The following is a 72,089-nucleotide window of genomic DNA, read 5'->3' as shown; positions in this document are numbered from 1 at the left end:
TGGAACAGCCCAGGGCGCGTCCCAACCTGAGTCCCTGTTTGTCGCCCTCGTGCGATTCTGGGAGGCTCCCCCGTCCTCCACGGAGACACCTTGACAGCACCAGAAATGGCGCGCCAGATGCCCCCATCACATCCCGTTTTCACGCACGAGGTCTGCTCACAAGAGGCCTGCCCATTCTTCATCGGAAACGGTGTATTGGGCGTTTTTCAGCAGAGCCAGACGGAAAGAGCCATTAGCCTGAGGAACGAAGCCGGGCGTGATGGTGTATGACAGTGATCCCTAAACGCAGGCAGGAGGATTGATCTGAGTTCGAGGGCAGCCTGAGCGACCTTTAAGTGCTTGCCTATGATATTGACAAGTCTGTACAGTAATTGAATCTTTGGGGAAGAACTACCCTCCCTAACAAATGGATTAACTCAACTAACGTGTATTTTAACCCTTCTTTTTGCCTGCGAAAATGATCTAAATATGGAAAATAATTAAAAAAAAAAAAAACATTTTGTAAGGTTGGTGTAGTACTTTTGCTAGATAGGGTTCTTGCTGTATTAGTCCAGGCTGGAATTGACTTCCTCATGCTCCTGCCTTCTAGGAGCTGGGATTACAGGTGTGTGTCACTCTGTACAGTTAACCTTATCCCCACTCCTAACATTTAAAGTTACAAAGAGGATAAAAGCTAACCTTGACATTGATGTACAGGGTAATAAAATCTGGGTCCCTGCCAGACGGTGGTGATACACCCCTTTAATCCCAGCACTTGGGAGTTCGAGGCCAGCCCGGTTTACAGAGCGAGTTCCAGGACAACCAGAGGTACACAGAGAAACTCTGTCTCAAAGAGAAAAGAAAATCTGGGTCCCTGAGTCTTCCCTTGACCAAGTGTCTATTCTTAGACTGGTTATGCGAGAAAAAAAAAACTTTCTGACAAGTCTTGTAGCACATGCTTATGTGGGAAAAATAAATGCTAGTATCGAGCCTGTGATTCCAGCACTTGGGAAGCAGAGGCAAGATTGTCACACGTTTAAGGTCAGCCTGGTCTACATACTGAGTCCAGGCCACTCAAGGCTACATGACACAGCCCTGTCTCAAGGAAAAATAAATAAATAAACAAACCTGAGCTGGGGTGTAGTTCAGTGTTAGGAAGCTTGTTTAGCATGCACATATCTCAATTCAGTTCCCACAGAAACATAGACATAGACACACAGAAATGCTCTGAGAATCTGGAGAATCGTTAGAAGTGATGATTCTTCATTATCTACAGGCTCAACAGACTTTCTAGTAGGTGCAAATAGTAAATGTTTTAGGCTTTATAGAAAATACAGGCCCTAGTGATTACAAACCTGTAAATCAAGAAGTCAGCAGGCTGAGTAAGTATAAGGGCTGGACACATGGCTCAGAGGATGTGTTAACAGGGCACCTATAACTGCCGGTAACTCCAGCTCCAGGGGATCTTAAGCCACCTTCTGACCTGGACTTGGAGACTTGGAGGCAAACATTCATACACATAAACAAAAAAATAAATTTTAAGCCAGGAGGTGGTGGTGCATGCCTTTAATCCTAGCACTCAGGAGGCAGGGGCAGGTGGGTCTCTGAAGTTCGAGGCCAGCCTGCTGTACAAATCAGTTCCGGACAGCCAGACTGTTAACACAGAGAAACCCTGTTTCAAAAAAGAAAACAAAAGTTAATGGACAATGAGTTTTGAAAGTTGTAATTTTTACATGTTAGGAAATAACTGCTGTTGCATGTTTTCTCTCATTTCTGGATGTTAGCTTTGAATCTTCAGATATCTGTGTTCCATTTGGAATATCTGTAGAGGTCAGGGATTTGGTAAGGGGCCACGAGGAAGAGGCTCTATACCCACTAAAGCACAGTGGGTATAAAAGGTAACAGGAGAGTTAGAGAAGGAAGGGTTAAAGTGGAGTGAGGACGGGGAGGAAGGAGACAGAAGGGGATAACTAACAGTAAAAAGCCATACGGAAACAACTAGTGTGGCAGCCTCCTAAACTGTAGACATACAAGAAAAGAGGGTTAGGGTTGAAAGGGCTCAGCAGTTAAGAGCAGCTCTTCCAGAAGACCCAAGTTCAATGTCCAGCACCCACAACTGGCATCTCACAACCACCTGTAACTCCAGCTCCAGAGAGATATAACCTACCCTCACATGCACACATACCCTATTGAATGGGGGAGGGAATACCACAATTAGACACCTCATCCCAGCAAATAAAACAGTACCACTTTTTTTACTTGTTGGCTGGTTGGGTCACACAGATCCCCAAAAGCATTAACAGGCTATTGCCAGTGCTCTTGACTGCCCTCCAGAACTTGGTGGTAGGGTCCTGCTGATGAAGACACCACATACTGGAGTCATAAGACATGGGACAAATCAAGCTGATACTCCCCTGGAAGCGGCATTTCTACTGGCTAGCTTTCATTGTCCTAGACAGTGTTGTGAACACTGCAAGAGGAAAGTCGTCCTCCTCAAATCTCACCCAGCTGTGAACCCTGCAAACTACAACTAACCTAACAAAGAATGTCACCCGGCACAAGTATAGGAGTAACAAACCACTTTCTGATCAAATGTCAGGTCTGCTTCCTGAGATAGAACCTATACCTATCGCTGTTAAAGGGCCAAGAACCTGTCATGAAAACCCAATACTATTATTCTACTAGATGGACATGATATTAAAACAACTTTTTTTTTAAGGTTTATTTATTTATTATGTACACAGTGTTCTGCCTGAATGTGTCCCTGCAGGCCAGAAGGACAGAAGAGGGCACCAGATCCCATTACAGATGGTTGTGAGCCACCATGTGGTTGCTGGGAATTGAACTCGGGACCTCTGGAAGAGCAGCCAGTGCTCTTAACCACTGAGCCATCTCTCCAGCCCTAAAACAACTTCTTAATGACTTAGAGCTGTACCCATAGATCAGAGCAGCTCCCAACTCTCATCAAAGAATCTTCTTGCAGCAGATGGCAGTTAACACAGAGACTCAACTACTCAATGTGAGTGGACCGCTCAGTCCTAAATGGAATGTACATATCACATCCCTTGCCCCAACACTCTGGGGTCTTTGTGGAAGAAAGACTGTAAGAGCCAGAGGGATGAACATTGTTTTCCAAACACTCCAGCCAGGTGCATACATGAGCTGACAGCAACTGTGACAGCATGCACACCGCTTAAGCAGGTTCCAACCGGACAGAATCCTAGCATAGAAGGAGAAAGGGGAATGCAAAACCTGACCACTCGCTGAGGAGCTATAGGCATTGGATAGCTGTTCGCAGAGGGAGAGTAGTTTTTCTTTAATGACCTGACTGACCTCTGGTAGTAGGCCACATCAGGGCAGGCCCCCCTCCCAGCCATAGATAAGAGGCTGCTGACCTATAGCCCACAGGCCCAGGCTGGTCCACTACATGTTTTAAATGTTTGTAGGTTGATAGGTTGAGAATGGTTGTACTGTCTGTGTGTGTGTGTGTGTGTGTGTGTGTGTGTGTGTGTGTGTGTGTGTGTTCTAGAAGTAGAAACCAGGGCTGTGCACATGCAGGGCAAATGCTTAATCACCAAGGCATCCCTACCCCAATTTTTGCATTTTAATGATTGAGGGGGAAAAAAACAGATTTTTTTAATGTAATACCAACATTGTTTAGTGGAAAGTTCCAACTCAAAGTAGTCATCCTTTCAAGTGCTGGGATTACAGGTATAAACCATTACACTCAGCTCAAATCAGAATTTTCAGACCATTAACTGATACCATACTACCTTTGGTCTAGCTTGAAAAGCAGTAGATAGCTGGACATTTGGAAGAGGCTGTCCTTTTGTTTGTTTGTTTGATTGATTGATTTTTCAAGACAGTGTAGCCCTGGTTGTTCCAGAACTCACTCTGTAGACCAGGTTGGCCTTGAACTCACAGAGATCCTCTCCCTCTGCCTCCCGAGCGCTGGTGTTAAAGGTGAGCACCACTGCCAGGCTAGAGGCTGGTTTTTTTCATTCAGTATTTTGTTTACACATACCATCTAGTAGTAGAATTATAGTTGGTTGGTTGGTTGGTTGGTTGGTTGGTTAGCTTGGTTTTTTGAGACAGGTCTGCCTGCCTGTCGTGGGCCTACTCATTTCTCTATGGGAGGCCCTGTTTCACTTTTTCCCCAGGGTACTCTTGAGGGTGAAGTGAGAAATATTTAGATAGAGGATAGAAGGGAGAGAAACAGAAACACAGGATAGCCTCAGGAAGGCCTGGATCAATATCCAGCAGCTTCTTCTGTCTCTTCTAAAGGCCTTTTATAGGAATGTCAAGGGGTGGAGCAAAAGACCTCCCCCTAGCACAGCCAAGTACAGACCCTTTCTGAACACCTGGTAACCACATACATGGTCAAGCAATTCTCTAGTGCAGCCCTTCTGGGTAAAGCAAGCTCAGATATCACTAGGAAACCTTTGTGGGCCTCTCCACCTGCCTCTGCCTCCCCAGTGCTGGCACCACCTGGCTACACAAATAAATTTTATTTTGTTTTATTAATTTATTTGTTCATTTGTTTGGTTGGTTTTTCAAGACATGGTTACTCTCCGTAGTCCTAGCTGCCCTGGAACTCACTTTGTAGACCAGGCTGGCCTCAAACTCACTAAAATCTGCTGGCCTCTGCCTCCCAAGTGCTGAAATTAAAGGCATGTGCCACCACCAACTCACTAATTTTTTGTTTTGTTTTGTTTTTGTTTTTTGTTTTTTTCAAGACGGGGTTTCTCTGTGTAGTTTTGGTGCCTGTCCTGGAACTTGCTCTGTAGACCAGGCTGGCCTCAAACTTACAGAAATCCACCTGGCTCTGCCTCCTGAGTACTGGGGTTAAAGGCGTGCGCCACCACAGCCTGGCCCAGATTTTATTTTTTATATGCATTGGTGATTTGTCTGCATGTACATAATGGAACTGGAATTACAATTTGTGAGTTAACACGTGGTGCTGGGAATTGAACCCAGTTCCTTTGGAAGAATAGCTGGTGCTCTTAACCACTGAGCTCTCTCCAGCCCGGAATTACACTTTTTAAAACTACAAGGCCTTGGGGCTGGAGAGATGGCTCAGAGGTTGAGAGCACTGGATGCCAACAAGAAGTCCTGAGTTCAACCCCCAGCAACCACATGATGACTCACAACCACCTATGATGAGATCTGGTACCCTCTTCTGCCTTGCAGACAGACACACATGCAGGCAGAACACTGTATACATAATAAATAAATCTTTAAAAATAATAAAATAAAATTACAAGGCCAGATGTTGTGGTACATTCATTTAATCTTAGCAGAGACAGGCAGTTCCAAGCCAGCCCCAAGGGTGCATGATGAGACCCTATCTCAAAAAAAAAAAAACCTACGTATTCTATGTGAAATCAATTTTCTCATTTATACTCTATTTGAAAATCAACCCATGTTCAAAATTTTGAAAAATTAACATTTCCATGGAAATCATTTGCTCATTTCCCCTAACCACAGTTACTATTATTAAACATTAGATTTTAATCTGTAGAGTTTAGGTTAAAGCATAATATTAGCTGGGCAGTGGTGGCACACGCCTTTAATCCCAGCACTCGGGAGGCAGAGCCAGGCAGAACTTTGTGAGTTCGAGGCCAGCCTGGTCTACAGAGTGAGATCCAGGAAAGGTGCAAAGCTACAAAGAGAAACCCTGTCTTGAAAAACAAAACAAAACAAAACAAAAAGCATAACATTAATATTGGAAATCACAGTTAGCAAGATAGCTCTGAATAAAGGTGTTGGGGAATATTATTTTAAGGTGTGTTATTTTTGTTTATGATGCATTTGTTTAAGTCTATGAAGCTGGGTTACTTGCTGTGCCTGTCTAAAACATCAGATGGTCTAATAAAGAACTGAATGTCCAATAACGAGGCAGGAGAAAGGATAGGTGAGGCTGGCAGACAGAATTAATAGAAGGAGAAATCTGGGAGAGGAGGAGAGAAGGAGGACAACATCGGGGATCAGCCACCCAGCTACACAGCAAGCCATGGAGTAAGAAATAATGAAAGGTATATATAAATAGAGAAAGGTAAAAGCCCAAAGGCAAAAGCTAGATGGGATAATTTAAGTAAAGCTGGCAAGAAACAAGCCAAGCTAAAGGCAGACATTCATAAGTTTGAATACATCTCTGTGTGTATTTATTTGGAAGCTGGGTGGCAGTCCCCCAAAAGAGTCAAAAGGACCATCGAAGAGTAAAAGAGCAAAAACAAACAGCAACATAAAGGTGCTTGCCAAGCTTGAAAACCTGTGTTTTAGCCAGGTGATGGTGGCTCACACCTTTAATCCCAGCACTGGAGAGGCAGAGGCAGGCAAATCTCTTGGGTTTCAGGCCAGCCTGGTGTATAGAGCAAGTCCTAGGACAGCCAGAGCTATGTAGAGAAACCTTGTAAGAAGAAAGAACAAAGAAAAAGAAAACCTGAGTTTTACTGCAGAACCCACATGCCAGGAGAGAACCAACTCTTGAAGGTTGTCCAGTGACCTCAACACTGTCAACATGACATTCATGTGCCCAATTGCTCACTCTCCTCCACCCCAGAAAATAATTAAATGTAAAAATAAAGAATGGCGATTGCAGTCTCAGTTGCAAACCAGCAGGCAAGACCTGTAGGCAGACCTGCCCACCAACACCTCTCATCGGCCCCTGAGTCTACAAGCCCCATTCTATCTCAAACCCACCCATCTCCCGCCCCAGGGACCACAGCTGCTTCCTGAGACACAGACTCCATCAGCTCCAATTGGACCATGAGAGCCTTCATCCCGTAACTGATGGACACAGAATCAGAGATCCACAGCCAAGCACCAGGCCAAGCTCCAGGAGTCCAGTCAAAGAGAGGGAAGAGGGATTCCATGAGCAGGGAGTAGGGAGGGGGTGGGGAGGTGGGGTAGGTCAAGATCATGATGGGGAAATCTACAGAGATAACTGAACCAAGCTCCTGTGAACTCACAAACTTTACACCAACAGCTGTAGAACCTGCACAGGACAGAACTAGGCCCTCTGCATACAGGAGACAGTTGTGTAGCTTGGTCTGTTTCAGGGCCTCCTGGCAGTGAGATCAGGGTCTGTCCCTAGTGCATGAGCTGGCTTGCTGGAGCCAATAACCTATGATGGGACACCTTGATCAGTCTTGATGCAACCTGGAGGGGCTTAGTCCTGCCTCAACTGAATGAACCAGGCTTTGCTGACTCCCCATGAGAGCCCTTACAATTTTGGAGGAGGGGATGGAGGATGAGTTGGGAGGGGAAAGCTGGGGTGGAAGGGGGATCTGTAACACGAATCTTAAAAGGCCTTATAATAAAAAACCCAGAGCCAAATATTGGGGTGAAAGAACAGAGAAGCAGAACAGCCAACCACCTTTTTATCTTATCATATATATATATATATCCTTCCCTTTTTTTCAGAGTATATTCAATAATCTACCCTTTTATTTTTATAACTTTCTTTTCAGAGTAGATTCAATAATCTGCCTCTTATCTATATTCTTTTTCTCTTTTTTTTTCAAACAAGAACCCTGAATCTAATCTCCTTGTTTAGCTCTTTTTTTTTCTGACCGTTGTTAATTAACAACATGTAACCAACCATCCTAAACAATGACAATTATCCGTAACCCATTGAAAGAACAAAAACCATCTACCTCAAGCCAGGCAGGCAGTGGTGGCACACGCCTTTAATCCCAGCACTGGGAGGCAGAGCCAGGCAGATCTCTGTGAGTTTGAGGCCAGCCTGGTGAGTGAGAGTGAGGTCCAGGACAGGCTTCAAAGCTACACAGAGAAACCCTGTCTTGAGAAAACAACAACAACAACAACAAAAATAATCCCACCTCTTAGGGATGTGGGCATCATTTTCTTAAAATTACTTCCTGCTATGTGGGGGTGACAGCATCTTTAGGGGGTCCTGAAAAGAAAAAAACTTGGGTTAGTTGTCAATTCCTGGGAGAGGTAGCATTATCATTTGTTGTTCAGTCTCTGCATAATGTGAAAATCTACATGTACATCCTATATTTTCTTTTCCACCAAAGCCAATTCTCTTTCAGCTTAAGCTGATAATTCTCTTGGACTATTTAAGTCCTTGCCACCATCTAAGGTTTTGAACAAATTACTCAGTTCATCATTTTTTACCCCAACAATAGTCCATAAATTGGAAATTATCAAGGAGTATGGGGGTCCAGCCCCTCAATAGTCCCCTCCCAGGGTCCGGGAAGAATGTACAACCAGCTAATAATTAATCTTTAATGGGAAGAAATGAATCTATGTACACGAAACTCCTTAGTCCATATACTTTATTATTCTATGACAGTTACAAACTTATATTCTGCTCTCATATTTAGGTCATCTTTAGCCTGATTTCTCTCTATACTTGTCTGCGATCCCCTCTATGTTCTACCTTAATTCCTTCATCTAGTTCTGTCCCTTCTAGGTTCTCATCTATCTAGTTCTTTCTCCTATCAGCTCCTCTCCTGTCTCCTTCTCTCTCATCTGGCTCTTCCTCCTCTTCCATCTCGTTCCTCTTGTCCTCTCTTCTAGTCCTTCAATCTAGTTCTTCCCCCCATTTCAGTTCGTTCCTCTCAAGTTCTTACCCATCTTGTTCTTCCATTCTCTTCCCTCCTCCCCCCCCCCCCTCCCCGCATGCCCTGGAAGCCTCAGTATATAAAGGGAGGGTCCGAGCTAAATTGTGTAAAGCTATTACTTAACTTCCACCTCTCCTAGGTGGTGTCTCCTTGTGGAATTTACCGTAAGTCAGGAGACTTGCATGTGGGCTGTTATCATTGTTAGTCCACCTGGGACTAACAATGGGCGCCCACCTGGGTGGTGTTTCCTGTAGTCCTTGAAAGTGGCCAAGGGAGATAATCTGATTCCAGAGAAAGCCTTTCCTGAGGCTGTTCTCCAAATACCTGGAATGTGTATGTCCAGAGAGTGATCAGTCTACACTGTTAGCCCTTCTTAGGGAAAAGTCAATTGGGAAAACTATGAAGGCACACATGATTTTCATAACAGAAGACAGCTGATATATAACAAGCCAAGTAACACCAAAAACTCCTTGGGATTTGGCTTCCTCTGGAGGAATTCCCTGATTCCTCCAGGTAGTGACTTTGCCATAACCAGCTGAGTTCTTATGATATATTCCTGCGGCCCACAGGAATTATATATATATATTCCTGTTTCCTAATAATGTTTGAAAGTCATTAAGAGTCTGTAATTGCCAGGCAATGGTGGCACATGCCTTTAATCCCAGCACTAGGAGGCAGAGCCAGGCAGATCTCTGTGAATTTGAGGCCTGTGTGGGCTACAGAGTGAGTTCCAGGAAAGGTGCTACACAGAGAAACCCTGTCTCAAAAAACAAAACAAAAAACAAAACAAAACAAAAGTCTGTAATCTCTCCTAATTTGCACTTTTTGAGGTCTAATTTTTTGTAGACCTATTTTATATCCTAAATAATTAATAGATTCTCCTCTTTGCATCTTTTCAGGAGCCAGTTGTAATCCCCAACAAGGCAAAATTTTCTTTACTTCTTCAAACATTCTTTCTAAAGTATTCACATTTGAATCAACTAGTAAAATGTTTCCCATGTAATGATAAATTATAGATTTAGAAAATTGTTTATGTATGACTTCCAATGGCTGTCATAAAAAATATTGGCATAGGGTGGGGTTATTTAACATTCCTGTGGAAGGGCCTTCCATTGATATCTCTTGACTGGTTGGGAATTATAAGTAGACACCATGAAGGCATTTTTTTTCTGTCTTTTTCTTGTAAGGGTATTGAGAAAAAAAATTTTAACTCAATAACTATAAGAGTCCATCTTTTAGGTAACAGAGTAGGCAAAGGAATTCCAGATTGTAGAGAGCCCATTGGCTGAATTACCTTACTAATTGCTCTTAGATCTGTTGCCATTCTCCACGTGCCAAATTTCTTTTTAATAACAAGGAGAATTCCAAGGGCTGATTGGTTCTTCATTAGGCTGAGCATTTAACTGCTCTTGTACCAGCTGAACCCACACAGGTAGATATGTTGGTGTCTTTGAAAGATCAGCAGTTGTGCCCTCTTCTTGTACAATCTGGATAGTCAGTGACTGTTCTTTATAATACCTTCTAATTTTTTTTCTCATAAACATATGTTAGTTTATGGTTTGTCTCTGAGATTGGAGGAATGTTAATCTGGGTATTCCATTGTTGTAATAAATTATGTTCCTATAGATTCGTTGCTATATTAACCACATATGTCTTTAATTTTCCTCTCTGTCCTTCTTGGCCCTATACATTTGACCCATATCACATTCTGCTTTACTTTAGATAATGTTCCAATCCCTAAAAACTGAACATTTACCTCCTGAAGAGGCCAATTTGGATGCCAAGATTCTGATGCAATTATTGTTATGTCCGCACCTGTGCCTATAAGACCTTCAATGAGGAGGTCATTTATTTGTATTTTTAATTTTGGTCTTTGTTCATTTATAGAAGTTTGCCAAAATATTTGCTTTATGGTTTCTCCAGTTTTTTTTCTCTCTTCTATAGCTGCTCTATCACCCCGAGCAGTATGGTTTTTTACAATAGGTATTAAGTTCTTTAATTGCTCTGGGAAGGGGTTTCTTCTATGATGGCAGGAAAGGACTGAACTGAATTTGTCATGGGGATCTTCAAGAGACCTCTCAGGGAGAGTCTTGACAGCAAAGGCAAAGGATTACCTTGTCTGTCCCTTGTTCATCTACATTCATTAGTCCAATGCTTGCCTTTTCCATACCTTCTGCATAATCCAGAAGGGAGGGGCATTCTGTTACCTTGTTCCTTGAAAAAAAAAAAAAAACTTGTTTCTAGGAACATCCTGTTTACAGTCCCTTTTTAGGTGACCTTGTTTACCACAATTGAAACTTCTGACATTACTATTTTTCTTCAAACCTCTGGAAATCACCTCTCCTATCCAAGTATCACCATGGTCATGAGATTCAACATTCATTGTATCTCAGATCCATTCCTTCAAGAGTGCTGATCTTAGCTGGGCGGTGGTGGTGGTGGTGGTGGTGGTGGTGGTGGTGGTGGTGCACGCCTTTAATCCCAGCACTTGGGAGGCAGAGGCAGGCGGATCTCTGTGAGTTCGATGCCAGCCTGGGCTACCAAGTGAGTTCCAGGAAAGGTGCAAAGCTACACAGAGAAACCCTGTCTTGAAAAACCAAAAAAAAAAAGAGTGCTGATCTTGACTTTAATGGCTTAATTATCCTTTTGCATTGTGCATTAGCATTTTCAAAAGCCAGAAATTCAATTATCTGTCTAGCTTCTGAAATTGATATTATTCTATTTACTGCTAAAAACTTTCAAAAGATCAGTGAAGGTTTCTTTTGGGCCCTGTATAACTTTTGTAAATGACTCAATTTTCTTTCCTACCTCTTCAATTCTGTCACAAGCATTCAATGCTGCCATTCTGCATAAAGCCAGGGTATGATCATCATATAGAGACTGCCTTTCTACATTAGCATAATCTCCCTCTCCAAGAATTTGATCTTGGTAGATTTCAATACCTCTAGCTCTACTTCAATGTTGAATGGTCTTAACCTCATCTTTCCACTGGGTCCTCCATTGTAATTGGGGACCAGCCTCTAACACAGCTCTAACCAAATCTCTCCAGGCTTGAGGGATAATTCATTTACAAGTTGACCGTGAGTTTAACATCTGCTTCACAAATGGAAAATCCATACCATATGACACTATACCTTCTTTGAATCTCCTCAGATCTGTCATTACAGGATCTGCATTTGGCAGTTCCTGTAAGGTTACTGGATAGATTAAAGTTGGCTATTAGAAAGCCTTAGGCTGTTTCTCTGTAACCTTATAATGTAATGCTGAGATTGGTTCACTTTTAAATTCCTCTCTCTGGGTCTGAATTTCTGAATTTCTGATCTATTTTAACAAGTTTTTCTAAAACTTTTATCTTGGCACTCATATTAACCAACTTTTGTAATGATAAAACAGAAATGATCAAACAACTAATATTTATAATTGACATTACATCTACCCCATCAACATTAATTATTCTCTCATTTAAATGTTCCATTTTTCAGAACATCAATCATATTATCAAACAGAGACCAAACACCCTCTGTTGTAAAAATGTTTCCCATTGTTTATTTTTTTTTTTTTTTGGTTTTTCGAGACAGGGTTTCTCTGTGTAGCTTTGCGCCTTTCCTGGGACTCACTTGGTAGCCCAGGCTGGCCTCGAACTCACAGAGATCCACCTGGCTCTGCCTCCCGAGTGCTGGGATTAAAGGCGTGCGCCACCACCGCCCGGCTTCCCATTGTTTAATGTGGGGGAAAAATTCTCTTTTAACTAATGTCTCCCTTTAAGAAATCTTAATTGACTCACCACCTCTTCTGACTGTGTAGAATAGTAGAAGCCCAAAAGGTTTCAAGGCAGCTACCTAGTGTGGTAGCAGCCTGAGACAGGGATCCAGGGAGAGCCCACAACCCACCAGGAGAGAAGAAGCCATCTGCATTAGGGAACACAAGAAAGCTGCTAACTCCTATTGTTTTTGGAGCCCAAAAAACTAATGGAGTTTGCTATGGGATAATGCTCTTGTACGCTGGCTTAATAAAATGCTAATTTGTCAGTAGCCAGGCAGGAAGTATAGGCAGGGTAAGCAGACTAGGAGAATTCTGGGAAGAGAAGGCTGAGTCAGGAGTGACCAGCCAGACATAGAGGAAACAAGACGACAAGGCAGAACTGAGAAAGGTACCAAGCCACGTGGCTAAACACAAATAAGAATTATGAGTTAATTTAAGTGTAAAAGCTAGTTAGTAATAAGCCTGAGCTAATGGCAGAGCAGTTATAATTAATAGAAGTTTCTGAATGATTATTTTATAAGCGGACTGTGGGACTGCAGGGCCGGGCAGCACCGGAAAAAATCTTCAACTACAGCAGTTTGCTGCAGAGAAGCTGCAACAAAAACTTAGCCAGTGGGTTAGGGACTCTGGCCCACGCGAGGGGTAGACCCTGGTCACATGCAGCTCAGGACTGAGCTGGGCCTGCAATGCCACAGGCAAGCAGCTTTTTTGTGAATTTGTGCCATAAACTTTGGGCGCCAGAGGTTGTTCAAATCTTAGACGGTCTTTTAATAAAAAAAAAAAATCCGGTACCAGATATTGGGGTAAAAGCTGAAAGATCAGCGAAGCATGCAAGCCACAGCCAACTTCATCTCACCCTCCCTCACCAACTCCACAAATCCTCTGACTGAAATCCTGAGTCCTCACCCGAATGGATCTCAGCTGAACTGCCTTAGTTCCTGTTTCCTCAGGCCTTTTACACCTTTCTCTGACCTGCTGTCACTTCCTGGGGTTAAGGGCACATGTGCTTCCCAGTACTGGGACTAAAGGTGTGTGCTGTGGCTGCATTCCTGCTGAGCTACTCCTGGCCTGGCTCCAGAGAGTAGCACCCTGCCCTAATCCATCCTTTGTTTAACCACACCTTTTGTTTCTCCCATTGCCCGATGTGTGTCTTGTCTGAGAGTCTCCAAAGGATCAAAGGCCTATGTAAAACTTGGTTCAGGAAACCCGGAAAACCGTGGTACCTGAGAAATCAAAGAATTTGCACTTAGAATTGTATCTTTGGGAGCTCCTTTCAGTTTGCTTTGAAGATAGAGAAATTAACTGGCTAAACTGTACAGAGAGAAAATAAAAATGCCCTGGGTGAAGGGAGAGTGCTTTAGTCCTTAGAGGCTTTAGTCCTCTGAGTCTTCTTTCCACAGATCCACATTAACCCACACACCTATACCACGACATTTTGTGACAGTGTGCCACTACTGCCTGGCTCTGTTTCCAGTTTGGCTTTGAAATCACAGAGATCCATACGAATCTCTGCCTCTTGAATGAAAGGATTAAGAGCGTGTGCTACCACTGTCTGGTCTCTATGTCTAATCTAATGGCTGGCTCTGTTCTCTGATCCTCTGGCAATCTTTATTATATTACACAATATATCACCACATTTCCCCCTTTTTTTCTAAAATGATAAAAGAAGGTTATAACTAATATAAGAAAAACTATATATAATAAGTATATACAATATATATAATCAAGAGTTACATTAACTATATCCAGTCCATAAACATTTGACAAATTCAGAGAAAATACTCCATTATCTATCCTATTTTTGTGAGTCCAAAGTGTTGTACCTAATTTGATTTCTATCCTAACGTATTACCAACACAAAACTGTCTTTTGATATCTTCCAAACTTATACACTGTACCTGAGTGGTCACGACACAGGTGTGTGGTTTCACACGGATCCATGGAATGAAGACTCAGAGGCATCTTAAGAATGAATCTAGCCTTTCATGGCTGCAGGGGGGTCCAGCCTTGAAGGACTGAAGCACTATCCCCTTTCCTAGGGCAGTTTTATTTCTCTCCAGTACAGTTTCGCCAGTTAATCTCCATATGCTCAAAACAACCTGAAAAGGACTCCCAACAATACAATGCCAAGTGCAAATTCCTTGATTTGTCAGGTACCATGGTTTTCCAGGTTTCCTGAATCAAGTTTTGCATAGGCCTTTGTATCCTTGGGAGACTCCAAGACAAGATTCACATGGAGGGCAAGGGGAAAAAATGTGTATGCTAAACAAAAGATGGATTAGGGCTAGGTGCTGCTCTCTGGAGCCAGGCCAGGTGCAGCTCAGCAGGATTGCCACCACGATACACTTTACACCTCTTTAGTGAGTTTCTTTTCTGAATTTGTTAACAAGGAAAACTATCTAATCTTCAACTCCCTCAGAGACCCAAGAAGGAAATAATAATACCTAAGTAAGCAGGAAATGCAAACAAGTGATTTCCAAAAAAATGTGAGAAATGACAGACACAGTTGGCTGCCTGGACAGTCACCCAAGATTTCTCTGCAATGTTGGGGCATCATCTTCAGCCTACAGGCCTAGCATATCTGACAGACTCATCTGTGAAGCAGGATTTTCTAAAGGGCCTTCCTACCTTGTCTTGGCAAGGATCAGCAGTCCTTTCTCTTGTGTCCTGCTTGTCCCATTTGGACAGCACACTGTCAGCAGTCAAGGCAAGGACACTTTCTTGCCCAGTGGCTAACTTGCCACAGAGAAAATAAACTCCATGTGTAACACGAATCTTAAAAGTTCTTATAATAAAAACCCAGAGCCAAATATTGGGGTGAAGAAAGCTAAAAGATCAGAGAACCAGAAGAGCCAGCCACTTGCTTACCTCTACGAAATCCTCAGCCTCAAGAGAGCGAGTTCCTGTTTCTTCACACCTTATATACCTTTCTGTGTCCTTCCATATTACTTCCTGGGATTAAAGTCGTGTGTCATCACTGCCTGGTTCTGTTTCTTTCACTGTGGCCTTGAACTCACAGAGATCCAGATGAATCTCTTTATGTAGAATGAGTGGAAACATTTCTTTAAAAAAAAAAAAAAAAAAAAAAAGAATGGCTTCTGAGATGGTTCAGTATGTAAAAGCACTTGCCATACAGTCCTGGACACTCAAATTTGAGACCTGGAGCCAACATAAATGTTGAAGAAGAGAACCAAGTTCACAAGAATTGTCTTTTGACTTTTACACAAGAGTCATGGCACATGTATCCACAGTCAGTACTCACTTAACAGAAATGTACATGGAAAACTAAATCATTTTAACACATAAAAAGAATAGCTTCTTAGGGATGTAGCTTGATTGGCAGAATGCTGGATGAAGCCCTAGGTTCAATCTCAAGTACTCTGCATCCTTAGATCAAAGCCAGCCTGGCCTGGGCTACATGCTTCCTGCTAGGCAAAATGACTCAGGCCTGTAATCCCATCCCTTAGATGGCAGAGACATGCAGATGTAACCAACCGTCTTATTAAATAAGAAACACAGAACCAATGTAAGGAAGAAAACCAAGAGCTCAGAGCTAAAACCTTACCCTTCCTCCTGCGGTGGTCCTACCTCTCCGAAAGAGACCTACTTCCTGTGTGTTTGTCTTTGTCTTTAGATAGTCTTTCTGTTCTGCCTTCTCATTGGTTGTAAACCCAAACACATGACTGCCTCGTCACTGCCTGTCTGTAGAGACTTCCAGGTCTTCTATGGTATTGAGATTAAAGGCATGTGCCACCACTGCCACGCTCTTGCTATGGTTCTAATAGCTCTGACCCTTGGGCAACTTTATTAACATACAATTAAAATCACATTTCAGTACAAATAAAATACCACCATAGAGACAGGACTTCAACATTTAATAATAACACCCTATTTTTTGTTTGTTTTTTTTGTTTTGTTTGGCTGTCTGCAACTACTAACTGTATAGACCAGACTGGCCACAAAATCACAGAAATCTACCTGTCTCTGTAGCATGTGACACCATGCCCAGCAGCCTTGTTCTTACAGAGGTTCCATATTTGTTTCCCAACACCAAATGGTGGCTAACAAGCATCTGTAATTCCAGTTCCAGATCTGATGCCCTCTGCTGATCTACTGGGAACCAGGCATGCACGTGGTGTGAATACACACAGGCAAAACATGATGGGAACTTCTTTGGTTCCATCCTCAGCACTAATTTTAAAGGATGTAGGGTGCTGCAGAGATGACATGGAGGTTAAGGGTATTTGCTGCACTTGTAGAGGACTTTGGTTTAATTCAGGGCACACACACACACACACACACACACACACACACACACGCCAGGCATGGTGGCACACACCTTTAATCCCATCACTAGGGAGGCAGAGGCAGGTAGATTTCTGAGTTTGAGGCCAGCCTAGTCTACAGAGCAAGTTCCATGGAAGGCTCCAAAGCTGCACAGAGAAACCCTGTCTCAAAAAAAACCAACAAATAAACAAACAAAAAAAGACCACCAGTAGCTCTTTTAGCCTTTGCAGGCAGGATGAACACAAGAAGTACACAGACATACACGTGCATGCCTTTAATCCCAGCACTTGGGAGGCAGAGGCAGGAGGATCTCCATGAGTTCTAAGCTAGCCTGGTCTACAAAGTGAGTTCCAGGACAGCCAGGGCTACACAGAGAAACCCTGTCTTGGAAAAACAAAAGAAAGAGATAGATAGATAGATAGATAGATAGATAGATAGATAGATAGATAGATACCTGGCACTTTATGCCAGGTATCATGATGCACACCTGTAATCCCAGGACTCAGGAGACTGAGGGAAGAAAATTTGGAGAATTCGAATTTTGTCTGGTAGCTAGAGCCCATCCCCAAAACCAAAGTTGATTGCACTGTAAGATATTCCCAGTGTGCAGGAGATAAGCAAGAAGCCAGATTGTGCCACGTAGGAAGACCTGTCCCAGAACTCACCAAAGAATGGTTTAAGAGGCCAGTATGAAGCTCAAGGTTAGGAAGCTTGCTTAGCATTTCTAAGGCCCTGGGTTTGATATGCAACACCCAACACGAAGACTTTAAATCAGTAGGCTGAGAATATAGTCCATTGGTACAATTATTAAGGCTCTGGGTCCTTACCTAACACCACAAGGGGAGGGGGAGTGCTAAAACAAATGGAGTTTATTTTCCTGGAGTAAAAGCATTAGACTCCACAAGACTGACCATTGCAGTGACTCAAAGGTCTTTCACCTTTGCTCTATTTCACACAGTGGTTTCTGCTGCCTACTTTCAGAACAGCCACTGTTACACTAACAACTGTTATGCTTCTTTTCAGATAAGGGCAAGCTTTGGTTGATTTGCCTTCTCCTTAGGAATCCACACATCACACACATCACAGTGAACCATCATCGAAGATCTATTCCTTTTCCTTTTTTTTTTTTTTTTAAAGATTTATTTATTTATTATGTATACAGTGTTCTGTCTGCACATATCCCTGCAGGCCAGAAGAGGGTGCCAGATCTCACTACAGATGGTTGTGAGCCACCATGTGTTTGCTGGGAATTGAACTCAGGACCTCTGGAAGAACAAGCAGTGCTCTTAACCTCTGAGCCATCTATCTCTCCAGCCCCTCCTTTTGCTTTTTACCAGCACCAACAGCTGTTTCCTGATCGTCTTCATGCTGTTCCTGTCCCTGCTTTCTGGAGGAGGTATTTTTCTTCTCATAAAGACCATACCTTGCAAGTCTGTTTAGGCTCATCCTTCTTCGCATAATCTAAAACTGGTTCTGAACCCAAATCCAAATGTGTCATCTGGTGTGGTTTGTACATTGTCTTCACTACTTTTGCCTTCCCAGGATGAAGGACATCAGTGACCGTTGTTTCTTCTGAAGTGTATGGTGAGTCATTAACTTCCTGGTGTGGATTGTTACTGTGTCATGCTTGATGGAGGTCCTGGGGCTGCCAGGAGGAAAAGAGCAAGATGATGCTTCAAAGTAAGGAGGAGCAGAGTAAAGATAAGGGCCTCTGTGGTATGGTTCGAACTCCCTCAAAGCAAGACCCAAATGTAACTAGTTCCATCTTTGTGTAATTCAATATAGCACTTCTGGGCTGGAGAGATGGCTCAGCGGTTAAGAGTGCTGGCTGGTCTTCCAGAGGACCTGAGTTCAATTCCCAGCAATCACATGATGACTCACAACCATCTGGAATGAGATCCGGTGCCTTCTGCCTTGCAGGCACACATGCAGGCAGAACACTGCATACATAATAAGTAAATCTTTTTTAAAAAGTGTTTTGATATAGTACTTCTCTTCCCAGCTTATGACAATGAAATAAAACAAAGGGGATAACGTGCACTGAATTCTTATGGGATCTGCCAAAAGGGGTAATCACAGGTAAAAACATTCCAAGGATCTGGAACATTTTTGTTTTCTGTGCTTAAGATCTAGTTTAGGGCCTCACAAAGTATCCAGGCACACTCTCACTATGTGTGCATGCATATAGTTGTGTGGGTCTAGATGTACAGGTCAGGTATTTGTTCTATCTCCACCTTACTTTTTTGAGACAAGGTCCCACTAAACCTGGCACTGACAGATTGGCTAAATTGACTGGCCACTGAATTCCAGGGACCAGTCCCCCTAAGTCCTAACTAGAGTACGGGGGTGACAGATGGGACTGTGTTTTACACGCATTCTGGGAATCTGAACTTGGGTTCTCATAGTTGAATGGTGGGTTACATTCAATGACAGCCATCTCCCCAGCCATTCTCTAAACAAACAAAAACCCCAGCTAATTTATTTTTTTATGTGCATTGGTGTTTTGCCTGCATGTGTCTGTGTGAGAGTGTCAAATCCCCTGGAACTGGCGTTACTGATAGTTGTAAGCTACCATGTGGGTGCTGGGAATTGAACCTGGGTCCTCTGGAAGAGTAAGTAGCTAGTGATCTTAATCACTGAGCCATCTCTCTAGCCTCACTCTAATAATAATAAAATTATATTACATTATTTATTCATCTATATGTGGGTATGTTCTTGCCACCCCCCAACCACTTGTGAAGGTAAGTAGACAACTTATACAGGAGTTGGTTCTTAGCTTCCATCATGTACATACCAAGGATCAAATTCAGTTCATCAGTCTTGGTAGCAACCACCACTACCCATTGAGAAATCTTTTGTCTTCAGCTGACCATGCCCACCCTAGCCATACATAGTATGAAAAAAGCCAAACAAACAAAACACCAAGAAAATGTGGAGCATGTATAGTGGGTAGCCATTCCAGCTGGGATCTGGAAGTTCCAACCCCCACTGAGACTCTGGCAACTGTCACGCCTACGACGCGGGGTCAGGGGAGGCGCCTGGAGACCGGAGACCTGGATGGGCCAGCGCTTTCTCTGTTCCGGGACCCTGAACAGTGGAGGTGACCGAGCAGAGCTCCAGAGAACACCGCTGGACTGCGATACACCTTCCCCAGACCCTGCGACCTACCTATCCCTTAATTTGTGAGTTACACCATTAAATAAATATCCTTTTAACTACGTGGAGTGGCCATAATAATTTCACCAATAAGCATGTCTTTAGGCTCAGCATTCCCAGGGTCCTGAGTTTGAAGCCAGCCTGGTCCACAGAGTTCTAGGACAGCCAGGGCTACACAGAGACCCTGTCTTGAAAAAACAAAACAACAAAAAGGAGGGAGAAGAGAAAGAAAAGGGGGGAAGAGAGTGGGAGAGAATTAATATGTATATGGGTAGATGAGACCTCAAAGGAGTTTAAAGTTTTGAGAAGACTGTAATGCCATTTAAATTAAAAAAAAAAAAAAGATAAAAATGACAACTTTAATGTTGAGAAATAATTTGATTCAAGTGAGATCTGAAAGTATTTCCTTTAAAGGTTTTTTATGTGTATATTTTGCCAGCATTCATGTACATGCATCTGGTGGCCAAGGAGGCTAGGAGAGAGCATCAGATTTCCTAGAAATGGAGTCATGTATGGTTGTGAGCCACCATACATAAGCGGGTACTAGGAACTTAACACATGTCCTCTGGAAGAGCAAACAATTGTTCCTACCCTCTGCTTTGTAGGAACCACCTCCCCAGCTTCCTTCAAAGTACTCATTAGGTTTAACACAAGGTCACAGAGGAAGGAACCGACTAAAGCCTATTGCAGTAGAGGTTGTACAGTAATTGATAAAAATGGAAATTTTGACCTAAGGGTGTAGCTTCATTGTTAAGAGTGCCTGCTTAGCATGTAGTCCTGGGACCCATCACTAGCACCAAATAAACCCATAATTTCAGAACTGCCAAGATCACCCTCCCCACTATCTAAGGTGTTGAGGCCAGATGGAGCTAGAGACACCGTCTCAAAACCAAAAACTGAGAACCAAGAACAAAACTTGGACTGGGGTGCATGTAGCTTAAGGATAGAGAACACTTGCCTCTTATGCCAAGTCCTAGGTTTGAACACCAGCACCACTGAAAAATAAACATTTGAGTATATTTCAGAGGGTGGTATTGAACTCCTTACCTCCAACTTTTCAACTAGCTGAGTAGCTAGAGCTAACATCTTTCTGGGTGTGCTGGGGGTTTTGTTATTGTTTTCGACAGGCTGTTACTAAGTAACCCAGTAGTCCACCACTTTTCAAAGTATACTTAGATAATCTGATCAGATTAATACTTAAATACTGTCATATGCTCCTGTCAAAACATATCTCACAGTACTGGAGGGACGGCTCAGAGATCGAGAACGTTTCCCACTCTTGCAGAGAACTCTGGTTTAGTTCCCAGCACCAGTGCAGCAGCTCACCAACACCTACCTGTATAATCCAGGGCAGAAATGGTGGTATTCAAGAGGTAGAGTTCTGAGTTCAAGGTCAGCCTGATTTACAGTTTTAGGCCAGCCAGGTCTACATAGAGACCTTTTATAGTGGTTTTGAACTAGTTTAAGCTAAAACTGTTCCTAGAATCTTTCTTGTATAGCTCCAAGTTGGAAAATCAGTGTTCTGGGGAGAGTGAGTTGGTCACTTACAGCACCTCGAGATTTAAGGATCTGTGTGCTTTATTTCCCAGTGGCTGGCATGACATGCCTGTGATTCTTTGGTTCAATCAATGTTCAAATCCAAAGCTCTGCTGCCTTATGAATTAAATGCCCTTTGACACCTCACATATGCACACTATCTTATCATTTGGTACTTAAGGTGGTACCCTAAGTATCTGGTTAGAACTACAGCAACTGAAGGTTTAACTGCTAAAAGACCCTAAGTGTTGAATTTAGAAATGCTTACCCACCATTTTCCTAAACTTTCCCTCAAGAATATAAAAAACTCAATCCTATCCTGATGATTGGCTACAGCTAAAAAACAAAACAAAACAAAAAACAGTAATCCACTTTGGGAAAACAGAGCATGATAGCATCCAACCCACTAGGCAAGTCTGGAAGAGAGCATAACAACCTAAGTTCAATTTTATGTTATATTTAGACAGCGTTATAATATATGCACTCAGGGGGACCATAGAATCTATTCATCAAATCCATTTATTTGTTGGTTTTTCAAGATTGGATTTCTCTGTGTAGCTCTGGCAGTGGTGGAACTCTGTAAAACTGGCTGGCCTCAAACTCACAGATCCACCTGGCTTTGTCTCCCAAATTTTTAAAATTTTGTGTTTGGCCTCATATATTTAGGTACCTAGAGTTACAGATATGGCTGCTGGAAACTGAACCTAGGTCCTCCTTTAGGCAAAACCCTACTTCTTGCATTACTTTGTATAACTCAACAATAACCTCAAAAACTCAAGTCAAGAGGCAAAAGGCTCCATGAAGGGTGATGACACATGTTTTTAATCCCAGCACTTGGGAAGCAGAAAGCCACCCTAGTCTACAAAGAGTTACAGGACAGCCAGGGCTACATACTCTGGAGGCAAGGGGCCAGCAAGATAGCTCACCAAGTAAAGGAGCATACAGCCAAGACTAACAACTGTAGATCAATACCCAGAACTCACGCAGTGGAAAGAACCAACCTTGACTTACCAAAGATACAATGAGAACAATTTAAGAGCAATTTGTGGTGGTCCATGAACACTGTAGTTTAATCAAGTATGCTTGAAGGGCAGTGGTGGTGCACACCTTTAATCCCAGTCCACAGGAGAATCTCTGTGGTTGAGGCTAGCCTGGTAAACAGAGTAAGTTCCAAGACAGCCAGGACTACAGAGAAGTCCTGTCTCGAAACATCTCACCCCAAAGAGAGAAGTGTGTGCTTGCATTGGTGGTGTACTTGGGAGGCAGAGGCAGGAGGATCTCAGAGGCCAGCCTGGTCTACACAGATACATAAAGAAACCCTGTGTGCTTGGGGATGGGAGGTAGTTAACATTAGACACACTTTATTCTAAATTTTACCTAAATGATATTCATCATAAACTTCAAGTATGGTTACAAATTGCCCAAAATTATTCTGTGCTTACCAAGCCATTTAAAAATGCCACCTAGGTTTAGGATTATAGGAATATACTACCAAGTGTAGTTCCAACTCTCCTTCCCCAGGTCTGCAGATGGAATTCAGGGCCTTTCTTGCTCTACCATGGAGCTATAACCCTGGTTGACCTGATCTTTGTGGGAAGTGGTAGAACCTTGAGTATGTGATATCTTGAGTACACAGGCCACTCCCCTGAAGAAATCACTTCTACTGAATTAGCTAAACCCATCTCCTTGACCCAGCCTTATATCATAACCGAACCCCTTGTTCACCTGCACACACTTACTACACGTCTCAATTCAGCTCCACACAATAAACACGCTGAGCTTCTAGATGTAGCGTCTTAACACCATTCCCTTACCACCCTAGTCAGGTTAGCCCAAGTTTTCTTGTAGGTTCTAGAAAACTCACTTCATAGCATACACCACTATAAACATCCATCTTTCTTCTTGGGGCCACTCTTTGGCTTAACATTTCTACTCCAAGTCTCTTCCATCTTGTTTATATAGGGACTCACATGACCAAGGTAGCTTTGGAATTCCTAATCCTAAAACTCAGCTTTCAGGGTTCAAGGATTACAATAGTGAACCACGGGCTGGAGAGATGGCTCAGAGGTTAAGAGCACGAGAGGTCCTGAGTTCAATTCCCAGCAACCACGGAACTGATGCCGTTCTGACATACATGCAGACAGAACACTGTGCACATATGAAGTATAAAAACAAACCCAAGTGGGAACCACTATGCCCATACCTCCTTCAACATTTAATTGTATCCAGCCATTAACCAGAGCTAGAAAAGGGGATGTTCCCTAAGTTCCGAAAGGTCAAGTGATCTAAAATGTTACCAGGATCTTATTTACTTATTATCTTGTATTTTTCCACTCTTCTGAGATAAGGCCTCTCTACATAACCCTGGTCTCAAATTCACATAGATCCACTTTCCTTCGCTGGATTATTGTCCTTTGACACAAGGCCCTGCCTAATTGCTACCTTTTTACCAATAACTTTGCGAAGTTGTTTGTTGCTTTTGAGACAGGATCTCTATATTAAGTAGCCCTGGCTATCCTAGCCTATGCCAGGCTAGCCTCCAACTCAGAGATCCACCCAGCCCCTGACTTCTGAGTGTTGGGATTAAAGGCATGCACCATCACACCCAACTAAGAATCTTATCTATACGACAAAAACCAAATTTCAGATAAAAATACTACAACCCTTAAATAAAATTACCTTCAGTAATGTAGGAATAATTTTAAGCCAGTGAAGGGAAAAATAAATGTAAACCAAGTTTATTTTGCTTTTTAAGTAGTGTTCTTAAAGCACTACAGCTTGGTAAACAATGTAAATTAGTATAAGTCATCTCAAAAGCCAGAGTTTTGTTTTCTTTGTTGTTTTGTTTTTTTAATGAGTTGTTAAAAAGATGCAGCCTATTCTAACAGGATAAATATTTTTAACCATTTCACTTTGAGTTAATGAAGGCTCACAAATGAGCAACACTCCTCATTGAGGAAAACAAAAGCTGTTGTCGACAAGCGACAGCACACACACACAAAAACAAAAAGAACTGTGTAAAAATAACTAACTGTTCCCATATTTCTTCAGTTGCTTTACAATGGGATGATATGCACATGATCTGGCTGCAAACTTGACACACAGACTTGAATACATGTAGTCTAGAGACTCCAGACAACGCACCTCTGTAACCCTCTGAACGCAATTGGTTTTACTCATTAGTTTTCTTCTAGACCAAGATACAGGCTAGAAAGAAAATGCTCCCTAATTAAAATCGGTATTGTTTACAAGAAAAAATTTTATAATTAATTTTGCATTAGAATTTACAAGTATATGTTTAAATCAAATTTACTTCCTCCCCCCAGCCTTGCCACAAAATAGGCATGAAGTAAAAGTTTTTTAAAAATGCCTTAATTTCCAACTTCATGCAAACTAAAGATGACCAAAACAAAAGCTTAAACAATGGAAGGATATTTCACAGAAAATTTCTTATACAAAAAACACATAAGAAAAAGGGCCACTAGGTGACATTTTAATTTACAAATTGGCATCATTTTGGTCGACAAATAATCCATATGCTGTTTTCTTCTGTGAACAAATGTTGCAGAGAGAAAAAAACCCGAGCATGACTTCAGACTTTAATCACACATTTCTTCTGGAATTTCATGTGGATTAAGAATCCCAGGTACGGACATTTGAAGTTTATGCTTCTCCTCCTGAGCCTGTCGAAGCGCTGTTTCTCTTTCTTCCAAAAATAGATCAGAGGTATCTTCACCTGCAAACTCCTGTGAAAACAGATGACTGAAAGGTCAAATATAATAAAACTTAAAGTTGCCTTTAAGACTGGGGGCAGAACTATATATGTAACCATTTTGCCATTTGTAATAGAAATATAATTTATCTGCCACTTGAACTTGTAACTGAAGTATATTAGTAGAGTTCTAAGTTTGCTTGGGTTTTTTTTTTTTTTTTTTTCTTTTTGAGACAAGGGTTCTCTGTGTAACAGCATTGGCTGTCCTGGAACTCTTTGTAGCCTAGGCTGGCCTCAAACTCAGATCCATCTGCCTCTGCCTCCTAATGCTGGGGTCAAAGGTCTGCTCCACCACACCTGGCCTCTCATATTAAATACTCTTAATATGTGGCATGACCAACACTCCAACAACCACAAAGCGTCATGGTCGTCAAAGCATTCTCGTATTCTTTGCATTCAGAACTCAATGATCTTATTGTACATGATTATCTGACAACAATTCTCATTAAACTGTCTTGAGTAAGTTAACTCAGGGATATGAACCACAAAGCCTGGATTTGTTCGCTAGCTTCACAAATTTTCTGTACAAGCATTTTCTGATGACATTAACAACTAGAAAGGTGGTACACAAGTGCATTCAAGCACTCAGGAGGCTGCCACAGGTGGACTGCCTGCCTAATCTCACAGGTTGTACCAAACAGAGGCAACACACCAAGATCTTCTCTCAAAAACAAGATATAGGGCTGGAGAAATGGCTCCAAACTAAAAGCAAAATAGCAAAGTTTCTCCCTAAATATTTGATTGGACATTGCATTATCAGCAATAGAATCAAAAGGTGATTATAAAAATCTATAAAAGGGGCTATCAATGTTATTAGCCCTATTAAAATGTATGAGAACTGGGCCAGGTGTAGTGGCACACGCCTTTAATCCTAGCACTTGGAAGACAGGCAAGTGGATTGGATCTTTGGGCCAGCCTGTCTACACAGTGAGTTCTAAGTCAGAAGTACATAGTGAGACCCTGCTTCAAAAAAACAAAAGCAACCACAATAAACTGTGAGATCTGCAAGAGGCCTCAATTTCTGAACACTAGAGGATCACAAAGGTAGTAAATTAAAAAAAGGGCCAAGCTGTGTGTGGCCTTTAATCCCAGCACTCTGGAGGCAGAGGCAGATGGATCTCTGTGAGTTCGAGGCCAGCCTGGTCTATAGAGTGAGTTCCAGGACAGCCAGGGCTAGGGGTGGTGGTGAAGGAATGTAGCTCAGTAGAATGCTTGCCTAGTGTGTACACAAAAGATAATCTAACTATTTTAATCAGAATCCTGCAAGGCACAGTTAAATATTCTAAAGGTATTGCACACACAGAAAACTGGAGATGGTGCATTCCTGGACCTTGCTGGGTCTGCCTTAAATGGTGAGCTTCAAAGAGTAATGGTCTCAAAGAAAGTAGACAGCATTCCTGAGGATGACCCCTGGATCATCTAACCTCCAGAAGCACATATACATAGGTGCAGATGTATGAACACGTAAGAAACAAGTGGATCTCTGGGAGCTCAAGGCCAACCTCATCTACACAGGAACCCTGTCACGGAAAGCCAAATTAAAGAAAAACCATCAATAACAAAAGACATACCTTTATTTGTACTAAGAAATCCCTTAGATGTTCTTTGAAAGCAGGAATATCCTGATTTAAGCTGAAAAGTCCTGTTACAAAGAGCTTCACTTGAGCACTGCAGATCAAAACAAACAGTAACCATTTTTACAAACTAAACATTTAAATCACTGTTTTTAAGACCATTTGTCATCACTAGCACATGTGCCCAATTCAAAACTTAGAAGATTGAAGCAGAGAGCTGGAGGGCAGAGGGGTGTGCAGCCCATAAAGGCCCTTGCAGTAAAACCTGGCAGTCTAGGACCCATTACTGGAAACCACATAGTAGAGGAAAAGAACTAACTCCCATGTTGCCCTATGACCTGTACACATGTACAAAGGAGCACCCACCCATATGCATTCACACACAAAACTAAGATAAAAACAAACACAGCACCACGTCAGGGACTCCCAACTGCAATGCCCAGCTCCAGCGGGACGGATGTCTCTGGTCTTAATACAAACCTGCAATGGACCCTCACATACCCTCGCCCACATACTAACAATAGCAATGTGATTATTTACTCTTGTAGATGAGGGAACGCAGACTTAAGGAGATTAGCCACATATTCTTGAATAAACACTTGGTTGTTAACTGGATTTCCAGGATTTAGCGGTGTACTTATTTTTCCTTCTTCAACCAAATTAAACATATATGCAAGAATTGAGGCATGCATTGTTAAGCCTGTTGAACAGAAGAAACTTATTAATTCAAAGATGAAAGTTAACAACCAGAACACTCAGTAGCCTAGTGGTTCCAGTTCTTACCCGCAGTATGTGAGGTGTCCGTCACAACAGAAAAAATATGCTGAAGAATATCACAAAAATAAGTTTGGTAAAAACTCTGTGCTGCAGCTTCCTCTTGTGCAACGTTTTGTAAAAGTGTAAAAAGTATCTGTAAGCCTGAATAAAGTGAAGAGAACATCATTACAGACTGAAAGATTAAAAAAAAAAAAAAAAAGTACTTATGTGAGGGGGTACTGGTGTTGGACATTTATTTGTGAACCACTAAACATGGGTGCTGGGCTCTGAGCTCTGATCCTCTTAATTTCTGAGCCACATCTCCAGCCCCACAGCTGATCTATAACTTAACCTGGTTAAAGCCCATTCTCCTTTATCACAGATAACAAATATATACCTATATATGTTCTAAATATGGGGCCCTCACAAAATAACTAATGACTGTTGTTTGTGGCAATTCCTTTCCTGACTACAGGGCTGGCTACCTCTACAGGTTACAAATTAACGTCAATTACTTTACTGAAAATTTCTTAATTTCATCCCTCCCCAGGGAGTTTCTCTTTGTAGGCCAGGCTGCCTCAAATTCAGAGATCCACCTGCCTCGACCTCCCCAGTGCTGATATTAAAGGTGTGCACCACTATGCCTAGCTGAGTCCCCCATCCTCCCAATTTTTTTTACGTCAATTTTTGTATTAACCTTAAATTAGTATTGGAGCTCACAGATTCCAAAACATACTACAAGCATCACACCACCCTCTCAATGATCTGAAAGCTTGGCTACTCAATCCGACATGAAAACTCAGCAGAAATATATGCCTTGTTTTATTTATCAAGACAGGGTCTTACCATAGAAACTAAGTTGGACTTAAGCTAAAAGCAAATCATTGCTTCTCAACCTCTCCAGTACTGGGATGAAACCAAATCCAGTGTTTGTAAAAAGTGAAAGATTTGCATGATCCAAACAGAAGGCACAGCATGGACAGTTATATCAGGTTAACAATGCTCTCTGTTCTTCCTCACAAGGTGAGTCTGTTACTCCAGTTTTAAAGGGTCCAACACTCTTCTGACCACTGCACGCACCAGCACATGTGTGGTACATGGATATACATGCAGATAAAACACCTATACACATAAAAACCAAGCAAGGACTGGGATGCTGCTCAGGTGCACACTGCCTGTACGCCCAGAACTGAGGTGGCGGCAACAGAGTAGCTGTGAAGCTGGGAGACTACTAGCCTTGAATACATGAGACCCCATGCCAAAGATAAATAGGGCTGGAGACAGGCTTCTTGTAGAGTACTAATTCCCAGCACCTACATACATCATGGCTAACGAGATCCATAACTGATTCAATGGCATCTAATACCATCTTCCAGCTTCCACAGGCACGAGGCATGCATTTGGGATACACAAAGGCTAAACACTCAAATAGGGTTGATACCCCTTTGGGGGTCAAATGACCACTTTAATGGGGGTTGCCTAAGAGCATCAGAAAACACAAGATATTTATATGCCATTCATAACAGTAGCAAAACTATAGTTATAGAGTAGCAATAAAAACAATTTTATGCTTGGTGGACACAACATGAGGAACTTTACTGAAGGGTCTCAGCATTAGGAAGTGTGAGAACCACTGCTCACACACATGATAAATTAACCTAAACAAGACAAAATAGCTATGGACCTGCTTCTCTTAAAGTGATGCTCCCCAACCTGTAATTTGAGGTCACTTTAGCTTATGTAACTTTGTTTTACACACAGAACTTTCTCTTAGACACACAAACAGCCTAAAAACCAACCTTACAACTGTGTAACTACTCTTAAGTATCCAGACAGTAGGACAGACTCCTAGGACAGAGGGGTAGAAAGGCTCCCAGAGGAAGCTTGTCCAAGTTGCAACAGGAGAATGCCTAGAAACCAGCTGGTCCTCTAGCATGGAGTGTATACCGGTAACCAGGAAAGAATCTTGCCTTTAAGTTTTTGTGTGTGGGGGTGTTTACACTGCAGGTATGTACATATACCACTTCTGTTCCTTGTGCCTCTCAGAAGAGGGCACCAGATGTTCTGAAACCAGAGTTGCAGGAAGTTGTATGCCACCATGTAGATGCTAGAAATGAAACCCTGGTTCTCAGGAACAGTGAAAAGCACACATAACCTCTGTGACATCTCTTTAGGCCCCAAGATCCTGTTTCAATCGTGGTGAAAGGCACATGCAAGCCATGACACATACCCATCTGCTTTCATAGGCACAGAGATGAGGTGGGAGTGGAGAATTAGGTAAAACAACAACCCCACCAAAACAAGGCTCATAAGAAAAATCATTGCTGGGCATAGTGTCACATGCCTTCAATCCTGGCACCTGGGAGGCAAACGGACCTCTATTTTGCAGTTATACAGAAAAACCCTGTCTAGAAAAACAAACAAACAAACAAACAAACAAACAAAAAGAACTAATAAAAGCACACAGAGCATACACATAATGCATGAGCTCTATAAAGGACAATGAAACATGTCCCAAACAGATTTTCCTAATGCTGCTAGAATGGCTAGACTTAAAAGTAATCAATTTTTATCACTTAAATTTATTCAATATTTTAGAAACTTGGCTATCCTCTGGTAACTAAAACCTCAGAAATTAAAGAGGTATTGAGTGGGACTTAGTATATTTCTGGTTCATTATATATTTACCTGTATCTGCAACATTCCTCATAGTATGTTTAAAAGCCCAAATAATAGAATCCAAAACAAGCTTAAACTGTGCAGGTGGAATGGCTAGGAATGCTGGGAAACAGTGAGAATTGACAGCCTGGAGTAATAAGAAGAAGTTTGTTCTGTGTTCTGGATATTCTTCAAAATCCTAAAAGGAATGAGGACAAAATAACATTATTACAGGAGGCAAATAGCAAGTCTGTACTTGGACACACATTCAGAGTTACCTAAAGTCCTGTAAGACCTATTGTCCCCAAAGGAAAACCCACATGTTAAGGCGCCTTCTGATTGGTTTAATCAAGAGCTGAATGGCCATTAACTAGGCAGGAGAGAATGGGGAACTAGCAGGGAGAGAGAGGACTCTGGAAGAAGAAAGGCAGACATTAGGAAGACACTAAAGGAATTGGACATACGTACAGAAGAGTAACCCAGCCACATTACAGAATATAGATTAATAAGCTTTCAAATTAATAAGTTTCCATGAAACTATTTGCAGGTTGGTGGTCCCAACCAAAAAGTACTTCTACACCCACATTTTAGGATTCATACTTTAAAGGTTCAAGTATCAATCATGCTTACAAACCAGTTTGGTTGGTGAATGTCTATAATCAGAAGCTGGGGAAGGTATACGGCTCCAAGTCTGAGGCTAGTGTGTGCTTTTCAACAAAATACTGTTTTTCCAAATCCCCACCCAAGACCTTAGGTGTGTGTTTGTTATAATCCATGTAGAAGAACAAGTTTTTAAAACATCATTACCACCAAATTATATCCTGTTACACCTTGACATAGTCTGACAGCCCTTCAGTTTTAAATCCCCCCCCACTGAGCTTCACCACAGCTCTATACCCACCCTCTCCACTGTGGAGTCCTGACTACACTGACCAAGTGGGCTGAATTGAGATCTAGATCCTCCCATCTCTGCCTCTTAAACACTGGGTAATTAGTATGTGTCCATGACCAGTCTTAATCTCTCTCTTTTTTTTAAAGTCAAGATTTTGTTAGTAAGATGACAATTATTCCACATACTATAAACTCAATACTTAATTCTAGTTTTTCCTAAAAATTGTCATTTCTACATTTTAGAGTGGAGAATATACTACAACATCTTTCATTATATAATAAAACACAAACTACCTACCTTATTTATCATATTCAACGTGCACTCAAAAACTGCATCAAATATTTGAGGTATTTCAGCTGTTATATGTCCGCCTAATTTGTTGACAATAATGGCCATAGTACTAAGCACTTCTGGTTCTCTAGCAGCTGGGACGTTTCTCTGGTAATCAATGAGAACTGCATCCAACAAAGGAGGAACAAAGTTTTCAGCTACCTGTGGGGGGAATAAAAGGCCTTACTATTGTAAGCTCTGCTGAGATACCATGCTGAACATTTTAGCAACCAGTGAAGTTAACATTAACAACAGTGTAACTGACTTACTCAAATAGCTTAGATACAGGATAATTTAAATGTATTCTTGAATCTCATGGTGCTCATCCTGCCAGTTTCCTGGGGCTGTAATGACAGGTGTGTGCCAACACACCAGCTTTATAGAGCCAGTAAGACAGAGTGCTAAGCTCCTGCATGCAGTATACCAAGAAATCTGGTCTTGCAATATTTTGGTTCTAGCCAATTTAAGACTCTGATTTGCTGAATTATGTATGCGTGGTTCACTTCATTTTATGCTGGAAGTAATGACATCTCCCTACTTTGACCACCATCAAATCTCAAGGTCAACGATGGGGGTGGTTGAGACAGCTCAAGACCCTTAACTTGTCCATCTTTTGTCTTCCTACTTTAAAGCCACCAGCGCAGCCACACCCTTATGGACCATATGCCTGGATTTCCTTGTGATCCACATGACAGGAATTCCATTGACCCTTTGAGACCTAAGTTTTTTGTTTTGTTTTTGGAGACAGGGCTTCTGTCTAGCTCTGGTTGTTCAGGAACTCACTCTGTAGACCAGGCTGGCTTCAAACTCACAGAAATCGCCTGCATCTGCCTCCCAAGTGTTGGGATTAGGCGTGAGCAACCACCTGGCTAGTTATCTTTTGATTAAGCAAAAACACATGTAGACATGGTGAAATTGAGAAGGTGACCAAAAGAAAAAATAAACAAATCTTACCATCTGAGGATCATTGGAACGGCTCACCCAACCAGATATTAACTTTAAAGTTTCCCTTTTTACTGTCCGCATACTTCTAATCAATGGTTGCTTTGTAACCATTTCACCTAAAAAACAATCAATATAAGCTCATTTGACAATAATAGTTAGGTCTACTTCAGATATTATCATTCCACTGACCACTAAAAAAGCTGAACTCAAGGAGAATTTATGAGGGAAAAGGTCTAAAACTAATATGGGAGAGAGTTTTGAAATGAGAACAGCAAAGAAACCCAAGACTAAACATAGGGCTCTGGGTATTTGGCAACAGGGCCACTGTCAATACACCATACTTTTGGCAAGAATATTCTTATTTGGGCAAAGGGCAAACAGTGGTTGAGAAAGGGTCTTGGACTTTGACACCCCAGACACCCAGGCTAACTGAAAGCAGATCAGACAGTGAAAGCAGAATGATTGATACAGCACTCCAGCACCCAAGAAGCCAGAGTCACTTACCATTAGCTTGAATAGCTGCAGAGATATTTTCACTGAGGCACTTATATACATTGAGCATGTCTAAATAAATTCTCCCAAGCTGAATTACAAAGGGATGTCCAACAGCTTTGCAGGCTCTCACATTTGTTTTCAAAATGCTACCCAGCTGCTTGACTGTTTCTGGATCTTTCAGGATGTCCACATTCTGGAATTATGAAAATAAAACACAATCTCACTTATTGAAAATGTCTTACTTGGAACTGGTTGTAACTCAGTGTTAGAGTATGTTTTACAAACACGAAACTGTAGGTTTTAGTCCCTAGAACCTAACCCAAAACTAACACAATTACCTAAAACCTATACTCAAAAACAAAGCGAAACAATTTCACCAAAAGATCAAAACAGAAGATATTCTAAAGCCAGCCACAGTGTCACACATCTTTTAATTCCAGCACTTGGGAAGCAGAGAAAAGCAAGATCTCGAGCTCCAGAACAGGTAGGTCCCCACAAGTAAACTGTCTCAAACAGGCAAATGCTCCCACAAAGGAAGATTCTGTCTCTCATTTTTTTGTTTTGTCTTGTGACAGGGGCTTCTGGGTCTCAGCTGATCTCAAATTTGCTATGTTGCCAAAGATGACCTTGAACTCCCAATGCTGCCTCTAACTGCTAGGATTACACTTGAGCTTCTGTAATGTTTCAACTGTCCAAACTTACATGAAAACACTCTTGGAGTAAGGAAAAGGGCTTGCCATACCGAAACCTGAGGGTCTAAGCAAGTCTTAGCAAAATATGTCTGTTCTCCCAGGGCTCCTATAGGGAGACCAAATCCCCAGAGTCATAGGCTCACCACTGAGATAGGCAGCAGTGATGAAACCCTGTCTCCAATGAAGGGCCAACACCAGAGGCTGCCTTCTGCCTTCCATGTGTGCAGTGGGCATGCACATATACATGAACATGTATCATAATTTAAAATGGATTTATGGTATGCAGCATACATTTTTTAAAGTGCTGAGATTGATTACACTTTAAACCTCATCAGAACTCAAAAAATAAAACAAAAAAAAACTTACCTTGGTTGCCTGCTGAATTATACTGTCCCATACTTGATTAGGAAGTAGCATGTATTTTTCTATCAAATGCTCTTGAACTGTCTGGTCTGTCTGTGCACCAATCATATATCCCACAGCTTCATAAAATGTATGAACCTGTTTTAAAACGCAAACATTTTATTCATACTCTCGCACATCCAAATAATGGAAAACATATAAGCAAGTAACAAATATACTTAAATTGTACCGATTAATGCTTTTACCCCCATTTCAAAATTGTTCCTGTATTTTTAACTATGTGCATATGTGTGGGAATGAGGGAGCGGGTTATACATATGCAGGTAAGTGTAGGTGCCTGAGGTCATAAGATGAGGACGGATAACCGTGGACTGGAGTTACAGGCAGTAATTAGCATCGATTTGAGTGCTGGATCCAGCTATAATCCTCCGCAAAAGCAGAGCACGCTGAGCTGCTGACCCACCTCTCCATCCCTGGTGCAGACCGATTTTATAGACTACTGAGGACTGGTGTGGTGACTCAACACTTAGAGGGCCAGCTACTCTCCCAGAGACTCAGGTTCTAGTGCAAGAACCCATGTGGTGGCCCAACTGTCTGTAACCCCAGTCCCATAGTATCTGGTACTCAACCTTTCTGGCTTCTGCAGGAACCGGGGACACAGGTAGGTACATAGACACACATACATGTCAACAAAAACCCACACACATTAAATAATAAGCACAGAGGATTATATACCTGCTGAGGCTGAAGATCGCAAATGATAGTATTTATGTTGTTTAAAATCTCATCAATAAATGGCATTACTTCTCCAACTTGAACCTGAACAAAATGTCTGCGGCATTTCTGAGCTATTTTAATGAATGTGTCACAAGCCATGTCCTGGACTCCATCATGGGTCTCTAACAACATAAAAACATTTGTTTATTTTTTGTTTAATAACAGTGAAAAAAAAATTAAATACAATGAGTAAATGAGATTTACCATGCATGAATTCAAACAGCTTGTTTACTACTGTCTTCAAAAATTTCCAATGTGCTCTCAAAAACCTTGGGTATTGACCTACTATGTACATGATATTCGATGCAATAATAGCTTTATTATCTTTGCCTCTTTTCTGCTCACATAATCCTAAAAGATCCTGTAAAATAAGACAAACTTACTTGTGGTTAAATGTGTGAATAAAGCATACTTACAGCTCTATTTCATCCTTTTGGCTATATACCTTAATAACAGTGACAAGAAACCGCTTCTCATCTTCCTCATGCATCGCGCCACTGATGGAGCCTATCGCCCAACACAGTGTGTTCAAATTTTTCCATGACCATTCTGTACCATTCACTTGATTTTGAAGTTTCTTAGTCATTATTATTTCCGTATCTACATAATCCAGATGAGTAAGATAAACTACAAAAAAAGAAATCCAGATGTTTGACATCTAAAACTTTAATAATTTTTTTTTGCTAAGGAGTGACAGCATATTAATAAGTATACAGTTACTGAAAGACTCAGTTAAGTGGAGAACTCTGACCAAACAGAATTTTCACAAATAGGGCATAAAATTACAAAGAGTAAAATTATTATCATTCATTAACTCACCTAATGTTTCTCTCATATTCTTATACAAATTTATGGAATCGGTATCCTTCATGAACTCTCTTACAACTTCTCCCTGATCATTTTCTACAACCAGTACCTCCTCTGGTTTAGCCATGCGACTAACCATCAATAAACGGACCTACATATCAATAAACCAATAAAGAAACTGTTAAGACATTTGATATCCGCTCCAAATATAGAATCGGTGGAAGACATTTAAAAGCATACATTTTTGTTTGTTTGTTTGGAGACAAGATCTCTCTGTGTAGCCCTAGCTGTTCTAGAACTTGCTCTACAGGCCAGGCTGGCCTCAAACTCAGAGATTCATCTGCCTCTGCCTCCCCAGTGCTGGGGCATGCACCACCACCCAGCTAAAAGCATATACTTAATTAAGATGCCACATGAATCAAATTGATGATAAAATATCCAGTCATGGATGATGGCACATTCCTGTAGTCTCAGCACTCAGAACAGAGTGATTACTAGTTAGAGGGTAGGATTGGCTACCAAGCCAAAAACAAACTTTCAAACAAGGCATAGTCATACAGGCTTGTAATCCCAACACTTGGGAGGCTGATCCAGGAGGATCAAGGTCAAGGCCAGCCTTGACTACTTAAGACAGACCTACTTACCTGCCTGTCAAATGTTTTCAATTTTAAAAAGCTATGTGTAGTGATGACATATGCCTTTTTAATCCCAGTACCAGAAGCTAACAGATCTGAGCTCAAGGCTAGCCTGGTCCATATAGTGAGTTCCATATTAGCTAGGGATACATACTAAGGTCTTGTCTCCAAAAGAATGAACATTTCTAAAAAGCAAAACCTAACTCGAATGTTAACTCTGTAACATTGCATTTCAGAACCCTATTTGATCTGTTTTTGTTTTTTAGTAGTATCAATAAACAATCAACCTATGGCTTACAGATTTCATGTGTCTAACTGAATAGATTGGGATAACCAATGAAGGTACACTCTAATAAATTCAAATACAAGGCTGCTAGTTTAAGAACCATACTTCTAAAAACTGCAGCTGGAAAACTTCTTTTTTATGTTTTACTTCCACACCTATTAGCCATCAACATTACAGTAAACAGTGAGCACTCGCCAACGCTCCTCATTACCTTCGATAACACAGTCAAGTACAGCTGTCGCCGAGGAGGAATATCAAAATGCTGACTTCCAGATAACAATGGAGAAGCAGATGTAGAAAATGGACTCTCTCTGTAGAGCTCAGCTGCCAAATGATTCCAGTACTCAAGACAGATTTTAAAAATTTCAGTTTCTTCCACTTCAGATACCAACAACATATAATGAAGGGCCTACACATTAAGACCAACAGAATTAAAATATTACCACCAAATCTTCAAGTTGCTTCCTAGCACTTAAATCAGGATTAAAAATATTGTTTGAAATATGTCTGCATTTTCATTCAGAAAGTTCTGGAAGCAAGTGTTTCTTCAGACATGTCTTCTAATGTGTCCAATATACATAACTGAGTTATAATCAAGTCTGTCTAAACTGGCCATTAGGAGCATGCCCTACAGTTTTAGTCCCAGCCCTTGGGAAGGCAGGAGGATCAAGAATCACAAGGCATCCTCAGGTAATCATAGTTTAAGGTGAGTCAAAAACGTCCCCATCATAAATGGACCCTTTGGTAGCAGGTAATGGTAAAGCACACAACACCACTACTCTTGGTGGCAAAGACAAGATCCTCACAAGTCTGAATATCAGGAGCAGAACAAATATATGAGCTTATTTCAGTGTTTGATTTACTTTGGGTTGAATCATTGAATCATATACTGTCGGAGCATCCAAGATGGATTTCACAGCATTTAAATATACTGCACTGCACTCCAAAATCTCTGGACTGAGAGTGGTGAAGAGTTGAGTGCAAACCAGGATGAGAGGGCTTGGTCTCAAACAAAACATGGGAACACAATTTGCTGTGGAGATGATAAAAATGTTTGGAAACCAGACTACTGCTGGTTAAAGCATTCAGACACATATTCAAACAACAAAACTATTTCCTCGGCTGGTGTAGATACAACTCTGGTGTTGAACTTCTGGGAATCTTCACCCCTTAGCTTCCCAGGTACTGAGATTACTAGCATGAGCATGTTTCAAAACTAGACTCCTACAGGCTGTACCAATATAATATTTACATTGTGTGGATTCATATGCCCAGCACTGTCATTTCTGGCTTTTCTATCTGTTCTGGGATCTTAACAGTTTTCCAATTGTCAGGCATAGTAGTACAAGCTTTTAATCCTAGTTCTTGGTACGCAGAGGCAGGTGGATCTCTGCTTTCAAGGCCAGCCTGGTCAACCAGAACTGCAGGGTGACATCCAAAAAACAAAGCAGTAATCTGTTTTGCAAACTAAGTATGCTCATGCCTGTAATCTCAGCACCTGGAAAGCTAAGGAATGTAGACTCAACACAAGTTCAACACCAGATTGCCCTACAGAGTTCCACATCAACCTAGGAAATAGTATGAGACTGTCTCAAAAAACAAAAACAAAAAAAAAACAAAAACAAAACAAAAACCAAAAAAGCAGCTGGACATGCCTTTAATCCCAGCAAGAGGGAGGCAGAGGCAGCATGTGAGTTCAAGGACAGTCAGGGCTAAATAAAGGGACCCTGCCTTAAAACAAGCTAACAACAAAACAACACAAAAAAGCACAGGTGGAGAACAAACAAGACTTCCCAAAATCCACACAGTCAAGAGCTTTTCTTCCCTTTTCTCAAAATCCACACTGTCAAGAGCTTTGTTCCCTTTCCAGAGACATGCTAGGGACCAAACTTACCTCCATGAGTGCTTCCCTGAGATTCAGTCTTTTTTCTAAAAGTTGACCATGTTCCTTTAGAAAGGTGCAGAGAAAAAGACTGAGATTTTGAATAAAGTTCTGCTCATCATCTTTTCCATTGGAATACGCAAGTCGAATATTAGTATTTAAAGGAAGCATCTGGAAGTTGAAAACCATTATCAATCTACATGTTACACCACCAACAAAACAGTCTGCACTCCAAATGACAACCCCATTTGCTAACACCGACATACAAAGAACAGCTGTCTCCATCTTGTTTCTGGCCAATCTAGACTGATTTACTTTTTAGAAAAAGATACATATTAAGGTGACTGCCTGTTATATTCTTTGAACTTTTCTATCAGATTTTTCTCAAGACACAGGGAAAAAAAGTGCATACAAATGGCAAATAGTAATACAACATCATTTATTTAACTTCCTAGATAATTAAATTGGGGCTTGAAACCGTTCTTTTATACCTGTAGCAACAAATATTAGTCTAGAGAAGAGGTTGTCCAGTTTGGACAAGCAATGCTCAAGACGGAGGAGGGGAGGTTGGCCCCACTGTGTGGGATCAAGTTGTCACATCATCCTCTATTATCCCAGAACCCCTAAAACCTTCACATTTCAAGTAAGAAAACAAACAAACAACTTCTACCTAAGGTTGTAATATAATGTACACTTAACTGTTCTATACTTTAACTTAAATATAACCTTTTTATTGCTTACTTGGTATTTCTAATGCATTAAAATCACTGAATTTAATGAATGGAATGCAATCACTCAATTTTCAAGCATTGAGTGGTAGTTACCTGTTTTAGCTGCATCATTGTGAGTGTAAACAGAGTTTCAAACTGTTCCTCATACTGGCTTACACTCACACCAGCAATCTCAGTGAGGCACTTTAGAGACACATTGCGAAACATTGGAACATTCAGGAACTATTTTATTAAAAGAGAAAACAAAATTAAACTCTAGAAATATTTTACTTTAAAAATGACAAAGGAGGGTGGGGGCTGGAGTCAGCTGTGGTTACAAGCTTTTGGTGCTCTTGCAGAGGACCCAGGTTCTACTCCTAACACCACCCACTGGCAGCTAGTAGCTAGTCCAAGGGAATTCAACACCCTCTTTTGATGTCTATCTATGCCTTCTGGCATCCTAGAGAACCAGACACTCATGTGATACACAGCAAATTTAAAAATAAAGGAGCCTTACAATCATAAACTCAAGAATACTGTCTAAAAATAGTGGGTAACAGATTTTTATTTTTGCATACATTTTGAAGAAACACCAACCCTATACTCAAATACTGGAATGTTTGAGGAGCACATATGCTTGCTTTCTTTTGAGACTGGTATCTCATGAGGCCCAGATGGAGATCCTAACTGCTATAAAGCTGAGGAAGACCTTAAACTTCTGACCTCTCTGCCTGCACCACAGGGATGTACTACAGGGAAGCTGGGGATGAAACCTAATGCTTTGTGAGCTACACCCCCAGTACATAATAAAAACAACAACAACAACAACAACAACAATAGCAACAAACCCCACCAAACTTGTGGTAACTTTCCCAAGATCATTACTATTTAAGTTTGATTGGATGGAGAACTCATCTTAATAAATAAACAAACAAACAAAAAAAAAGCACCAAAACAAACCCTACTCAGAATAGACAATGGCCAAAATAGGATCAAGATCAACTTATACATCAGCTATACTGAATTTGAGATGAACATAAATCCTTGCCACTATTCACAATCTCCAAAATAAGATCTTTAGGAGATAATTAACAGGACTAAGATTAACATATTACAGAGAAATTTAGTTTTATATTCTGTATACCCTTGGTGGCTGATTAGGGAAATATTCAAGGCTGATCTACAAAGTTCATTTGTTACAACAATTTGTCTTTACTAAGGTTCTCTGTCTTTACTAAGGTTCAATAAACACCCGGTAACATTCATCAAGATAACACAGTGCGATGCACTGGTAACTGCAGTGGAATAATCCTGTACAATTGTGTGAATATATGTCGCTATAATTGGATTAATAAACAAGCTAACTGTCCAATAGCTGAACAGGATAAAGTTAGGCCAAATTGAGAACGCTGGGGAGGAGAAGGGTGGAGTCCAGAGATGCCAGCCAGCTGCCGTGGAAGCAAGATGCATAGAAAAGGAGGTAACAAGCCCTGAGTGACATGGCAAGGTAGAGATGAGAAATATGGGTTAGTTTATGTGTAAAAGCTAGGTAGTAGCAAGCCTGAGATAGATATCTGCTGAGCATTTATAATTTATATGGGAAGTGGCTGCCAGTTATTTGGGAACAGACAGTGGGACAGAAAAATTCCAACTACAGGTTAACTGTCAATGAATAACAATAAGAAGTGCATGATATTCTAATTTTTTAGGTAAAATAGATTTTCATGGCGTCAGTATTCAAGCATTTGCCATTACACCTGATGATCTGAGTCTGACCCTGGGGACAGCCAATTACATACAAAAATACATATAAAATAAAATTTCCAATTCATAGGAATATCACCTGAATTACTTCACTGTGACTCAAGTGAAAGAAAACAATATACTAATTATGCCGAAATCCAGCACTCATTTGTTCTTGACAGCACCAGTGATCCAATCTTGGGACATTCTAGGCAAGCTTCCCCACCCCCATGAATTATAATCTCCAGCCTTCACTTTAAGTTGTTTTTGCTCTTAAAGGAAAAAAAAAAAAAAAAAAAAAAAAAAAATTTATTTATTATGTACAGTGTTCTGTATGCAATGTGTGCCTGCACACCAGAAGAGGGCACCGGATCTCATTACAGACAGTTGTGAGCCACCATGTGGGTGCTGGGAATTGAACATGGGTTCTCTGGAAGACCAAGCAGTGCTCTTAACCTCTGAGCCATCTCTCTAGCCCATTTTGCCTTTTTTTTTTTTTTTTTTTTTTGAGACCGGGCTAAGTGTTCTCAGATTATGTGCTGGGATTTGCAACCCTATGTGGCATGTGCCTTTAATCTCAGCACTCCAGAGGTGGAGGCAGGAGGACCTCTGTGAGTTCATGAAGTCAGGCTTCTAGGAATCAAGTTCCAGGACAGCCAAGGCTGTCTCAGAAGTATCCCTGACCCCTAAAAATCAGGAGGAAAAAGGAGAGCGCTTCCACACAGGCCTTAAACTATAATCATGTCTGATTCTTAAACAACTGACCTAGCTAGTTGTAGGTTTCTTAGGACAGACCTTTCTAGGTAAGTAATTCAGGCCATCCTCAAACTTGAAATCCTTGAGCCCCCAACATTCAGTCCCCTCAAGCCTTACGGTGGAGGGAGCCAACTCTCAACCAAGTTGTCCTCTGACCTCCAGAGATATCCATGTCCACACACATTCACGTAAAATTTGGAATTACATATACCACTATGCCTGAGTTTAAAGAAAAAAAAAAGATTTAAAGATTCATATCAAATGATTAATATTCATGTAAAAATCTTGAGAGCAGTTCCTTCATTTTAAAAACAAAGATAGCCATTAGAGTGTCAGCAAAGAAAAACTATTTGTGCCTATTCAGAGACAAAACTGAAGCGTACTGGCTTTACCTTGTAAATTAATGTGCTGATTAACTTGGTCTCAAATATGTATCCCAGTGGAATCCAGTTCAGAAATCTCAGCAGTGTTTCTAAGGTTGCATGTACAAGAGGAGCATTTTGGGAATTTTCCTGCCAATGCAAGCATCATATCATAAATATACTTGACACGAAAACTTATTTCAAAAAGAAGAAACCAAACCACTTACCATCACAAACTGGCAGAGCTGAAATATCTGTGAGAACTCATTGCACATGCTAAGGGAGGAAGAAAAAAAAAGTTAGGAAAGAGGGAAAATGCAAATCCTGATTTCAGGCAGACCGACAGAGTGATAGGGAGGACACTTGACAGCTCCTTGTGCATACAACCCCCCCAAGTAATTTAAGACACTGCTGATCACACTGAAGTTAAAAAACTTTTACTTAGAGCTCCACATAGCATGAGATAATTTAAAACATAATTACTTGCCTGTCTTTTAAATGCTTTGCTTTCACTTGGGTTATCTGTCCACTAGAGAAATCAAATACTTCTTCACTCAAGAGTTTAAGAATCACCATATTATTCTGACACAGACTCTCACTGGTCCTACTTGCTCCAACAATGTCGCTGATGAAAGTTGGCCAGTGCTTCGGCCACTCTTGCTTAAGTATCTAAAATTAAAGAAGAAATGTCCATTTCACTTCATTTGATGAAGACACAACAACTTCACAGTCAGAATAATTATTACTCACTTTACCCCTTTTATTAAGGGGGAACTGTGACATTCTCTATGCCACACATAAATGCAAAGCACAGTGCTTTCAATACTCACAGACCCCGCTCAGTTACCCTGATGGTTACATATGGCTCTAGTGTGTGTGGATATTAATATTTGCCAGGTAGATATGTATAACCTACCCCAGAACGTCTGAGATCTGATTAAATGATAAAGCGTGAGTTAAGAAGACAGAGTCAGGGGCTAGTGAGAATGCTCAGTCCCTCTACTCCAAAACCAACAGGAGACATTTTCTGTTGGATATAATCTAGTCCTTACGTTATTTTATATTTGCTAAGTTGAATTGGGACTCTTAAAAGCTGATGCCACCAGGTTCTTGAATTATAGCAGGGTGTGGACATTTTACAAGCTTCAAGTAGATCTATGGCACAAATAGGGAAAGAATCTACTAAATTCTTCACTTTTTTTTGAAGTTTGGATAGTATCACAGCCAAGAACATATAAACATTCTACAAAAGGGTGACCTGTTAGGGGTCAGTAAAGAAAACAGGTCAATATAAACATTCTAAACTTAAGACTATGTAAGTGGTTAGGAAAGACTGTATGGAGACTAACTAGGAGGCCAAATTCAGTGTAAGGATATAAAAAGTGAGACTGGACCAGCCACATGTAAGGAAAATGCACAGTATCAGCCAAATAAAGTCCAGTGGTCACATTGAAAATTACAAACTCCAGTATGCACTGAAGCCATATAACCGCAAGTCTTTGTTGATTCTTACCACCACAGGTTCATTACAGCAAATGCTAAGTAAAGAGCTGATCTCAGGTCAGGTGTGGTGGTGCACACCTTTAATCCTAGCACTCGGGAGGCAGAGGCAGGTGGATCTCTGTGAGTTCGAGGCTAGCCTGGACTACAGAGGGAGTTCCAGGACAGGCTCCAAAGCTACATAGAGAACCTTTATCTCGGGAGTGGGGTGGGGGTTGGGGAGGAAGACACCCTTTACTTGCATGCATGTATCCACTGGAAAACACACATCTACACATAAAAAATACAAATTTTTTTATAAAGGTATCTATGGCATAGAGGAATTTTGAACAATAGACCCAAATTTTAAATGTAATAGTCATTTATTTTTTTTTATGAGGAAGATGGTTAATATAAAGCTTACCTGAACAAGAATCATATTTAACTTCCCAATATACACCTTTTCTTTCTAGGGAAGGAGGAAAAGGGTCAGATTAAACAAGTACCTAAAGAATATAGCATAAACATAACATGCATGTTTTCATGACTAAGTACACTAACATTTAAATGTTTGCTTTCTTGAACACATGCACTGGGGACCATCGAGGTGGCTCAGCATGAAAAGCCAACTGCCACCTAGCCTGACAACCTGAGTTCCAATTCTCTGGACCTACACGGTGTAAGGAGAACCAACTCCCAAAAGTTGCCCTCTAACCTCAAATAAGCCCCGGGTGTAACACACTGCACGTACCACAGATAAATGTAATAAACAACCCAGTCTCTGGTGCTTCTGAGACTGCGGTTTACACTGTAAACCTGAGTTCCATCTCCAGACCCACAGGGTGGCGGGCAGAGGAGGAGAGCACTGACTCTCCCCGCTGTCCTCTGAACACCACACCCACGCTGTGGTGCTTAGGCACACAAAGAAAATAAAATTTAAAAACTACTCATTTTCAAAGAATTATCTTACCTCTACACAAGTTGGGTCAGAGGATGTCTTGATAATGAGGCCAACAACGTATTTTTTTATTCCTATTAAAAAAATTATACATCGTGTGTTAAAAACTAAAACTTCTTTCTAAGATAGGCATGGTGGTTTATGCCTGTAACCCCAGCACTGAGTGCTAAGGCAAAGAAACTGTTGTATACCCTGGACTAGAATGTGACTTTTTGTTTGTTTGTTTTGAGACAGGGTTTCCCTGTGAAGGTCTAGCTGTCTGGGAAATCAGATTTGCCTGGCTCTGCCTCCCAATTGCTAAGATTAAAGGTGTGTGCCACCACGACCTGGCCAAAATGTGACTCAAGAAACAAAATCACACTTTTGCCCCATGTTAATGAGTTTCAAACTCCAAACCCTTCACCAGTGTTGGCAATTGCACAGCCCGTCAATTAGGACTTGGGATGCAGTTCAGTTGTAGCATACTTGCCTAACACACAAAACTCCCTGGGTGTGATGGTAAACACTTCAAAAGTTAGTGGATATGCTTTTCATACTTTTGAACCTTTTAAGCTTTGAAAAATCAGGACCAAGTCAAGCAGTGGTGGCACACACCTTTAATCCCAGCACTCTTGGGAGGCAGAGGCAAGCGGATCTCTGAGTTTGAGGCCAGCCTGGTCTACAATAGAGTTCCAGAAGAAGAGCCAAGCCAAGGATACACAGAAATACCCTGTCTTGGGGGGGGGGGAGGGGGACGACGACGACAGGCTAACTATAAACTATCCACCTTCCTCCTAAATCTTTTTTTATTCTTATAAGGTAAGATTATAGGCATGAAATACTACTGGGCCCATCTAACAGCACATTAATTTTATAGGAAAAGTATACCAAGTGATATGCATTCTTGTTTAAATACACGCACCTTCTCTGGTCTAACAGCTGACCTCTATGATGATATCAGCACTGGGGAGACTAAAGCAGGACAATCTGCGCAAGTTCTAGCCAGCCTGGCTAAAATACTGAGGCCAACTTGGGCAATAGAGCAAAACACTATACAAACATTGAACTATACATATTTGGACTTCTGATCCTGCCCACAAAGTTCTGGAACTACACAGGAGTGAATGCATGCCTAAAGCATACATTTTTGATCTTTACACTTTATTTTGTTATGCATGTGTGTCTGTAATTGTATATTACCTGTGTGTGAGCACCCAGTGTAAAATGGGTGCTGGGACCCATGTGAGGACCTCTGCAAGTACAGCAAGCTCTTGCAATTGCTAGGCCATCTCCAATCCAGGATTTTTTTCTTTGCAATTGTTATATTTCTTGTGAAGAAAGTATGTATCACTTAAAACTGTAGGCACATTTTCTTCAAAGGATTACTTACTGTTTTTAGAATTTATTGTTTTTTTTTTTTTTGGGGGGGTCTTAAAGTAATCATTTGACCTCTGCCTAAAGAGTGAATGACAGTGTCTCTTGTAGCCTACACTAAAATTCCTCATCCTTCTGTTTCTACCTCCAAAGCTACCTTTGAGAGCCTCTAACTAGCCTGCAACACTGTGTACTGAGCTGGTCTTGAATTTTATGATCTTTCCACATCTGTTTCCAAGTGCTGGATAATAGTCACTCTTACTTCCTTTTACCCTGACTCTAGCCTGAGACTGGGTTTAGACAGGGTTTATGTTCAGGCTGGCCTCCACTGGCTGTGAAAGAATGGCCGTGTGCTATGGAGCAGACGTGATTAAACTGGGCGTGGTAAAGCACACCTTTAGTCCTGTCCTCCTGAGACAAGGAGTGAGTTAAGGTCAGCCTGGTCTACACAGCTGCAGAATACCCAGGACTACATAAAGACCCCGTGGTGGTGGCAGGGAATTAAAAACAAAAGTTTTCATTTAAAAATAAGATGCTCTTGCTTTTCCTTTTTTTCCTGAGACCGAGTCTCAGTTTGTAGTCTTGGCTGTCCTGGAGCAGCTTGGATGAGGTGGGCATCACACCCAGCTAAAACTCGTTTAATAACAGAAAAAGAAGCAACGTGAACACAAATAGATCTAGTTTTATGGGGTCTTTTGTTGTTGTCTTAACCTTCACTTGTATGTCTATAAAACCAACCAAACAAAAAGATACAGGCCACCGACTGCTGCTGGGGGAGGAGTCATGCATTGTCTTGAGCCCATGAGGCTCTAATGACAGTTCCATCCATGTTCACTGGACAGTCCTGGTTTAACTCCGTGAATCGCAACAAAATGGGGTCAACGTGGAAAAGGGGGTGGAGGGAGACAGAGCAAAAGGACTTCCCTGGGCTCTAGGGTCTCAAAACAGCAACAGTAAACAAAACCCTAAACTAAAAGTAAAATGTCAAGGGTTACAACACACATACACACACACACACACACACACACACACACACACAACCCTAAACTAAAAGTAAAATGTCAAGGGTTACCACACACACACACACACACACACACACACACACACACACACACACACACACAACCCAAAGCATTCAGAAACCAGTAAGGCACCTAATATAAAAAATGAATTAAGTCTTATAACTCCATTAACCTGAAAAATACTAATTCAGCCATTACTAGCAAATCACTAATTTAATAACCATTGATACATAAAACCACAAAACACACAGAAAACATAGCAATGCAAAAAATTTACAACACAATTCAAGTTTTGCTTCATATTTTGCATTACCTCTTTTTCATCATTAAGATGGCCTTTTAGAGGGCTGGAGAGATGAAGGAGCAGTTAGGAGTGGTTGCCCTTCTTGCAGAGGACCCAAGTTAGGTTCCTAGCACCACAATCAGGCACCTCATAGCTCTTTTCTGGCCTGTGAGGGTTTATGTGCTTGCCTGAGTGTGTGTGTGTGTGTGTGTCCGCAGTACCCTCAGAGGCCAGAGGACAACACTGGATCCCCCGGAACTGAAGCTAAAGGCCTGAGTCACCTAGTGTGTACTAGAAACCAAATAGGTTCTTGGCAGGAGCAGAAAGTGTTCAAAATTGTTGAACCAGCTCTCCAGTCCTATATTATCTTTTCAATAATTAATACAAGGTCTTACTTTGTAGCCCTGGTTAGCCTGGAACCCACTATGTAGACCAGGCTGGTGTCTAAATGAGATCCACCTGCTCTGCCTCCCCACTGCTGGGATTGAAGGTGTGAACTACCATACTTGGTGTGTTCATATTATATTCACTGTTAAGTTTCTGGTAATTTTACCATTAATTTCATTTTGTAAATTCCTTACATGTTAAGAATATTACTCCTGCCCCTACAATAAAGTTTGTGTATATAAACTTTTAAAAAGTGCCAAACAGGAAAATGAATTACTATTTAAAAATACTAAGAAATATTTCTTTTAAAACTTAAACTTCAGCCAAGTATGATTATTCACACCTGCCAACCTGGCTACACAGTGAGTTCTTGGTCATTCTCAATCAAACATTAAGGCTAAGACTGTAGTTCAGGTGGTAGATAGATAGCTTGTCTACTATGTTTAAAGTCCTAGGTTTGCTCAGCACTCACGGAACTATGGTAGCTCAAGCCTATATTCCCAGCCCTCAGCTGGAGGCAAGAGACCTACAAGTTCAGTGCCACCCTTACTTACAAAACAACCTGAACTATACAGGACACCATCTAAATAAAAAATAAAGGACAACAAAAAATTGTATTCAAAAAGGAACATGGCTGGAAAGATGCCTCAAGGGTTAAGAACAGTCAGTACTTTTCCCAGGACCTGTGCTCAGGTCCCACCACCAACTCAGCGAGTTTCATAACCACTTGTAACTCTAGCACCAAAACACCTGTCACTTTCTTCTGGCCTCCATAGATGGAAGGGCACAGAACAGCTGGGACAGATGGTCAGGTGCACACACACACACACACATCTTAAAAGAAAAAAAAAGCCTTTACTGCTCTTCCAGAGTACCCCGGTTTGGTTCCCAGCACACAAGTTCACAGCTGATCTGGTAGTTCATCACCACCCATAACTACAGTTCCAGAGGATTCAACAGCCTCTTCTGTCTGCCCCAGGCATCAGGCACACGTGGTACATATGCATGGAAAACATCCATATGCAGAAAATAAAGCAATTCACATTCAGAGGCTGGGGCAGGGTTAACAAGTGCCCTGCCACTAGCCTATAGACCAAACCTCAATTTTCTAATTAGTATCAAACAACTGTCTTTTTGTTAAAACTATTATTTACTTGTTTTGTGTATGTAGGTGTGTGTGTGTACATAGGTGTGGAAATGAATCTCATACAGCCTAGTACTTAGAACTCCCAATCCTCCTGCCTCCACCACCTTATGAGTGCTGGGGTCACAGGTGGAAACCCCCATACCTTAGTCCTCAGATTCCTTACAACTACAACCTTTCCTGATACAATAAGAAATATTTAAGATTAATTTTAGCCATCACTACACTTTTCTCATTTTAGAGTTAGAAACTGACCTGGCTCATAAAGCAACCTCAGAAATACATAGGTAAAAAACCTTGATTCGATGTTTTCCTCCCTTAGTCCAATCAAGCTGCTATATACATAAACAATATTGCTGGTTAGTGTGTCATGATCTTAAAACACACTCAAATTTTATTTACCTCCAGCCATGCCCCAAAGTAGCTCAAGTGATATTAATTTGGTATGCATGTGAAGCTGAGGATGACCCAGAGACACCCCCCCCAAGTGCTAGGCAAGCACTGTACCCCAGATCTTCATTCTCAGCCTGGCATGTATGTCCATTCTTTTCCTTTCTTGACAGTCTCTCTACATAGCCCTGGCTGTCCTAGAACTACTCTGTAGACCAGGTTGAACTCAAATTCACAGAAACTCCACCTGCCTCTGCCTCCTGAGTGCTGGAAGCAAAGGGATGCACCACCCCGCCGAACTGTGTGCATACTCTTACTCTGAACAAGGTTTGCTCAAAGTGATGGTTGCCTCTTTCCTCTAAAAGACTGCCTACTCTTGCTTCCCTACACAAATAACCCTGCCACGCAACTTTAATAAACTCAACTATAGTAAGAATATCAGGACCCAAAATTGAATTATTTACCCTTAAGATATTTTCCTACCTTCACACTGGTTCCTTGGAAGAATCTTCCACCTTGTTTTTATCACATTTTCCAAAATCTGTAGTCCATAATACTGAAAATTGGAGAATAGAATTATGTGAGTATCTTGTCATAGGACTAGGACCTTTCAGGATTCACAAATGGACAGACACACATTTATAGCTAACATTTCAAAAACATTACACTATCAAGTTTAATTACATATATTAAACAAGGATCTATTTGCCCATAAGCTGACACGTCATGCATTTTCCTCATTTTACTGTTCACTACTCTATGTAACGTCCTGCTGTTTACACATGCTCACACCAGGAGGAAGAACCAAATAAAAAGCCCTTTAGCAGCCAAATGGGCTTATCTGTAGAAGGAAAAATAACAGCCAGATAGGAATTCACAGCGTAAGACTGCTCATAGGCTCGCATACATTATTAACACAACCAGGCTCCAAAATTTAGTAGCTTGGATGCTGTCAAGCGTCCTATCCTCCTCTAGGAGCTACAAGCTTGCAGCCAAACAGCAAGTGTTGCCACAGATACTTTCTACACAAGTGTAAGCGTCTCTGGTGTGTTACTTAAGGAGCAGCAAGACAAACCCACAGGTTCATTGTCAATTCTAGACCCACCCTTATGCAGTTTCTATTTCTACTAATTTAAAGATAAACTTTTGTGCACAGTCAAAATAAAATACAAATGCATGTTGCAATCTGTGTCTACCTTTCAGGTATCCCTTTATAAACATGGAAGCTGTAACTGCATATGTGATAAAGTTAAATAACAGACACCACTTTGAATCCATTTTTTCCCTTCTGCTGTGTATGCATTCTACAGTTAACATGTAAGAATTTATCATGCTCCAGGATTTACTACCTCAATTATTATTGGTCATTATTATTATGACCAATTAGTGTAGATAGGCAGGAGGAAGAAAAGGAACCAAAATGTTTTTGTTTCACCTCAAGAATTAGGAATTCTAATAACCGGCTGTAATACCTGAAAGGTAAACTCATTCACATAGCCTCAGATTGCAAGTTTTGGCTGAGAATAAGAGTTCATCTTTAAAATTGTTAGTCATTTACACAATAAAATAGGAGCATTAGTATTTCAACCAAAGGGATCATATAAATGCTCATTTTAGCCAAAGCACAATATAGACTGTCCCAAACTACATTGTGCTCAAATACTTTTTGCTGTTTTCTTTCATTTTAATATTTTATACACCTTACAAAAATAATTTCTTTGCAATCTCTACTTAAACTCTACATTTGCAGAACATTCCTTAAAGTCCTCTAAAATAAGAACAAGGCCATAACAAATTCTTTTATTAAGGAATTAGATGTCACTACAATATTTCCCAATCAGCAGTAATAAACCTTCCTACCCTGGTCAGTAGCTCTACAGAACTAGTGCTCAGAGGCATACAAAGACAACAGTTCCTCTAAGTTAGCATAAAACCTACTACAAGTCATACTACCTGAAGATCCCAAAGAAAAAGAAAAAATAATCAAAACAGAAGACCACATTGTGTTACAGAATATGCCCTCCCTCTTGTTAATAACCAATTAAAAAGACCCGTGAAGCACCAAAAAACTAAACACCATAAATGCGTGAGACTAAAAAGATCTTTTAAGATACCTGACCTAATTTTTGTTTCTCAATTAAAAATACCCCCTTCCATTACTATCTATAACATTCATTAATTTACTCATCCTTTACTGACTAATACTCATTATGTAGTACTGACTCACTAACTCCAGCCCTTTCTACAATTACAAAGTAGGATCAGCTTGCTGAACACACATTCCTACTTGAAAACTTTCTAACAAAGCGGCTGAGGAAGGGAGCCCAGTACAAGCATCCCACACCCGTGGTCAAAGGTGTATGCACGGTGTGTCCGTCCCTGCAATCTAACTTCTAACCTCTCCTCATCAAAAACAACTCTGGATGTGAAACTTGGAAAAGAGAAAGAATTCTTGTTCCTTTTGGAAAACTATTTTGTTCATAAATATGAAGTGATAGCCAGTCTTTAAAAACAAGCCAACAAACAGACAACTAAACACCTACTTCTACTTTAAACCTCAGAACTTGAGTTATCCACTGCTGAGCTATGAAGATGAGGGACAGGTAACAGCAAAGACTACATGAAAAAACAAACGCATGAAATGATCCCTATGGCAGAAATTTCTGAGCCCTTAGAAATACTTATTTTATGCATCGAGTCCCCCTTCCCCTCCCACCACCCCTGAAACAAAAACAATCGATGAACAGAATTCAGTTAAAGGGAATCAAAAGGGTAGACCTTGTGGAGGCCTGCCGTCAAAGCCTAGCTGTGTAGTTGCACAGGAAGACACCCCTTTTCTTCCTATTACAAGCAATCAACATAATGGAACATTATGATTAATATCAGGTAGTGTTAACATCTTTAAAGAAAAAAAAATGATTGCATAAAAGCCAAATGTCATAGTGCATAAATTTAGCACCAAATCATTTGTAATTTATGTAAATTGAAGAATTCTTTACCTGTTGCTTTCTTTCTGTTCCTCTAATCATCTCATTTTTCACAAGACAAATTTGAGTTTTTAAAAATACTGTTGATAAATCAACTTAAACATTAGTAATGTCTGTCAGTATAAAAAGCAAAATTTACCAGGCAAGCAAACAGGCAAACACTGTTATGTTACTTAAGGTTAGCACTTTGAGGAAGTTCTGGGCTGTATTTTTGCCTTAAAATTTACCAAGATGTCAAAACTAATTAATATTTTTAAACTGTTAACTAACACATTCTGATTTCATAAACAGATGTGCACATGGCTATTTTCTGTTTTAATACAATGTATATTAAGTAGAGACCTTTTGTGTATTAAACAGAATGCCACGGTTAAGTTTATTACTTTAAGGCGTTTAAAGAGAAGCGTGAATCATCAAGCATTCAACAGTCAAAACACATTTTGATCAACCCTTCTGTTCAAACTCAAGGAAAAAAAAAAAGCCCCGAGTTATAACATTTTCAATTGCAAATAAGAACTAAGTGCTGTCTCAATGAAAACACTGGTACCATGGAGTAGGGTGTTAAGCTGTCCACACTACTGGGTGTTGATGGTGCCTAGCCTGTATTATACTGATTATTTGCCCAAAATAATTTAAGTCTCATCTCTGAGTAACTTAAAACTTATGCTAAGACCTATATACATGTTATAAAAGGAGAAAACTCCCGCCCCCCAAAAGGAAAAAAAAAAAAAAAAAGAAAAAGAAAACACACAAAAACCACCTTGCATACTAGTCCCAATTACAAAAACTTCATTCATAATTCTTAGGACTATTTGCAAGAATTAATTCTAAGCTCTAGAGTAATTGTGAAATAAGTTAACAATACAAAGTGGTTTGGTAACAAATGCTAATACTAAAATGAGATACCTTCCTCAAAGTTTATGACTGGAAGAAAAGAAGAATGGATTTTAAAAACCACCACTTGCTTACTTTCGTGTTCATGTTCTGCGAAAACTCCAATATCGTGTCGACGCGTGTCCAAGCATCAGGATGTTCCTTTAAATGTGTCAATACTTCTTGAGCCATTCTTTGCTAAAATAGTACACAAAAAGAATTAAGCTAAGGTGTTCTTTAGAATTCACTGAAATGTAAAGTACGGAGAAAGGCACAGTGATACTTTTACCTTCTGGAAACATCTGAGAGATGGATGAACTGCCAGAAGCAGAAACTCGTCAGGCTTTGGGGTACAAGCTGTAATCCCAAGTACTCAGGAAGGTAGGGTAGGGCAAGATTCCCTAGTTCTCTAGCTACCCGGAAGCTCAAACCACTCTTGATTAGTAAGACCGTACCCTGGAGAGTGCTTGTGAACTGAAGGGATTGCCACCAAGCCTGATGGCATATATTCCACCCCAAAACCCATATGGTATAGAGACTCAGGCTCTCCAAGGCTGTCCTCTGACCTTTAACTCACATAGACACAGACAGACTTTCCTTTCTTAAATCATGGTGCATTTCTGTGAGCCTAACCTTACGAAAACTGAGATACATGGCTGCTGAGGTCAGAGGCAGCCAAGCTACAGAGACCTTTTAAGACAAGGAGGGAGAGGAAGGTTTTTAGAAAGGAGAGGGAAAAAGAAAGGGAAGGATTTTATTTCTTTGAAAATACATCAGGCTGGAGAGATGGCTCAGAGGTTAAGAGCACTAGCTGCTCTTCCAGAGGTCCTGAGTTCAATTCCCAGCAACCACATAGTGGCTCACAACCATCTGTAATGAGATCTGGTGCTCTCTTGTTCTGCATATACATAATAAATAAATTAAAAAAAAAAAAAAAAGCAAATGCATCAGCCTTTCCCACAAATCTGGTTTATTAAACTTGCATTCAATCAAGGAGGGGTTTGGTAAAAACTCAGTGGCAAAACACAAGCTTAGAACCCCAGTTCAATGTCTAGCATCAAGAGAGAAGGCAGGCAGGAGTGGAAAGAGGATCTGAGTTCTGAATACAGGTTGGTCTACATGGGGAGTTCCAGGCCAGTGAGGGCTACACGAGTTTCAAATAGAATATATACTTAGCCAAGTGTTTTGGCACACACCTTTAACAACACCAGCATCAAGAACTGGACCTAAGAGATCAAGGCCAGCAAGTTCCAGGACAACCAAAGCTACCCAGTCTTAAACTTGAAATAAAAGAATACGGGAGGGTGTAGTGCCACAACCTTTTTTGGGGGGGCGGGGGAGGGGGGTTGGAGACAGGGTTTCTCTGTGTAGTTTTGGTGACTGTCCTGAATCTCCCTTTTAGACCAGGCTGGCCTTAAACTCACTGAGATCCGCCTGGCTCTGCCTCAGTGCTGGGATTAAAGGTGTGCACCAACATCGCCTAGCTTGGTGCCACAAGCTTTTACTCCTAGACTCAGGAGGCAGAGGCAAGAAGATCTGAGTTTGATGCCAGCCTGCTCAATTCTTGAGTTCCAGGACAGCCAGAGCTACAGAGAACACGTAATTTCTTCTGCAATTTGTCTTTTGCATTTCATATGGTTTTAAAGATCTAGCCATGTTAACATTACTATGTCTAGCTTCTTTGGTTTAACTATAACATTTTCATAACACATTTCACCAAAGGTTTTAGTCTACTGACATTTTTTAACAGCTTAATCTTTTCACACTTTTTTGACTTTGTTATTTTGTAGCTAAACTGGATCCTTCCCTCATTTCTACAAATTTCTAAGCATGAGCCAGGCATGGTGGTACACACCTGTGAGCCTAGCATTCAAAAGGCAAATAAATGAAGTAAAAATAAATCTAAAACAACAAAGGCTAAAGCAGAAAGACTGCCAGCCTGGACTTCAAGAAAGGGGGGGGCCCCCCCGCAAGCTTATTTTGAAGCAAGCAAATATAATATTCATTATGATCTTACTAATCAATATTACTTTTGGAACCAGGCAAAATGCACGAGTTCCCATTAACTGCACTACTGTACCATAAGTATCTTCACTTTGCCCTATTTCTCATTCTACTTATATTTCTATTATCTTAAAATCTCAAAAAGTTTTAAGCAATAGAAGAGTTGGATCAAAATAATTAACAGGACACAATACTAAAAAACACATCCACTCTTCACTTAACATCCCCCCCCCCGTTAATTGCTAAAAATAGAAATATCTAATATTATAGTTTTGTTAAAAGACTTTAAAAAAAGTGTGTGTGGGGGCTGGGGGGGGGTTGCATTTAGTGCAGTGCCAGTGAATACACCAAAAAACAGGCATGGGAGTCCCTCAGGGCTTGGAGTCACAGGTGTCTGTGATCTGCTGCAGTGGATGCTCAGAACCACTCAGGTCCTCTGGAAGAGCAGCACACGTTGTTGCCTGCTGGGCCATCTCTTCACCCTCCAGCCATTATAGTTTTAGTACCTTACTATACTCCCCATATAGGCAAAAGCTCTGTCCACAAATTATTTCATGCTTCAAAAAAATCTTAGGTTCTGACCATTTATTTTGAAATGTATTTAGCATTGGTGGGATAGTGGCATTCACTTTTAATGCCAGCATTCACAAGCAGAGACATGCTGATTTGAGTTTATGGTCTACACAGCAAGTTGTAGGCCAGTAAGAGCTACACAGTGAGACTCTGTCAGAGAAAAACAGACAAGTATAACGTTCCAGTCCTGTCCCTACTGACCTACTTCTGCCAGCAAGGACCCCTATCCCAAAGTACATATATTTTACCCAACATCATAACCACCTGTTATAAGAACGGCAACAAAAACAAATGATGAAATCAAATACACTTTTCCTTGAGAATACATACCAATACACTCCAAAATATACCTTTCCTTTTCCATTTCTGTAACATTGGGGTTTGATCCCAAAGTCCCATGCCACTGAATTAATATTTCTACATTTTTCTAAACTTTGAGACATCGTCTTGCTTAGTTACACAGACATCCTCACCTGTGATCATTCTGCTTTAGCATTCAGAGCTGAGATTATAGTCTATACACTGTATCAAGTGGTTTAAAGAATGCACCCTCATTAGCCAGAGTGTCATCTGTTACAGGTCCTTTACATATTCTTATCACTGATCTTCCAAAATCTTGTAATGTAGGCAACATTTTGTGCATGGGCTTTAAGAATCACTAGGGACGGGGCTGGAGAGATGGCTCAGGGGTTAAGAGCACTGGCTGCTCTTCCAAAGGTCCTGAGTTCAAATTCCCAGCAACCACATGGTGGCTCACAACCAGCTATAATGAGATCTGATGCTCTCTTCTGGCCTACAAGCAAAATACCGCATATATAATAAATTTAAAAAAAAGAATAACTAGGGAATCCATAAGGAAATCAATGTGTGTAACAAAGCTGGGCATGATGAATGGCACTTGCATGCAATCCCACTACTGTAGGTGAAGGCAGAAGGATCATGAATTCAAGAGCAACTTAGAGTAATCTTCCAAGTTTGCCCTCTAAAAACAGATAACAATAAAAGGCTGGACACAATGCTCAGTTGGTAGAAAGCTTACCCAGCATTCAAGAAGCCCTAGGTTCAGTCCCAGACCTGTAAACCTGGTGTGGTGGCACATGACTGGAACCCTAGCACTAAGGAGATGGAAGCACAAGAACCAGAAGTTCAAGGTCACTCTGAGCTACATTTGGAGTCTATTCTATGATCACCCTAGGGTATGAGATCCCATCTCAAGAAACAGCAACAGTTAAGTCGTGTGATAGATTATAATTTCTACACCTGATTTGTTACTGGAAATAAAGTCCTTTACTTAGGAAAAGCTAACCTATTGCTCTCATAAACAATAATGCTCATGCCGGGTACAGTGGCAGAACACGTCTTTAATCCTAGTTAATATGAACTAGTTAATCCTAGTTAATCATGAACTCTGTGAGTTCAAGGCCAGCCTGGTCTACAAAGGGAGTTTCAGGACAGCCAGGCTGTTACACAGAGAAACCCTGACTCAAAAAACAAAAACAAAACAAAGGGGAAAAAAAACCCTACCCCAAAATTATGAACATTTCTGTTCCGTTAAATTATCATGTAATTCAGGCTGACCTTGAACTCTGATATCCCTGCTTCTGTCTTTTCTTTTTATTCAAAACAGGGGTTCTCTGTTGCCTGGCCATCCTGGAACTTACTCTGTAGATCAGGTTAGCTTTAAACTTAAAATCTGTCTGCTTCTGCCTCCCATTCTGGGATTAAAGGCATGGGCTGCCTCCGCCGCTGCTGCCACCCCCCACCACCACACGGCTGCTTCTCCCTTTCCTCTCTTTTTAAATCCTAGGACCTGGAAGAATGAGGCCAGACTGGGCTACTCAGAGGTCCAGGCCAGTTTAGCACCCACAGCTAAGTCTTGTCTCCAAACAGAAGAGGGAGCACTGGAGAGACGGCTCAGCAGTTACAGCACTTGCTGCTACTGCAGAGGACCTGGGTTCTAGTAGCACCTACATGGTGGCTAACAACCATCTGTAACCTCAGTTTTGGGGACACACATGGTGCACATACATGTACATAGGCAAACATTCATACATGTAAAGTAAATAAGTTTCCAATCTCATGCTTTGTGCCCTCAGAGGTCAGAAGGAGGCATCAGATCCCCTAGAACTAGAGTTCAAGGTTGTTATGAGCCACCACGTGAGTACTGGGGACCAAACTTAGGTCCTCTGTAAGAACAACAAGGACTTCTAACTGCTGAGCCAACTCCAGCCCTCCCTTAAGCTCTTTATATAGTGAAACCAGTATCAAATCAATGAAAATATCTGTGCATAAAGTTTATCTCTCATTCATTTCTAATAATTTATAAACAATACTACCATACCCACCTTTCAGCTTTATAAACTGTATGATAGCACCCAAGGACAAACAAAACTATCTTAACAAAGCCAGACTTGCTGAATACTTTGGGAGGCAGAGGCAAGCACATCTAAGTTCCAGGACAGTCTGGTCTATACAGTGAGTCCCAGGACAGCAAGGGCTACAGTGAGACCCTGTCTCAGCCTCCCCACTCTATAAAAAACACACAAAACAAAATTAACTTTCAGTAGACAATTGCCCAAGGAATCTAATGCTTTGGCAACACTAACTGCATGATCAAAGAGCACTTGAGACTGGCTCTGAACTGGGCACACAGAAGACAGGAGTCCCTAACTCCTGATCCTGTCTCCCTCCTAGTGGTGAGATTAAAAAAAGAAAGCATGTTCCACCATGCCAACTTTATTATTAAAAGGATTTTTTGTGCCAATTTCAGAACATTTACATTAGAAGACAACTAACATCCTAAAGTGGGTTCTCTCCTTCCACTAGGCAGGCCTCAGGGACTGACTCAGGTTGGTTATCCATCACCAGGCCACTTGCACAGAACTTTACTCAAAACTTCTTCTGTTCCACAAATGTTGCAGCTTCTATGGTTTTAACATCTACACATACTGTCTCCTATCTCTTCTTTTGACATTTCTCTTTATAGCTAAGGCTGGCTTGAAACTTGCTGTGTATCCCAGACTCACCTCAGACCCATGATCCTCCTGCCTCTGTCTCCCAAGTGCTAGGGCCACAGACAGACAAACACCTATATTGTAATAGTGTTAAATCATCATCAAAATATAGCTTACTATAAGGTAATTATCTTCACTAACAGGACTTCTTTTACAACAGCACAAAATTAATGAACAAAAATTCACATTGCCTTCTATTTTTCTGAGTTCCTGCCTGGCCTAGAACTCACTGTGTAGACCGGGCCCATCTCAAATTCACAAGCTGTTCCTGCCTCTGGCTCTCAGAATGCAGGAATTAAAGGAGTGCACCACATCTGGCTCATACTGGATTTTTAGACAGACATCTGAAAGACTTCTGCAATGTCAATGCTTAAAAATTGGAACAGAGGTCATTCAGACAGCTTAGCGGCCAAACCTGTAAATTTGCGTCTCACCACCAGAATCCACAGTAGAAGTACAGAAGAACCAAGTAGTCCCGACTTCTACATAAACAACTGTGTGGTACAATAGCACCCACGTGCACAAACATTCACAAACGTTAAAATGTTATTAAAAATAGGACAGAAAGCTGGGCAGCAGTGGCACACGCCTTTAATCTCAGCACTCAAGAGGCAGAGGCAGACAGATCTCTGAGCTGGAGGCCAGCCTGGTCTACAGAGTGAATTCCAGGATAGCCAGGACTGCACAGAGAAACCCTGTCTCAAAACCAAAACCAAAACAACAAAAAGAACATTAGGGGATAGGAGAGATGACTCAGCTGTTAAGAGTGTTGGCTGCTTTTCCAGAGGTTCTGGGTTTGAGTCCTAGCAGCACGCAGCTCAATGACCATTAACTCCAGGGGAAATTGATACCACCTTCAGGCCTCCGTGAGTACCAGGCACAAAATGATACACAGACACACAGGTCAAACACCCATAACCATTAAAATAAAAAAGACTTAACTCCAAATATATTAAGCACATATAAAGGTACAAATAAGCAATTTTTTTGTATTAGGGTTACAGTATGTATTACTATACCAAGCGCAAATACACTTTAATAACTACCAAAGAACTTATAATGGGTTCTATTTCATTTCACTCATTTTTTTGTTGTTGTTGTTTTGTTTTTCAAGACAGGGTTTCTGTGTAGCCCAGGCTATCCTGGAACGAGAGGAGGGCACCTCTATTTTATTGAGGATTAAGTGTTTGGAGTTAAGAACTAACAAGTGGCTGGAAAGATGTTTCAGCAGTTCCAGAGTTCAGTTTCTAGCATCTATAATTGGGTGGCTCACAACTACCTTTAATTCCAGTTCCATGACATCTGGCCCCTAAGGGCACCCTCCCACACCCAAAATATACACATCCACATACAAAAAAGCTGGGATTGATGGCAAGTGTCTTTAACCCTCACACCCAGATATGAGCAGATCTCCAGGAGTGGGGGGCCAGCCTGGTCTATAGTTGAGACTGTCTCAAAGGGAAAATAAAATAAAGAAAAAAAGAAAAGCCAGACAAGTATATTCCTAAGTTTTCCTCTTGATCACGTCTAACACTGATACTTTCCCCAGACTAATTCATACCAGTAAATAATTCCAAATTCATATAAACTACAGGATATATTTTATAAAAAGGAGAAAATATTCAACTACTTCGTTATTTTTTTAATAACTTCATAAAGTTTTAGTCATCTACTTTATTTACCTGGGCTCCTTCTCCATGGTATAAGCAATTCACCACATTGTCTAAGAGATTGATATCCAGTTTTTGGCTGAAATCAAGCAGCTGACGAGCTGCATGGTCTGCTAACATTGTCATAATTGCTGGCATAGATTACTGAAAGAAAAAAAAAGGCAAAGTTAAGAAGTTTGGACAGCAGCTAACACACTTTCTATTCGAGTAATTTTACTTCAATACTATTCATACAAACACTTGGAATACAGAAATGTTTACCTACTTATTATGGACCAAGTAAAAGTAACAAAAAGTATTAGTAAGTTATTCTATAACTGCATTAGTTAATAGGTTCATTCCTTTCCTAGTATATTACTTATCCCACTTACATTCATAAAATACATCAATCTAATTTTCAAATGAATCCATTATAATTCCATAGCCTTAAAAGCTGTTCTTGCTGGGCGGCGGTGGTACACACCTTTAATCCCAGCACTTGGGGACCAGCCTGGTCTACAGAGCGAGATCCAAGACAGGCACCGAAACTACACAGAGAAACCCTGTCTTTAAAAAAAAAAAAAGTTGTTCTCTTTTTTGGGGTAAGGGTGAGTGTGGGAATCTACAGGCATGTGTGACCATGACCAGGTTACCTATAGGTTCTTGCTTGTCTAACTTTTTCAGTTTTTGCATCATGGTCTCTAGCCCTGGCTCACCTGAAACTCAACGGGGCCAAGAACAACCTTGAACTTTGTGTTCAAGACAGGATTTCTCTGTAACAGCCTTGGTTGGCCTGGAACTCAGAGATCCTCCTGCTTCTGCTTCCTGAGTCCTAGGGTTAAAGGCGTGCGCCACATGTCCAGCCGATCCTGATCTTCTAAGCCTCCAGTCTACTTCTCTAGTTCCTGTGTACCAGGTCCAGTTTACAGGGTGCCAGGGGTGGCATGCTAGGCAAGCACTGTACCACCTGTATGCCCAGCCCTTTTAACAAGTTATTTCAAAATTTTAAATGAGATTTCAAGGATTTAACAAACAAACCTATCCTAAGTGAATCTTTTGAATAGCTTAGTATAAGCATCTGACAGGACAATGTTAAAACATTTCTTTTGTGTTGTACATAGTAGTGCTAAGAACCAGTCTAACATCCTAGAACCCAATACCCTTAACCCCTACAGTATTTGTTCTCTACATTCAAACCATTCAACTACACTACTTTCTATCCTTAACTGTGTTTAAGCATTGAAAGACCATCCACACCAAGGGCACAGTATCATATGCATATAATCTCAGCACTTGGAAGGTTGAGACAAAGTCTCTAATTTGAAACCAACCTGGGCTACATACATCTACTGACTAAGTGTCATGCCAGACTGGGACACACAGTAAGATCTTATCTGAAAGAAATCAAAATCTTCAAGCACACACATCCCTTGAATATATGCTCAAGAAAAATACATTGTGAGAACCAAGCATAATTCCCATGGATCTAAAATTAGCCTAGATTACAGAATAAGACCGTCTCCAAAAAAGGAAAAAAAAAAAGGTGGGTGGGTTAGTAAAGCTAAGGTGCTCCCTGGATTAAGGCATTCTGACTACCCCACCAAACAGGGTAGCACTATTGATTCAGTCAATCCTGAGTGGCATAGCTCTGAAAACTATCCAGGGGCGAAGAGCACTGTGGCTCACGCCTCTAATCCCAGCATTAGAAGGTTTAAGTCAGAGGGTCACACTTCCTGCATTGGAACCAGCCTGAGCTACACAGTAAGAGTTTGTTTAAAACAAATAAACAAAGAACAAAACCAAAGTCTGGTTTTGGTAGTGAAATGAAAGCTAGGGGGTGAGAGGTAGGTGAAGTTCTGTGAAGCCTGGTCTACACAGTCAATTCCAGGGCAGGCCCAAACAAAAATAAGGCAACAGAAAAAGTATTACAATTCTGGACAACAGGGGCTGGCAAGATGGCTCAGTGGCTAATGCACTTGCAGCCAATCCAAGGGATCCCCTTCCACAATGGACACATGACCCCCACAAACTGACCACTTACCTTGAGTGCACAAGCACATAGATATTCTGCCAACTTCCCTTATTTTGTGGTACTGATGGGCTAAACCTTGTGAATGCTAAGCACAGGGCACTATCACTGAGTACTGCTCCACCCCTTGGCTTTAATTTGAGATAGAGACTCATTGAGTTGTTAGCTGGCACTGAACTCTCTACATAGGAATCCCTTGAACTTGCCACCTGGAATTATATTCTCAGCAGGAGAATGCTCTTCTAAGTATAGAGCTGCCTGAGAACACTTAATGAGGCAAGTCTCCTGCCTCAACTTCCAGGCACTGTGACTACAGATGTGAGTGAGCCACCACATCTAGCTTCTAGGTCAAACTTAAACAAATTCTGCATATCATTTCAAGAAGACACCTTAAGTATGTCTATGACACCTTTAGATAGAGCAATGGTAGAAACCTTCCAGGATTGGGAGATGAATAGCATACTACAGATTTTGAACAACTAAGTAAGAAAAAGTTGTGTTTTAATTTTTAAGACCTTATTTTTAATTCTGTATGTGTTTGTGTGGTATGTGTGCCTGAGTGCAGGTGCCTGCAGAGGCCAGAGTGACGTTGGGAGTTACAGAATGGGTGCTGGGTCCTCACCAAGAGTAGTAGGAACTGCTGAGCCATTCAATCCTATCCTTTTTTAAAATAGCAGTTTGAAACTTGGACAAAGTGGAGCTTGGTGGTTTAGTCCTATATCCCAGCTCCCAGGAGGTGAAGGGGGAGATGTGAATTCCAGGACATCTTGGACTGCAGAGATCCTGAATAAAGAACAAGGCCAGGTGTGGTCACCCACAGCTTTCGTCCCAGCCAAGGCTGCACAGTGAGACCTGGCTCAAAGCACATGGAGGGCCAGCAGTTTCTATATTTTATTCATTTGCATTATTTAATTGCATATATCTGTGGTGCTGATACAACTTCAATTTCAATGCAAAGATTTTATTAAAGATACTTATCAAAGATATAAATTAGTTACAGTTAGTCAAACTTTAGGCTTGGCTCAGTAGCATTCTACCATGCACGAAGCCCTGGGTATGAAACGGGTGGTTATGTGCATCTGTAATCCCAGTACTCTTGAGAATCAGAAGATCAAGACCATCCTCACCTAGACAGAGTTTGAGGCCAGCCTGAAGTATGAAACCCTGTCTCAAGAAATTAATAATCAGGCCAAGCCTACAAGAAAGTCCAGCATACTACTGTAATAGCCAAGGCAAGAGGAGGCAACAAGGTCAGGAACTGCCTGTTTCCTCATTCAAACTACTTTTCAGGAGTTCAGTCAGGCTGGAGAGATGGTTCAGTGCTGCTCTTTGAGAGGTCCTGAGTTCAATTCCCAGCACCCATCTATAATGGGATCTGATGCCCTCTTCTGTCACGCAGGTATTCACAAGAAAATAGAGTACTCATATTCATAAATAAAGAGTCCAAACATTCTGTCACATAGGTAAAGATATGCTTAAAAACACACTAATTAAAAATAAAGAAACTGCCTGGCATGGCATCATATGATGCCAGTGATCAAGCTCTTGGAAGGTGAAAGGCAGATTAACACCAAGGCCAGCAGCCTCATCCACATGAGGGCTCAAACAAAACCAAACCCTTGTTAAGAGCTGAATGGGCAAACACACCTGTAACCTCCCAAGAGGAGAAAGCACCAAGGCCAGAGTGGGGTACACAGTGAGACAGTACCTCAAAAAGAACAAGATCTAAATACTAACATACAAGAAAAAATAATCTTCATAAACAAATGGCTGTTTCCGCTACTTTCAAGGGCCATAACTTTTATAGCTTAAAACCTATTTTTTTTTTGCAATCAACATTTTCCTCGACCTACCACAATTTACATGTAATAATGATTAGTCAAACGCCCCTAAAGTTTCCCTTTCAAGTCGGTCATCTTTAGGAGTTCAGATGCTGGACTCTCGTGGGGAAGGGGTCCAATCTAAATATACTTAAATACAGTCATTGGCCATCCTCAGAACTAGATTATCTTCCAAATGACCCACCTATTCTTTAACTATGGATAACCCAGAAATGGCTGCTTTGTGGTCAATGCCAAGTACATTCAGTAGCCCAAATCAAACAGCTTCCAAAACATTCTTTCCACTACCAGCCGAAGATCACGCACTAAGTAAACAGCTATGGAGGCAGTGTTCACCAGAAATGCCCGTTCTTGCTGGTGTTCCCCAATCCCAAATTCCACTCGCTGGACTGCGTACAGTAGGGAACCATCCACCAATTCTGTGACTCTACAAGTGATTACCGATATACCTTCAATGTCACTTCAGGCAGCGACAAACTACCTATCAGTTGCCACCCCAAACCCAGAAAACCCTAACCACTGCTTGGAGGTAATAACTTCACATTAGGTCAGAAAACAAGACGCTACAAAAGACTGCTACTTAGGCGTGTGGGCAATCGCCTGCTTCATTCACTAAGAAACACGCCTCACTAGGAAGGGCCCGCCCTCCCCTGGCTTCCCACCCGAACGGCTCTCAGCACTTCTAACTATAGCTCACAGGAGCACGCACTCACCCCGCCCATACTCGGAGGAGGCATTCAGACCCGGCGCCTTAAGTTCACCGCCCCATTCTCCATGCAGCATGTCCTCTGAGTGATCCGAGGTCCCGCCTCGGCGAGTATCTGTGCATCCTCTACTACCACCACTTCCTCTCCTCCGCCCCGAATTCAAGAGACTAGGAGGAGGATCTGGGAGGGCATCATTCACTGTCCACGGCCAGCAGTAAATGATTCCACCGACAAACAAGACACAGAAGCCCCGGGCGAAAAAAACCCTACCCCACTTACAGATCCCCGAAAAAAAAGAAAAAAAAAAATCAACTCATCTTTCCTACTTCTTGTTCCACTCCAAAACAACAACAAAAAACCACCCATAAGGCTTTCGAGTTTCCCCACCAGAAGAAGGGACTCGGTAGCCCCTCCCTCCCCCATCCCAAGCTCTCCACCGAGGGGGCCACGTGATGCAGGCGGACGTTTCAATGCTGCTGCACTCAATATTTCTGGAAACTTCCACTCCTAATAATTTACAGAGACGTTCCTGAGATCACCCCAACTCTCCCCGGCCCTCCGGCCTGGGGAAGCCCTTCCACCCACGCGCAGGGGCTCTACCTCGCTACCACGCTCCTCGCCTGCCTCCACCGCCACCCGCACACGCCAATGACCCAGCAAGCGCTCGCTCCCCTCGGCGGCCGCCTCCCCGCCTCCCCCGCCGAGCGGCAGAAGCGCTTCCATTCAATCGCAGGCTCCGCCGAGGGCCCCGCGCCCGCCCGCCCGCCCGCCTCGCCTCCTGCCGGCCGCGCCGCCGCCCGACCCTCGGCCCCGAGCACACGGCCGACTTACCCAGAAATTCAACCAACTGCTTCTTCCTTCCTTGTCCGGGCTTGGGGCGAGGGAAGGTGGGGAGGAGGGAGAGGGGGAGGAAATCAAGGTGGGTTTCACAGTTTTCCCACCTTAAAAAAGAAATTAAAAAAAAAAAAACAAGAAGGGCCCAAAAAAAAAAAAAAAAAGCTCAATATTTACTATTCCAGGGACAACTCCACCCAACACACACTCACGCACACTCACACGCGCACGCACACACACACACTCACACGCGCGCCCCACCAAAGAGGGGAATTAATCCGAGGAATCAATGCTCCCGCCCGGCTGGGGAGGGAAGGAAGGGGGAGGGGAGCGGGCCAGTCCGGGAGACGGAGCCCAGGACCCTCCGGCCACAGGCGGCGGCGGGAGCAGCGGCGCGAGTCCGCACGGCCGGGGCCGCTCTGCCGCCAGTTGCAGCCCGGCTCCCCCTACCACACAGGGCTGGCTCCCTGGCTCACGCCGCTCGGCGCCGGCCCCCCCACCCGGGCTCGCCTAAACTTTCCCCCCTTCGCGTGCTCCTCGGCGACTGGTGGCTCCCCCCTCCCCCGCGGGATGGTTGCACGGCTGCTGCAGCAAAGGCTGGAACAGGCACGGCCGCCGGGGCTGTAGCTACTGTTGCTCTTGCGGATGCTGAAGCTCCCGCTGCTCCTGCCGCGGCCGCTGCAGCCGCTTCTCCCCCTCCTCCTAGTGCCTCAAACTCGGAACCGGTTGAAACCGGTTCAGACTGGGAGATTCCATCTCGGTTGAGTTTTCAGCCCATGGCGCCGCGGAGCGTTTGGAACCTGGGCCTCCGCCCCCAGGCCGCGCGCCCATTGGTCGGCCCCGGCCACAGCCGCGCCACCAGCCTACCTCTGATTGGCCCCGGCGCCCGTCAATCCGGCCCCAAGGCTCCACACGCGCCTGCCGCTTCGGCCCCCGCCTCTTTCCAGCAGTGATTTGCCCGCAGAGTGGGGGAGGGGAGGCGGGGCGGGACGCCGAGGAGTGAGTCGGGAGGGTGGGGGGTGGAGGGAGAGAAGGAGGGACGAAGAACGGAGCCCAGCCAAGACGAGAGCGGAGGAGCCGCTCGGAGGATTGGCTGCAGGGAGCTGTCCGTCAAGTGCAGCCCGCCTTCCCCTTCCCTTCCCCCTCGCGTGGCTCCCCCTCCCGGTCCCGAGCTTGCGAGCCCGGCCTTTCCGGCTCGCCCATTGGCTGGGCGCCTTCGGTGACGGGGAGGGTGGGGCTCGATCGTGAGCTAAAGGCGGCGCGAGTTTGAGCGCCGCGCGCGCCGCGGCTCGCTCGGCCTCCCTCGTCCCCCGGTGGCCCGCCCCCTCGGGCTCCCGCCAACTGGAGGGGCCTCGGCCTGGGACCCCGGCGCCCTCCCGCCCGCCTCTCGGCTCGGGTCTGCGCTCTGAAAACGGAGGGCGCGCCCTGTTGTTTCTGCATCCCGTTAGGCGGAGGCGAGGGACCGGACCAAAAAGAGCACGTAGGTGCCGGATCGTAGGCCCTGGGCCTGGGATCCATTGTAGAGGCCTGGGTTTGGGCACCGCGGCTGGCGACGAGAATAACCCAGGCAGAGGTTGGCATGAACTGTAGGGCGTGCAGGTTGGGCGCCTGGTGATCTCAGAGCCCTGGAAACGGTGGCTAGTTAGTTATTGAGTAAGCTGCCTTAAAAATTTACCTCCAGCCTGCTTCAACAATAAGTCCATCCTAAAAATTAAAACACCGAAATCCCTATTGCTAGTTTAACAACGCTTATAGACTGTAGTCCGGGCCATCATCTTTCAGTGTGGTGCCTTTAACCTGCCACGCTCAGTTTTTCTTTGTGGCTGTTTCCCTTTGCACACTTCAGCTTCACAGTCTATGAAAGCCTCGCACGTGGCTTCCAAGTGCCAGGTCAGCTTGGCTGGTTAGCCGTACTTAATTAGAACAGCCTGCAGCAGCCTGGCAGTGGTGGTGCAGCTTTAATCCCAGCAATAGGGAGGCAGAGGCAGATAGAGACCAGCCTGTCTACAGAGGGAGTTCCAGGACAGCCAGGGCTACACAGAGAAACTCTGTCTCCAGGAAAAAAACAGCCAGCAGCCCACCAGAGGTGAATAAATTATGTATTAAACCGACGTAGTTGTCTAGGCATAATGGCACAGGCCTGAAATCCCAGAACTTGGGAGGAGGCGGCAGGAAGATTTGGAATGCAAGGCCATCCTCAGCTACAGCCTAAGTTCAGTGTCAGCTAGAGACAGAAGATGCTGTCTTGATGTACAAAAAACAAATATTCAGAACACAGATCTGATACTGTTTCCAAGTTTTCATTACCTTCAATAGTTAGAATCAGTCCAGCCCCAAGGATATGGATATGGAAATAAACTAAATTGAGTACCTGCTATGCAGTAGGTATGGAAGAAATGTTCTGTTGAATTCTTTTTTTTTTTGGTTTTTCGAGACAGGGTTTCTCTATGTAGCTTTGCGCCTTTCCTGGAACTCACTTGGTAGCCCAGGCTGGCCTCGAACTCACAGAGATCCGCCTGGCTCTGCCTCCCAAGTGCTGGGATTAAAGGGGTGCACCCCCACCGCCCGGCTCTGTTGAATTCCTTATAGCCTCATAAGTAACTTATTTTTGCAGGAACCCCCACCCTGCCCCAATCTCACTCTACCCCAGATTTTTTGTTTGTTTCGCTCAGGGGCCACTTGGCACAGCACAAGTGCGGAATTAGAGGACTTCGTTGAGTTGATTTGCCATTCCCTTTTTGTTTGTTTGAGACAGGGTATTGATGTATATCCCTGGCTGCCTAGAAGTACCACCAGATACTGCTAAATAGTTAACAGTGTCTTACACACCGAGTCTGGATAAGTTGCATAGGCTGACCTTGAACTCAAGATTGTCCTGTCTATGTCTTTTGTTTGTTTGTTTGTTTTTCAAGACAGGGTTTCTCTGTGTAGCTTTGGAGGCTGTCCTGGAACTCACTCTGTAGACCAGGCTGGCCTCGAACTCACAGAGATCTATCTGCATGCCTCTGCCTCCTGAGTGCTGGGACTAAAGGCGTATGTCACCACCGCCCAGCTTCCTGTCTATGTCTTAAGTGCTGGCTGGGATTACAGGTATATGCCCTTTGGAAAAATAGTCTTTTTTGTGGGGTGTGGCACAAACCTTTAATGCCAGCACTAAGGAGGTAGAGGCAGGCAGATCCCTGTGAGTTCAAGGCCAGCCAGAGCTACATAGTGAGACCCTGTCTCAAAAACAAAATAATATTTTCCAAGTAAAGTGGTATATGCCTTTAACCCCAAGGCTCAAGAGGCTGAGGCAGGAAGATTGCTACACAAGTTTGAAGCTAGCCTGAAATTAAAAGTTAAATAAAACTATTTGGTCATGGTTAACAGTTCTAACAATGGCAAAATAGTCAAAGTAAAGCTCGCCTACTTCTGCCTTTCTCCCATTCTTCTTACCCCGGAGCAATTGTGAGACTAGACCACTCCAGCCTTGTTAGTGGGGTTCTGTAGCACATACATACCTTTTAAGATGGTCTCATTCACTTCAGCCTTGTTAGTGGGGTTCTGTAGCACATACATACCCTTTAAGATGGTCTCATTCACTCCAGCCTTGTTAGTGGGGTTCTGTAGCACATACATACCCTTTAAGATGGTCTCATTCGCTCCAGCCTTGTTAGTGGGGTTCTGTAGCACATACATACCCTTTAAGATGGTCTCATTCACTCCAGCCTTGTTAACGGAGCTCTATTGCACATACATACCCTTTAAGATGGTCTCATGGAAACAGACACGCCTTAAACTCACTATGGCACTGAGGCTGGCCTTGAACTTTTGGTCTTCCTATCCCCCTACCTCCTAGTGCTGGGATTATGGGTATGAACCACTATGCCCATCTTTTCAATGCCATAAATGATTCACCATTTCTCCATAGTGGATAATTAAGCTATTTCCTGTTTTCCCTGTGACAAACAAGGGAATCCCATACACTTATCTTCTGGCATAAATATAGACATATCTCTAGGTTAAAGTCCTAAATGTGGAATTACAGTGTCAAAGGCCATGCATATTTGTATTGATAGGTACTGCCAAAGTGTCCTCTCAAAGATTATATCAGTTTTGACACAAGTTCTTCCATTGCCTGGAAATGACCTTGCACTTTTTGTTGTTTTTGTTGAAACAGGGTCTCAAACTCTGAGATCGACCTGCCTCTGCCACGCTGGGATTAAAGGTGTGGGCCACCAAACTGAGATAGAATGAGCATTTTTTGTTTGTTTGTTTGTTTTTTGAGTCAGTGAGTATGTAGCCCTGGATAATCTTTTTTTTTTTTTAGCTGAGGATGAACCCAGGGTCTTGCGCTTTACCACTGACCTAAATCCCCAGCCCCATCCCTGGATAATCTTGAGACAGGGTTTCTCTGTGTAGTTTTGGTGCCTGTCCCGGATCTCAGTTTGTAGACCAGGCTGGCCTTGAACTCACAGAGATCCACCTGCCTTTGCCTCCAAGTGCTAGGATTAAAGGGGTACAGACACCACTGCCCAGCACAAGAAACCTTTATGAGTACACATCTATATTCCAAATTCCACTCCTACAGCTGCAATATGGCAAGAATGATCCAGGATAAAATGATCTTCCTATCTGCCCCATTCTTTGAAAAATTAATGTTCAGGTATGGTGACTCACAGCTGTCATCCCAGCATGGAGGCAGAGGATGGGGGAACAGGAATTCCAGGTCAGTTTTTGCTTTTCATGACAAACATAAAAACAAAAGCAATCCTGTAGTGGGTAGCCATTCCAGCTTGGATCTGGAAGTTACAACCCCCATTGAGACTCTGGCAACTGTCACGCCTACGAGGCGGGGCCAGGGGAGGTGTCTGGAGACCCTGAGACCTGGATGGGCTCTCTGTGCGCTCTCTCTGTGCCGGGACACTGAACGGGGGAGGTTGACCTAGCAGAGCTCCAGAGAACACTGCTGGATTGCGATACACCTTCCCCAGACCCAGCGATCTACCTATTCCTTAATTTGTAAGTTACCCACTAAATAAATCTTCCTTTTAACTATGTGGAGTGGCCTTAATAATTTCACCAATACAATCCTAAGAACAAACAAAAAGCTCAAGTTACAAAATGAGACAGTGAAAAGGTTAGGAATCAGGAGATAGGGTTTGAAGTCAGAGAAATGGCTTGGTAGTTGAGTGCTTTGTGTTCTTGTAGAAAACCTGAGTTCAGTTCTCAGCATCCAGAACCAGCTCACAACTCCAGGCGCAGGGATTCAGATGCCTTCTGGCCTCTGTTGGCACTTGCTTGCACACATGCATACACACACAGTCATATATAAAATTAAAACTTAAAAAAATTAGAGCTGGGCGGTGGTAGTGCAGTCCTTTAATCCCAGCACTTGGGAGGCAGAGGCTGGTGGATCTCTATGAGTCTGAGGTCAGTCTTGTCTACAGAGTGAGTTCCAAGACAGCCAGGGCTACACAAAGAAATCCTGTCTCGAAAAACCAATCAAACAAACAAACAAATAAAAAAATATATTAGGGTTCTCTAAAGTCACAGAATTTATGAAATGAATCCCTGTCTGTCTGTCTTTCTCATATATATATTGGAATGACTTACAGGCTGCTGTCCAACTAATCCAACAATGGCTGGCTGTGAATGGAAAGTCCAAGAACGCTCTGTCCCATGAGGCTGGGTGTCTCAGCTGCTCTTCTGGAGTCCCGGAGAAGGCTCCAGTGAGGGAATGGAAGTCCGGACAACTCGAGGGCAAGCAGGCAAACCTTCCTTCCTCCATTATCCTTATATAGGCTTCCAGCAGAAGGTGTGGCCCAGATTAAAGGTGTGCTTTCCAACTCAAGATCTGGATTAAAGGCACGTTGTCTCTCTGTCTCAAGATCTGAATCACAGGTGTGCTCTCCATTTCTGGATGGTAGTTCATTCCAGATGTAGTCACGTTGACAACCAAGAACAGCCATCACACTTGCCCAAAGGGCTGGGGAGATGACTCTGTGGTTAAGAGCACTTTCTTTTCTTGCAGAGGACCTGGGGTTGGTTCCCATCACCTGTCTGGTGGCTCACAACTCTCTGTAACTCTAGTTTCAGAGGATCTGATACCTTCTTCTGAATTATTCAGGCTCTAGACATACGTGTGATGCAATGCATACATTCAGGCAAACACACACACACACACACACACACATATATAAAACACACACACACACACACACACATATATAAAATAAATCCAGAAGCAGTCAAAGCCACAGCCATATTTACATCCAGTGTGTCTAGACCATCTGGGTCCAAAACAGAACGTAACACATATACACACACCAGCACCAGCTCTGCAAGTCCCTGTGCATGTGTGTGGTCACTTCAATAGGCCTGGTGACTTCAAAGAGGCCCCCGTAACCCATTTAAACATAGTTTTGCTATACTTTACTTTGAGTAAGCCATGCATTCTCATGATTCAATTACTTAAAAACATTTTCTACTCTACTTGAGAAGTGGAGGCAGGAAAATTTGGAGTTGAAGGCTGGTCTTGCCCATATTCCAAGTTCAAAATTAGGCTGGTCTGTAATAGAACACTGGCTCAAGGAACCTAAAACCTGGTCATGGTGGTACACGCCTTTGATCTGAACACTTGGGAAGCAGAGGCAGATGGATCTCTGTGAGTTCAAGGTTAGTGTGGTCTACATAGTGAGTTCTATGACAACCAGGGCTACACAGTGAGACCTTGTCTCAACAAACAAAACAAACAAAAACTAAAACCAAAACAAAATCAAAATTCATCCCACTCCAGTCTGTTCAAATTACCAAAAGTCAGACCTGTGGTGATTG

General features: G+C 42.2%; 1 protein-coding gene, 1 long non-coding RNA gene and 1 pseudogene across 6 annotated transcripts; 1 reads left to right on the top strand and 2 right to left on the bottom strand.

The window, feature by feature from the left end:
• Positions 1–17,812: 17,812 nt before the first annotated feature.
• On the bottom strand, positions 17,813–20,861 carry LOC143267487 (small ribosomal subunit protein eS24 pseudogene; annotated as a pseudogene).
• Positions 20,862–24,033: 3,172 nt separating this feature from the next.
• On the bottom strand, positions 24,034–66,098 carry Xpo1 (exportin 1). 5 transcript variants are annotated; one of them, XM_076546121.1, is made up of 27 exons: positions 65,271–65,765; positions 59,896–60,027; positions 52,719–52,820; positions 51,762–51,829; positions 51,541–51,603; positions 49,246–49,318; positions 44,196–44,257; positions 43,650–43,694; positions 42,234–42,415; positions 41,974–42,022; positions 41,777–41,896; positions 39,000–39,128; positions 38,188–38,346; positions 36,505–36,702; positions 35,385–35,523; positions 35,011–35,192; positions 34,770–34,926; positions 34,524–34,687; positions 33,792–33,926; positions 32,743–32,926; positions 32,248–32,354; positions 31,261–31,455; positions 30,102–30,270; positions 27,441–27,575; positions 27,198–27,357; positions 26,655–26,751; positions 24,034–25,057 (listed from the first exon to the last, which is right to left on the bottom strand). In XM_076546121.1, the coding sequence occupies exons 8-27, from the start codon at positions 43,662–43,664 to the stop codon at positions 24,911–24,913; spliced, it is 2,823 nt and encodes a 940-aa protein (XP_076402236.1). In that variant the 5' UTR covers positions 43,665–43,694; positions 44,196–44,257; positions 49,246–49,318; positions 51,541–51,603; positions 51,762–51,829; positions 52,719–52,820; positions 59,896–60,027; positions 65,271–65,765; the 3' UTR covers positions 24,034–24,910. The 5 variants fall into 5 exon arrangements, with proteins under 5 accessions (XP_076402236.1, XP_076402235.1, XP_076402233.1 ...); XM_076546120.1 differs by lacking the exon at positions 51,762–51,829 and having other exon boundaries at positions 65,271–65,985; XM_076546118.1 differs by lacking the exon at positions 51,541–51,603 and having other exon boundaries at positions 65,271–65,968.
• Positions 66,099–66,614: 516 nt separating this feature from the next.
• LOC121832546 (uncharacterized) lies at positions 66,615–71,106 on the top strand. The gene is made up of 2 exons (XR_006076163.2): positions 66,615–66,753; positions 70,871–71,106. It is a non-coding gene; the product is annotated as an uncharacterized LOC121832546 (long non-coding RNA).
• Positions 71,107–72,089: the final 983 nt, after the last annotated feature.

Source organism: Peromyscus maniculatus, chromosome 10 (genome assembly GCF_049852395.1).
Source record: "Peromyscus maniculatus bairdii isolate BWxNUB_F1_BW_parent chromosome 10, HU_Pman_BW_mat_3.1, whole genome shotgun sequence".
Lineage (NCBI taxonomy): Eukaryota > Metazoa > Chordata > Mammalia > Rodentia > Cricetidae > Peromyscus > Peromyscus maniculatus.
Note: the sequence above shows the minus strand (reverse complement) of the source record. Positions and strands in the feature narration are given on the sequence as shown.

What these genes read in the sequence shown, in the direction of transcription:
- Xpo1 (XM_006974794.4), bottom strand. Translation starts at nt 60,021, where the DNA reads ATGCCAGCAATTATGACAATGTTAGCAGACCATGCAGCTCGTCAGCTG. An exon ending in TCAGCACATTAATTTACAAG is followed by an intron (nt 39,129 to 41,776) that starts GTAAAGCCAGTA and finishes TTAATAAAATAG; the next exon opens with TTCCTGAATGTTCCAATGTT. An exon ending in ATTTCTTAGTACAAATAAAG is followed by an intron (nt 25,058 to 26,654) that starts GTATGTCTTTTG and finishes CTGTTTTCACAG; the next exon opens with GAGTTTGCAGGTGAAGATAC.